This window comes from Pelmatolapia mariae, linkage group LG3_W, assembly GCF_036321145.2.
Source record: "Pelmatolapia mariae isolate MD_Pm_ZW linkage group LG3_W, Pm_UMD_F_2, whole genome shotgun sequence".
NCBI lineage: Eukaryota > Metazoa > Chordata > Actinopteri > Cichliformes > Cichlidae > Pelmatolapia > Pelmatolapia mariae.
The window spans coordinates 48,394,540-48,466,628 of record NC_086229.1 but is presented as its reverse complement, the minus strand read 5'-3'; the positions used below and the strand labels follow the sequence as shown (position 1 = coordinate 48,466,628).

Here is a 72,089-nt window from a genome sequence, read left to right as displayed (position 1 = left end):
GATTCATCCCAGTCCCTCCCAACAGCGACACAGCGACACAGTGATCCAGTTTACGAATTGGTGGTAATGACCTATTAAGCTGGCTAGCAGGTGCAGGAGGGCCAACCTGAGCCATATCTATGGAGGAAGAATTAAGATAGGAGGAATAAATTTGAGGACTTCTTACCCATGTTTTGCCATGGCAGTTTTATGTATACTTCTGAAAGGGGTGACATCTCTTCCAAAGCTCCAGTTTAGTGACATCTACAGGTATCTTGTAGAGAATCCTTCACATTACACTGCTGCAAGATGAAAGCTTTCAGAGTACAGACAGCTACATGTATTTTCGATCTGGATAGGTAAATAATGCCGCTGAGTAGGAGACGAGAACAAGAAAGCAAAGGTAAGCACTACACAGCAAGCTTAAATGTTTTACCACACATAAATCTTCCATTTTGTTGACCTGTACATTTAAGGTCTACGGCCAGAAAAGTTCTGATAGTAATAATTTGTCACATTATTGTTTTTATTATAACAGTAAAGTTAACCGACTATTTTTCTGTTGCCAGCTAAATAATTTCTACAGTTAAAATGAGACGCCACCGAAAGCTGGCATTGCTGGAGAAGCAACGATTGGTGTGATATTGACCTGTAAGCAACGTTCCCTCTAAGCTGCGCGCATGCGCAATTGCGCACTGCTGGCACGGTTCTGCGCACAGAAAATCTGTGTTGCGCACAGAAAAAAAATCTAACCTGAATTGAAATTAAAATTAATACTTTAACAATTCTGTTTTGCAGTGTTAGTCAGTAAGTGACTGGCTGCTCCCGTATGGGATTAGAACGATGCCACCTTATCCCATAGTCCAGCCAATGATGCGATTCACATTCGTATATACGCAGCTAATCAACGGTGCTGACAGGCTATGACAGCATCCTTATGTGCCGACACCGGTGTTTTAGCTAGCAAAGCGGCGTGGCTGATGTGGAGTGAAGCCACGTTAATGACAACGTGTACAACCATTGGACATGTGAGCAGGACAGATGGAACAATTGACGGAAAAAGTGTGGACTTTATACCAGTTTTTAAATTGTGTTGATAGGCCACGTAAAACCAGAGTTATGATAAAAATATATGCAATGTTTGGTTTTCTTCCTGAATACTATCGTTGTTTATATTTACTGCGGGAAGAAACGGTAAAAACTGCGTTTTATAAGGAAAACGCTCGAAAGCGCTCTCTGCCTGTGAGCAAAAACAAAACCAAAACAACCCCCAATCAAAACATGGCATTTAGTTGTTTAGGAAGGGGGAAGTTTTAGGAGTGACGGCGGTGTTTTGACATGTGAGAGATTTGCGACGTTTAGCGCAAATCTTGTGTAGTTAGTGTGTAGTGTAGTCAATAGTTTTGTTGTGTGTGTCAGAACAATGAGGCAACTGCTGAATGTTACAGGAGTGATACATCTCCTGCTGTCAGGCCTGCAGGTATCAGGCTGTTGTTCTCCTTTATCTCATAGTGGACAGAAATTATTTTTTGGAGTGGCACAAATAATTTGTGTGGCATCAAATTTGATGCAGAACAGCTGATTGTTCTGTAAATATTTTGAAATGTTTATTTTTAAAAATGCCTTGGCTGCATTTTTAGGTAAACAGCTGCAAAAAACTTTGTTGTTTGCAAAACTCAGAAGAAGTAACTATATAATGAATTGCCCAACATTGGTCATTATGTCCTGTATTTTGCAGACAGAGTTACAGGACTCTCTCCCAGACCACAGACTCATAATACAAGTCAGAGCTTTATAAAAAAAAAAAGGTTGTGTTTTCAAAATTGGAGTTCAAGTTATTTTTACTTCCAATAGTGTTAACATACTACACAGGTCATGAACAAGATTTATTTAAATTTTCATTGTAAGTGGACTAAAGCAGTTAATTAAAAGTAGTCTAACAGAAATGTAAATGCTGTAATTTGATTATTTTAATAAATCATGTAACTTGGATGGATTAGATGCTGGCGTGAACACAGTGCACACGTCTGCTGTTGCTCACAGTGGTCCAAGGGATCGCTCAGGGAGTTTGTGTGTTCGCTCAGACACATGAAAAATTAGAGGGAACATTGCCTGTAAGGTAGGGTTAGGAGAGGTCTGATCACATGTGCAGATGCTCAACGCTCGTCTGGCAGTTGTGAATAAAAACTGATTAGTGCATCCAATAGCATAGCAACTATCAGGCATTTTTGGCCTGATAGGACGTTCATGGGATGGCTGGAGGGCAAAGAACTGTGATACTGTGTTTGCTTGCTGGATGGGTGTTTCCAAATAGCTAAAATGTCTTGTGAAAGTACAGATATAATATATAGAGACAATTATAAAACAATGTTTTGTTTAAAATTTAATTATTTAGCCTAATGAAGTACATTGAATTCACTCAACCCTATATACCTCAGCAATATAGGTCACAAGTCCTTTCATAATATGCCACCACTCTGGTCAAATTAGCTTAATGTAAACATTTAGGATAAGTATGTATAAAAAAGCAAATGGGCTTCATATTTTATCAGTTTTGTGTGCATGTTGGATTTGTTCAGTTCACGCACAGGAGGCGCTGTAGGGCTGGGGTGCATTGTGTGCCGGGCTACCAATACTAGCAATTGGGACAAGTAATGTCACCTCTCTGGTGGAGAAGTTAGTGCATGGACTCTGTCTCAGTCTGGAGTTGCCCCCGGTGAGAGGCGGTGGGCTGGGGTGGGTATCCTAGTATCCCCTTGGCTTGCTGCCTGTACGTTGGGGTTTCTCCTAGTGGATGAGAGGGTTTGTTTCCTTGCCTTCAGGTTGGGGAATGGGTCTGTGGTTATGCGCCAAGTAGAGGTTCAAAGTACCCAGCCTTCTTGGAGTTCCTGGTGGGGTGCTGGAGGGTGCTCTGCCTGGGGACTGTGTTGTCCTACTGGGAGACTTCAATGCTCATGTGGGCAATAGCAGTGAGACCTGGAGGGGCGTGATTGGGAGGAACGGCCTCGCGGATCTGAACCAAGTTGTGTGTTGTTGTTGGACTTCTGTGCAAACCACAATTTGGCCATAATGAGCACCATGTTCGAACATAAGTTTGGCCATAACTGCACGTGGGAGTGTGTGGGAGGAGTTTGGAGAGGCCATGAAAAAGACTTTTGGACTGCCTCGAAGAGACTCTGGTTGGTGCCTTGGGAGGAGGAGGAGGAGGGTGTGTTCCAACTATAGGGGGATCACACTCCTCCGCCTCCCTGGGAAAGGCTATGCCAGGGTGCTGGAAAGGAGAGACCATCCGTAGTTGAACTGCGGATACAAGAGGAACAATGTGGTTTTCATCCTGGCTGTGGAACACTGGACCAGCTCTTTATCCTCTCAAGGATACTTGAGGCTGCATGGGAGTTTGCCCAACCAGTTTGCATGTGTTTTGTGGACTTGGAGAAGGCATTCAAGCATATCCCTTGGAGTGTCCTGTGGGAGGTGCTGCGGGAGTATGGGGTGTGTGGCCCATTCCTACGGGCCACTTGATCCTTATACAACTGTTGCATGAGCTTTGTCTGCATACCCAGCAATAAGTCTGATTCGTTTCTAGTGGGTTGAAGGGATCTGCCAGGAGGCTTTCACTTGGGTAGTCTCAGAATCTCATCTCTACTTTTTGCGGATTATGTGGTTCTGTTGGCTTCATCGGGTGATGGCCTCGACCTTGCACTTGAATGGTTCCCAGTCGAGTGTGAAGAGGTGAGAATGAGAATCAGCACCTGCAAATCTGAGGCCATGGTCCTCAGCAGAAAAGGATGGAGTGCCCATTCTGGGTCAGGGACGAGTTCCTGCCCCAAGTAGAGGAGTTTAAGTATCTCAGCGTCTTGTTCACTAGTGATGGGAGAAGGGAGCAGACAGATTGATTCTGTGGCTGCAGTGATGCTGACGCTGCACTGGTCCGTCGAGCTAAGTGTAAAAGAGAAGCTCTCAATTTACCGGTCAATCTATTCCCCTACCCTCACCTATGGTCACGAGCTGTGGATAGTGACCGAAAGAACGAGATCACGGCTGGAAGTGGCAGAAATGAGATTCCTCCGAAGGGTGGCTGGCCTCTCCCTTAGAGATAGGGTGAGAAGTTCGGCCATCTGGGAGAGGCTCAGAGTAGAACCGCTGTTCTTCCGCATAGAAAGGAGCCAGTTGAGATGGTTCGGGCATCTGACAAGGATGCACTCCCGGGCGGCTCCTTGGGTGAGGTGTTCTGGGTATGTCCCACCAGGAGGAGACCTGTTTGTGTTATTCATTCTGTCACTCATATTCTGTTGTGTGTCCCCACAAACCACTTTTCACAAACAGAACTCAGGCAGTTTTTGCATCCTTTTTATTTCCTTGAAATTTGCAGCTTGGTGGAAGCTAAGTACTCTAACTGCTCTTCACAGAGATTTTTATTGTCCTGAATGTACTCAGTTTTACACGCTTCTATGACTAGTCTGTTTAAAGTTGTCCATAAAAGTTAACAATAAGTACCATTTTAGTTGTCATCATTGTGCTTGTGACTTACCATGCGAGGGAGTCTGCTAAGTTTACCGCCATTCTGGCCGACAATTCCAAGACCATTTTGGTGATGGATCTTTTGTATTAAAAAAAGTATGACGATTTTTTTTGGTCTAAATGTAAAGTTAACAAAACTGACAACTAAAGACAAATCTTTTTTACCTTCTGTGTTGTAACCTTTAAAATTTTCATAAATTTGATCATTTCACTACTAGCAACATCAGGAGTTTGTTATGAGGTGTTGCAAAGTTCAGTTCAGTTCAGTTGTATTTATACAGTGCCAAATCACAACAGCAGTTGCTTCAATGTGCTGTATATTATGTATATCTGTTCCCACCATGCTGCAGTGCTTTTCGACAGAAAGTGTCACCACCATTGTTTGTGTTGTTGATCAAAAAGATCGATCGTTTTATTTTATGAAAGCAGAGACAGAAGCTGATAGCAGAAAAACTCAGCAGAATCAAATGTTAGATTTTCAGTGCTGAGAGAGAAAAAGTCATTTCAACGCCAATTAAATATTCTTTAACTAGAATAATGTTATGATTAAGAGTTGGCGTAAACAACTTTGAATTATAACGAGGCTTGCTTTATATGTACACATTCAGTGTTTTATATATTTTAAATAATTATCAAACTCCTGTCCTTCCTGTAATACACCTTGTAAAGTAATAGTACCAAACATTTTAGATTACACTTGGTATTATAGATCTCTTTAAGATCTTCTGACTCTTTGATAAAATGATTTGGACACACACGTACAGAGAAGAATCATAACTTCTTTCATATAAATAAGGACTTGTTTACAATATATACACATAAACATTAACTTTAGAAAAAGTACATTCTGCCTATGGTGATCCATAGTCAAATTATTAGGAGTTCACTGTAACACTTAGAAACTCTTTTAACAACTTGAGTTCAGGCACATTTTAACCAGTTATAATTTATAACAGCTGATGGGAGAACAACAAGTGATTTCAATCACTCTGCATGCTTAATGGCCAAATATTAAAGATTCCTCATACCATATCCATGTCTGACAAAAACAAATGATAGAACCAAAAGAGGAAGGAAATATTATTAATGATATATGTGACAAGAGCTTTGAATGTTTCCATCAGTGTTTTTGATGATGGCTGCAGACTGCAGACAGTGTTTCTCAGCTCACACTGAGGTTGATGCTCCCACAAATCTTCCACTGCAGACCCAGCTGTTAACATGACAATCTTTGGAGTTCAGGGAAGTCATGTCCACACTCAGATGAAGATGGTGGACGTGGCTTCTAATGAAGCAGCAAGGTGAGTGGCATCTGAATTATTCAAGTTGACCACTGCTTCACTGCAGTCGCTGCCTAGGTGGTGACTGTTTAGATTTAGGTTATGTTTTCGTTTTATGATTTTATAACAGAGTTTGATCAGTAAAGCTGCTGCTGGCAGTATCAGTAAAGGATACAGGTTGAGCCATCCTCGACTCTCTGGTTGTGTGTTGACTGTTGGACTTGGACGTTTGGGGTCATCCGAAGCTAACAAAAAGGACATAAAATGCATTTCTTTAATGTGAATAGTTAGTTTACATACCAACCAAAGTAAATTATCCCAGGTTCAGGCTAAAAATTGATACTCATTCCACTAAAAAACTTACCACTGATGCTGAGTCTACATCTGGCTGAGCCAAAGCCATAATCTGTGTTCAGTTCACACAGGTACAGACCCGAGTCATCAGTCCTGAGTCTAAACAGTTGAAGTCTAATCCGTCCTTCTCTGAGGGCGTCTTTGTCACTCTCAATTCGTCCTGAAAACTTTTCATCCTGAGACTCTGACACCTCAACACCTTCTTGAACACGATACAGGACTGAATCTGTATGCTCAGTTATCAGTTCACAGAGGATGTTGAGAGTTTTGGGGGATCTGTCAGGTTTGGTGGTGAACGTCCACTCCAGTGTGATGTTGTGGTTCTCCTCTGCCTGATAGGAGGTCTGTGTCACATTGACTACAAATGATCCTGTTGAGGAGACAGAGAGGGAAAGAGAGGAGCAGACACACTGAGAACTGGAACAAATCTGTTGTTGAGCTTTATTTGGAGTTCATAAAGTGAAGCTGTAAACTAACCAGAGACACATGAGGTGAGGATGATGAGTAGCAGGATCCTGCAGATCATCTTCTCCCTGTGAGAGGAGACAGAGCAAGAAAAAAAATCTACAGTCTGACTCATGACATCACTCATGACAATATCTGATCTGGTTCATGATTCTGATTATTGCACTGACTGGAAAAAAAAACATACGATAGTATCCTCTAAAAAAAGAAAATTCACTGAAGTTTTTCACATTTCTATTTATTAAATTTTTTTAGAATTAGGTCATGCTTTTAAACTACAATCAAGAAACATACCGAGCCTACTAAATACCACACCGGCAGGAGCTGCTATGCAATGGAAACTCATGCCATGGAGAACAGTTTGAGTGGAATTTGTAGGAGGCAAGAAATTTCCCCAACTGACTTGTTGCAACAATGGGATCTTATTACAGAAGCTCTTTAGAACAAACCATTGTTTCACAGATGTTTTTAAAGGCAGACTCTATGGCTAGATGCTTGATTTCATATATATGTGACTTAAGCGTTGAAAAACTGTTGAGTACCCTCTTTCAGTGTTAAAGAGATATGATGATTACTTCCAAAACCTGCCTTATATAGACTCATCCGGTACAAAGTCAGTGTCCTCCTTAGTCAGGGTTATATGACTGCTGCAGAAGCACTAAACTTTTGTTAACCAAATGACTGATTTGGATTTTAGTTGGAGTAACAGATCAGCAGTGTTGGTGTTCAACTTTTTTATTGCTAAACCAGACTTAATTTCATATATAGCTATAGAAGGCTAAGATAAGTGTTTAGCTGAGGAAGTACAGTGGCCTGGACCCCCGCTAATGTTGCTGACTAACACCCCCGCCTTCATTCATCCAGTCACATGTGAAATTTTCAGGGTGACAGATTGAAAAACATATGAGTCACAAAGTCACTCTGTTTTGGATAAGCTACCGTGAATGGAGTTTAATATTTTGTCAACACAACAGCATCAAATTTTATTTGAAAAAAAAAAAGAAAAACCATTAGGATGTGACCTTGATGTGTGTTTTATTTCTTTCCTGTTTTACTTCAATAAATCGCCATTAGTCACTCTTTATTTTCACTTTGAAACAATCATTCAAACTATTGACAGCTACACATTTAATAACAATGGAAAGTTTACTTAAAACAATGAGCATTCAATTTTTGGAATGAAAATGTTATAATATTCTCTTTTGCTGAACACCTGACTGCAGTGCAAAAAGTAAGTTCTTAAGGGCTTTAATACTGAGCATATTTTGGAAATATAATACACAGACAATAAATACATCGTCCTTCCCGGAAGTATATCTGTTCTTTTTTTTTTAACACCAATGGAAGATGAGTCAAATCCTTCATTCTTTCTGGATGAGTTTCTGCAGATAAGTCGTATTGTTGAACACAATAGATTTGCTGGAGATGTAATATTTAGACTGAAAAATGAAGAAAAAAAAACATTTTCTGTCGCTTAGAAATGAATAGTTTTCTAGCTGTATTTTAATTAAAGGTGAAGGCTTATTGGCAGTTAATATTACAAAATGTCACTCTTTCCTATGTAGGTGGTTTGGTGTGAAAATGAGTCAGAGGATAAAAACATTGCATCAGGTGGGGGAGTCACATCAAAAATGATCAGCAGATTTTGTCCATCACATTTCTCTCTCAGTGGCAATTTTGCTAAAAGAAAAACCCATTAACGAGCACACCTGTGATCTTACTAGGTTTTCAATGCATATTAACCAGAAGAGATCACCACAAGAACAAAGACACAAAGACCCCCCCCCCCCCCCACACACACACACACACACACACACACACACACAACCTACAAACCTACAACATCACCACCACACATACACACATATGAACAAATGTAAGAATAAAAAACTTCAGCTCACCATTTATTGAACATTTTCAAGAATAGCATTAAGTGTGGACGTGTCCAAAGTGATAGATCAGGTACTTTCAATGTTTACAGCAGCAGAGGACAAGTGGTGACAGGTCTTCGAACACAACTAAAACTTGTTGTTGGTTAGTGGATGAGGGCGTATATAGGGGCATACGCCTTTTATTATCACTGGAGCTTTCATGAAACACTCAACAAGGCTCAGTGACTATTTAAGGCTAAATGCACTGACAGCTGGGAACTGCTTTGTTTTGCCAAAATAAAACAGTTTGTTTTGGGAATTAAACACAAGTCAGCCTCCATTAATGAAAATACTTGCTCTCCCTGTGCTCAGTTTTAGCTAAAAACATGCTGGTGGTTGCTAATCAAGCTCTTAACACGACATGAGCCTCCACCCTCCATAGCAGGATATATTTACCCGCAGCAAAATGCACTTAAAAAGCAAACTAAAAAAGGCTCCTTCAAGGTTGATGCAAAGGCTACTGTAAAGTTTTAAAAGAGCTATGTCGCTCTGTGGTTGTGTGCAAGCATGTGTAATCTGATGATTACATCAGATTACACAAGATTATGATCTGATTAAAGCCCAAGTAAAGGGTCATCTTTAATATTACTCTGTACTTTTACAGGAACTAATATGATAAAGGTCTAAGGTGGAGGCAGAATAATTTCTTACCCAATGTACTGTGTAAAAGCCACACAGAAAAAAGTCTCATTGGAGAGCTGCTTATATAAACATATAAAGCAGATATGTTGAAAAAGAACTGAAGGAGAACTGAGGAAGGAGAAACAGTAAATCTACCCAGCTGTCATGTTGTTGAGTTAACAATTTTTTTTTCTCGTTCATTCCTGTCAGGCCAGTTTTCCAATCTGACCACGATCTCTCTCAACATAATTATGTTTATAGATCCTCAAATCATCATCTGGGTACATATGTATACATAAATAAGTAAATCTGTTCTTTTTGTAAGGGTACTGACAATCCAAGTGTTTTTCAGATATGTTCAGTTTGACCCTTGCATTTAAAATCAATGTCATAATGTTTTAATACAAAGCAAATTAGCTATACATCATGTTTATCATTAACATTATTTATTTTGATTTTTCCCTCACTGTTGTTTATTTTATTCATTACACACATCATGGCCTTAAAAGAATGAAATGTAATGAAATGAATGAAAATTCCAACACTTTTTTTTATCATTCCTGAAATAACATTCATTTTATACTTAAACTATTCCTGTTTTTTTTTTATCATCTCTTTCCAAAGATGAAATGTTAAGATTGCCTTGCTGAAACTTAGCTAATAGCTACAATTAAAACTTTAATTAAAATAATATTCTAACAAAATAAATTATGTCATTCTGTAGATATTTCATGAAACAATTTCTCTTCAATGAAATTGTTTGAAACTTACCAAATGTTCATCACCACCGTGCTTCAGTCTGCAGCTCACTTTCTTCTGTGCGATACTGCGCAACCTCTGTGGATTTTTATGTTTTGGCTGCAGGTGCCGACACGCCTTCATGGTTTATACTGCATTGGTTGAACAGAAAATGTGTTAGTTTAGAATCCAGCTCCTCATGACTTACTTTTAACACTTAGCACTGTGTTATTTAAAGTTTTAAACCTAAACATGGTTTGCTGAATTCTATCCCCATACACACTAAAAAATGCTGGGTTAATTTCACAACTCGACTTCTGGGTAAAAGGCTTAGGTTCATAAGTTGGGTTAGTTTGACCAAAAATTGGTTCAAAAATTGTGATTTAGGAGTTGGGTTGGCAATGTGCTGGGTTCTTTAATTAACTCCCCGGCTTGAATAATTAGGTTGGGTAGCTTTGATGAGATATTGGGTCAAAATATTACCCAATTGCTTGGGTTGAAGATAAGCCTCAGAAAAAGCCACCTCATTTTTCACAAACTGGCATTTTCAACTAGGCTGTGACCAGATCAGACATCGCTGGACCACTACTATGAAATAAAAAACAGTAAGTAAAAAATGAATTCTAACAGTCTGAAAATCATAGGGGTTTTTTTTGTTTGTTTTTTTAATAATTACAATTTACTGATTTATTCTAGAACTTTACCTACTCATTGGAGGCCTTTTTACAGATAACACCAGCTAGCTTGTGATGGAGAAAGCTATAGTTATTTCTACTTAAAAATGCTTGATATCATCTATTAAATTTATTATTTGAAATGAGGCTGAAGTTGCTCTGTTTGACAAACTATGTAGAGATCACTGTATCTAGAACAAAGAAAGCATGAGACTCAGTGTTGCATTTGTTGAAAAAAGGTCAAAAGAAAAAGGAACACAGTCTATCTAAACTATTTCATTTAATTATTTAATTTATCCTAAACTATCTATGGTAATAACAACATATTTTCATTTTAAAATTTAAAGGCAAAAATTATTCATCCAATTTAGATTTAAAAAAAGATAGATTGCACTAATACTTTGACCCCTTTTTTTCCCTCGTTCACTAGACCGCGCAAAGGGCACGCGCATCCCTTTGCTTAGCTAGATTGTGATGGTGACAGCAACATAGTCAACATACATCTTTAACAAATGAATGCACATTATATGTCTCGATGCATGCTCAATCATCCAGGTAAGTAAATCCCAAAAGGTTGTTTCTGTTCATCTGGACGTAGCGTTTTCAGTGGGAGAAACATTTCGTCACTCATCCAAGTGACTTCTTCAGTCATATGCACATTATAGATGCATAAATAATAACATTTGTTGTAAATCTATTGAGAAGTTGGCAAAAAGGTTTGTACAACCTCATGAGAGTATAAAGTGTGTGAGACATGATACTTGACCTTGACTTAGACCATCTCCTAACAATTAATTGCAAGCATTCACAACCACAGACTGGTCTGCTTCATTGTTGTTTTGTCCTCTCTGAACAAATGTCAAGCACAGTGTTCAGAGCTCACAGGATTACAGACAACTTGACAGTAATCAAACAACTGCAAAACATTTGTGAAATCTTACTTTACTGACCCTTTTCTTTTATTTTGTTTAAAAATTTCAAGTTGGTTCAGCCCTGGTAGAACACATAGGTCAGCAGCTGGATTTCTGAACGAGTGTCTACACAATGTCAGGAAAAGGCTTGATGATCAAATTAACATTTAGCTATGATGGAAGCGTAAAATGTTGCTCAGAAAGGTGCATGAATTGATGTGAGAGGGAGATTCCCTCTTGACACGTTTCCAAAGTTTTGATGTGTGTTGAGTATTATTATTTTTTTATGTTAAGAGTTTTTACATGTCATTTCTTCTAAAACAGAGCCGACTTTACATAACATGTTTTCATTTTTATTAACATGTACATGTGCTGTAATCAAAGGCTGATTTGAAGTAATGGATATAATATAATGAATTTTATACTTTTTTTTGCTTGCATTTTACTTTTATTGATATATTTTGTATGAATTTTGCTTTCTACATTCTATATATCATATGGCAATAAAAGCAGTTTTCTGTTATGAATGTAGTTTTTATATGCTGAATTTTATAGTATGTAGGAATCCCTTTTTTGGCCTTATTAGACAGATACAGTGAAGACTGACAGGAAAGTGAGAGGGGTAGACATGCGGCAAAGGGCCACAGGTCGGACTTGAACCCGGGCTGACCACTCAGCCATGCGGCATATTGGCCCCTGCTCATCCAACTGAGCTAAACTTAAATAGAATCTTAACGTAAATGTTAATGGTAATATAACCCTGTGATGGGTTATGAGTTTCAACCCAATTTTTGGTAACCTCAACTTTAAACATTGGTCAATTTAACCCAATTTTTGGATAATTGTCCTAACCCAGTGTGCTGGGTTGAAACAACCCAGGGTTGGTTCGGTCCAAATTTGACTCAGGACTGGGTTACAAATTGGGTTATTTTTAACCCAGCATTTTTTAGTGTGTAGTTATGCATTTAATCACTTTTATTATCAAATAAAATGCATGAACGGGAAATTTTAAAAGGCTTGGACACATTAAGGCATTTGCTGTGTTTAATGTGTCATGTTGTGATTTATTTTTATTTTATCAGATTTAAATGTTAAATCAGGTCATTTGAGTGGACAATAGCTGCTGTGCAGGACAAGCTAACTGTAGGTTACAGGTTATGTAACCTACAGTTAGCTGTTTCCTGTTTGTACTGTTTGAGTGTTCACTGATCTGTGAAAAGATGGATTCTCATGATACTGAGTAGAGTTATAAGTCATAATACTGGCTCATCAGTTTAAAATGGCTAACAGTATTGTCATCTAGCTCATGTGTAGCTGGAGTTTTCTGTTAATGAAGGTTTAATCCTAGTCATATATGGTCTGATCTGAACTAAAATTTCAGGTAAATACATTTTCCTCGTTAAATGCTTATTTAAGTTGGGTATCTCAGTGTTAACCCCCGTTAATATTTTCCTTAGTCTGTCACGTAAAATTTTGTAGATAACAATAATTTCAATTTTATTTGGGTGTTTGTATCCCTCAAGCTTAGCGCATTAGAGTCTGGGGAGTTTAGAGGATCTAATTACATTTCACTCCATATTCAAAAGTGTGTCTCTTGATTTTGGCATCCAGTGGTGCAGTACCATTGAGTCCCCTACCAGCCAGTGAAGGTAGGGCTGCTGGTCCCAAGCCAAGATAAATGGGTAGAGTTGAATTAAGATGGGCATCCAGTATAAAATGATGGTCAATTCAAACATGCAGATCATAAAGAATGGCTCTGTACCAAATTGGTCAGAACTCAGGATAACCACGACTGCCTCTAGTGCTGTTGGCCAACATGGTGCTGGAGACTATGCTTCTTGGGGAAGGCATGCTAGGAGGCAGAAGAAAGTTAGGAGTTTAGAGGTTAGAATAGGGTCTTTAAATGTAGGGAGGAAGACTGGTAAAGGGAGAGCGCTGGCTGATCACATGGAGAGATGAAGGTATATCCACTGTGTGCATAGAAGACTTGGATGAAGGGAAGAATGTCAGGAGCACTGGAGGTTGATTCAAAATGTTCTACCATGGTGTAGATGGGAAGAGAAACTGGATAAGGTTAATCTTGAAGGATGATTATATGTGTCAGCAGTGTTGGGGAGTAACGGAATACATGTACCGCCGTTACGTATTCAGAATACAAAATATGAGTAACTGTATTCCGTTACAGTTACCGTTTAAAAAGGTGGTATTCAGAATACAGTTACTTTGGTAAAATAAATGGAATACACGGCGGTACTTCCTTTTTTCATATTGTCGCGGGTCAGGATTGTTTGGGTTTGTTTGACAGCTACGTTTTGTTGTTCCAGGCGGCAGTGTTACGGTTGCCATGGTTACAGGGTGACGCGCTCTCTCTCTGCCTGTTTCCTGGGTGAGAGAGCGCTTTGTTGTTGTTGTTGTTGTTGTGCTAAGCTAAAAGGCAGAATGCTACAGGCATAGCTCTAAAGAATGTAGCCTGATGGGCAGTGTAGTCCGTGCTGCAGGGAGAATGGACTGTCATACACGTTATGTGTCTGTGAGCGAGGGAGGGAGAGAAAGGAAAAGTCCGAGCTGTCACGGAGCAAAAACGGGAGCTGGAAGCATGTAAATATAATAATAACCACTGCAGCCAAGAAGAGTGCCTGACGAGCCCATTTGTAAGTAAGATATTAAGACTCGACTGTACACTGTGTTCGTGTTTTCCTCCGGAAACAATAAGTTCCGTTGGAGCAGCCTTTCAACGCCTCTCTCTGTCTCTGGCAAGCAAAGTTGACCCAGACAACAAAGTAAAGCTAGTTTTCGGCTACGAGCCCGACACTAACCCGAGGTATTAGCCAGAGGTCCCTTTACTACGTTTCGGACCTTCAGTAACAGTAATAAATCACAGCAATAGTACATTCACGTAGTTGTAAACAGCATGATAATATATTAAGTATTCCATAGTATTCAGAATACGTTACTCTCATTGAGTAACGTAACGGAATACGTTACAGAATACATTTTGGGGCATGTATTCAGTATTCTGTAGTGGAATACATTTTAAAAGTAACCTTCCCAACACTGTGTGTCAGACAGTATCATGAGTTTGAAGTTGAAGGCAGTGCGTATATTGCACAAGTTCGATAAAGAAGAATTCTGAAAGTTGCATGAAGTGGTAGAGAGTGTACACAGTGGGCAGGGAGAAATTGGTGTTTCAAGCAGATTTCAGTGGACATATAGGTGGAGAGAACAGGGGTGATGAGGAAGTGTTGGGTGGGTATAATGCAAATTAAGAAGAGAATTGAAAAAGGATAGATGGTCGTGGAATTTCCAAAAAGGTTGAAAACCTGTATTTCATATATCATCTTTAGCTGTAAGAGGACAAGGATGGATGAGAAAGCATAGGAAAGTATTCAAAGGATGAGGTTAGTGAAACAAAAAGTAAAAAATAAAAAGCGAGATGAAAAAGTAGGTATAAGCACTGGGAGTATAGGGATATTGCAATAAGAGACGTGGCAAATGCAAAGGAAATCCTTTTAGTGAGTTGTATGTATGTATGTATGTAGTTGAAATGGAAACTAAGAAAGAAAAAAAGGACCTGTATTCTTTGGCTTGGTAGAGAGATCAAGCTGAAAAGTGACAGAGTGATTAAGGATAGAGACAGAAATGTACTAACAACTGTGAAAGATAGTGGAAAGAGAATCAACAGAATACTTTGAGAAGCTGATGAATAAAGAAAGTTGGGCTAAGGGAGGCGATGTTCAGTAAGCAGCTGTATGGCTTCATCCTGAGAAAGAACACTACAAATGGGATGTTTCCTTTGAGAGTGTTGATAGAGAATAAGGTTAGAAAGAGTTATATTGTCTTTGTGAAGCTAGAAAATGCATATAATAGGAATGAAGAACTATGGTAATCTACAAGGAAGTCAGGAGCAGCAGAGAAGTATGTGCAGGTGATGTAGGACATATATGTAGACAGCAAGATAGTGTTGAGGTTTACAGTAGGAGTGGCAGATTGATTCAAGATGGGGGTGGGATTATATTAGGGATCTGCTCTAAACCAATTCTTGTTTGCAATGAAGACTTAGAGGTTGATAGATAAGAAGTAACGCAGGAGTCTCTATGGTCTATGATGCTACATGCTACTACATAGTGTAGTGAGAGTAGGTAGGGTAAGTAGAAGCAAGACAGAGTGGGTGGACACATGGACGGGGGTGATTTGTGACAGGATTGCAGCAAGACTGAAAGTGAAGATTTAAGAGATGGTTGTGGGTACGACCATTATGTACCGTTTGGAGATGGTCGTACTGACAAAAAGACAGGAGGCTGAGCTGGGGGTGACAGACATAAATTCAATTCATTTTTTTTTATACAGTGCCAAATCACAACAACAGTCGCGTCAAGGCGCTTTATATTGTAAGGTAGAACCTACAATAATACATACAGAGAAAAACCCAACAATCACACATTGAGAAGATATGTTGAGAAGGTAATGTAGCCATTTAAATAAGCTGTGTTGGGTCAAGGACACATCTAACACCTGCAGGACACCCGCCCTTGAGACCTGGATTTGGACACCCCTGGCCTAAGGGAAGCATGTATACTGTTAACAGAAATTGTCCTTGCACTGAACCCTGTTGAACTCCATAATTAAACTTAGTTTAATTAGTTTACATCACCAAATTGGAGTCTATTAGATAGATATGATACAAACCACTGCAGCGCAGTACCTTTAATACCTACAGCATGTTCTAATCGCTCTAATAGAATATTATGGTCAACAGTATCAAACACTGCACTGGGGTCCAACAGGACAAGCACAGAGATGGGTCCACTGTCAGAGGCCACAAAGGCACTGAAAGTAGCTGTAGATAATATAACATCTGTGAGATGATTATGGGTAATTTTTTCTCTAATGGTTAAAATTTTATTTGTCAAGAAGTTCATGAAGTCACTACTAGTTAACGCTAAAGGAATGACACAGAGATACTGAGAACCTTCACAGACATACTATCACAGCTGCAGTGTGAGTGGTAAATGATATTACCGTTGAGCTTGATAAGAAACAACACTGTGCCTCCCTTTTTATTGATTTGTCAAAAGCATTTACCACTGTTGATCATTCTATTTTAAAATGTAGACACCTCCAGTTAGGACTCTCTGAGAGAGCAGTGGCATGGTTCTCAAACTACCTCAGTAATAGGTCTCTGTGCATAAAATCTGATGGTCTATGTTCTGAATTTGTTACAGTGCACAAAGGAGTGCCACGGGGCTCTGTATTAGGTCCCCTTCTATTTATCATTTACATAAACAATCTTGGTCTAAATGTGCCAGATGCAAACTTTCACTTCTATGCTGATGCTACAGTTATTTACAGCTGTGGTTCAACTCTTGTACAAGCCATTGACTCCTTGCAGAAAGCCTTTTTTGCTGTCCAGCACTCATTACTTCAGCTTAAACTTGTTCTCAATGCAGACAAAACAAAACTCATGTTGTTTTCTAAATCCAGGAAATGGGCCCAAACAATCCCATCAGTAACCACTCTTGAAGGTAATAAAATAGAGTTGGTTCACATGCATAAATATCTGGGTATCTTGATTGATGACTCGCTCACCTTCAAACCTCATGTAGAGAATCTTGTGAAAACTCTGAAGCTAAAACTGAGATTTTATTTTCTAAATAAGTTGTGTTTCTCTTTTAATACAAAGAAGCAGCTTGTTGCTGCAACATTTTTGCCTGTGCTGGATTATGGAGGTATTTTACATATGAATGCTTCTGCTCAGTCTCAGACTCATAACTGTGAGTTATACTCTCACGTAGGATGGTCTGCTTCGGCAAGTCGGAGGAACTCTTATTTGTACAGTTTTATATATAAGGCAATACTTGGGTTGCTACCTTCTTATATATGTTCCCTGCTTGCAATGAAGCATGCTGGTCAGTATTCTCTTCGTCCACATGGTTACTCGTTGCTTTCTGTTCCATTTGCCCAAAACTAATTTGGTAAAAGAGCTTTTGTCCATTTAGCACCCTTGGCTTGGAACAAACTGCAGAACGACTGGAAAATGACTGAATTCCTTTCATTAAGTGCTTTTAAATCTAAACTAAGGATCCTTGAGGCCAAGTCCATAACATGCAACTGTTTCAATTAGATTGATTGTCATTTTAATTGAAGTTTTTTAAAATGTATTTGAATTTTATTGAATTTTATTTTATTTTTTATTTTTCATTTATTTTTGCATGTGTGCTGTTGCTGCCTGTGTTTAATTGAGTAATTTCTGTAACACTTGCTGCTGCCTATTTTGGCCAAGTCTCCCTTGAAAAAGAGGTTTTTAATCCGTATGCGATCTTCCTGGTTAAATAAAGGTTAAATAAATGAAAAAGAAAAAAAGAAAGTCCCAAAAGTTGCTGCACTCCTTCTGTGTCCTGAGGAAGAATAACCTGGACCAGAAAGTGCCTTCTACCACTCCTCAGCTGGGTGTTTGGTACACATGGGGCCACAACTGAGAAGGCTGTGCAGAGGGTAATTAATACCCTCTGCAAAGAAAAAGATAAGTGGCTGCGCTTTGCCACCACTGGAGGCCATTGCCAGATCCTGTGTTAGGAAAACAAGAGCCATCACAGGTGATCCCTTGGACCCTGCTCACCACTTGTTTGATATCCTGACATGTGAGAAGTCGGCACCTCAGGTCAATTCTTAGGTCCCACACCTCTAGACTCACAAACGACTTCTTCCCCTGGGCCATTTGGACTGTCAATACCCCCCACCCCCCTCTGCACACACACAGACACATATCCCACCCACTTCACTACTCTAAACCAAGATCTTTTCTTTGCACTAATTCAAAGCACTTTGCAGCTATTTTGTTCTCTAATTTGTGCCCAGTTCTTGTTTTTCTATATATTCCTCTTGTTTTGTATATTCTTCTCTTGTTTGCTATTTATCCCTGTTGTCTACTATTTATATTTTATTCCTGTACACAGTTGCACAGTTGGAGCATGAACAATTTTGTTGTATATGTACAATGACAATACAGGCTATTCTATTCTGGTCTATTTTTCTAATGCTGTAGAAAGATAACCAGAATGTCAGCCAAATATTTACTTTGGTATTAACATATACAACCACAAGATAGCGTTGTTGGATTGTATTTGCCTTTGTGAGTGCTAAGAGTTTGCAGAAGAGATAGGAGCTAAAAGATTTTACACTGGGGTATCCACGAGGGGGGTGGGCCCCCCAACCCCCTGAGGACCATCAACACTGAGCACCTAATCTAGTCCTTTTATTCTGTCTTGTGGTTTTTTCTATCCAACTGTATTTTGGTTGAAAATATTTCACTATGTACTTCATACTATTTATTTTCTCGTTTTATTCAAATTGAAATCTTTAAATGTATCAAGCTGTGTTACTATTATGACTAAAACCAGCAGAGTAATGAAAATTGTAATTAATTTATTTGAAATGAAAAACCTCATAGAAAGAGAGGGATGCTCGATTTATAGAAAGGCAAGGAAATCCCAATGAATAAATACATTATACACAATGTAATATATACAACATGTGCCAAAAATAAAATATACGATATGTAAATTTAAATACAGGTGCTTTACAACATTTGCAAAAACAATTGTGCACAGAGGAAATCTAATGTTTTGATAGCAACTTAAAACACAAACCAGAGCTGATAACAGAATATGTGTTTGTATTTCCTTACTGCTGCTTTCATTTTAGTTCTCTGTCAAACCATCACACTGCAATGCAATGAACTTGTATCAGTGTTCGTTTATGCTCTTCTCATCTCATTCTTCACAGGTCCAGTAGGGTCTGATCCAAAGTGTGAATTTCTATAGCAGAGCCCGTAATCTTGAAGAATCTCATGTTTGTTCCTGAAGCTTCACTTTTAGTCATGTTCTTAATCCAGTCTGAACTTTGAACTACATGACATGACTACATGACTACACAAACCTGACCTGGAACCTGGAACATACGATGAGACATGACTTACCACAGGGGTGTCCAAATCTAGGCCTCGAGAGCTGGTGTTCTGCAGGTTTTAGATGTGTCCTTGATCCATCACAGCTGATTTAAATGGCTACATTACCTCCTCAACATGTCTTGAAGTTCTCCAGAAGCCTGTTAATAAACTAATCATTTGATTTAGGTGTGTTGACCTGTGATATCTAAAATCTGCAGGACATCGGCCCTTGAGAGTTGGACACCCCTGACTTACTAACACTTTGTCTCCCTCTCTTTTATTTTTTTTATTTTTTCAATAACAACTAAATACCTCCCTTTTGGCCAGATGGTGGTGCTACAGGATTGCTATCCAAAAGCCTCTGAACCATGCCAATGAATTACACACATATTACAACCATCAGTTTACTGGATCGAACAGTTTGCCTGTTTTTTTTTTATTCTTTCATCAGTTTTCCAGATAACACTTCTATACAAATACTATATATACTCTATTTCCACTACTACTGCATGTTCTAGAAGTTAAGAAGGTGAAACAAGAACTTTTGGTGTAATTTCAAACACATTTGAAACATTTATCACATTCAAATTTATAATGTTGTGCATTTTGAGATATGTATGGATGACAGTCATGTTACTGTAGCTCAGTAATTTTGCTATACTGCTACTTTATGAGCTCAGGTTCAGTTTTCTGAGTCAGCACAGATGTAGATATGAGAGTCACGTAACCTAACTCTAAACCCAGGGTATACAGGTTCAGTGAATGTGGTGTTGAAGGTGTGGAGGTGGACCAGTGTGCCAGAGATTATGTTATAGAAGGACACGGTGCCCATAGGACAGTCCACATACACTGCTACTTTGTGACAGGCAGAGGCAGAGGAGACAGGGATGGCTCTTGAATTGTAGTTGTGAGTTGCAAAGTATTCGCCCTCATCACAGTACAAAGACCAGGACTGATCAGTTTTGCCAAACCTGCTGTCATCACCGTTTCCTTTCCGTTTTATTCCTTTGTAAGCCACTGCAATATGAACCTCTCCACTCCACTCAACCTCCCAGTAACAGAGACCCGTCAGAGTGTTGGTACACAGCAGCTGAGGCCATTGATCAAATCTGTCATCATTATCAACATACTGCTGGTCCTCTTCTACATGCACCACCTTCCTGTTGTTGTCAGACAGTTTGAGTTTTCTATATATTGTGTTTAGATTCAGGTTTAGTTCACAGAAATCTAATGGAAAGAATGTGGGGAGAAGATATGCAATCAGTTTGTAGAACTCTGATCATTCAGTCATTCAAAACACAAGAGTTACTGTGCTATATAGTCTGAAGATATTTTGGAATTAAAGGAATGCAATCATGAATAGAGACCAAGAAAAGACATCTACAGTACCGAACTGCAGCATGCAGTGATTGTTTAACTACAAGCCTGAAATCTTCACTTCTCAGGGTCTACTACAAAAATTACTTAGACCCTCACAGGATGGTTCGTCATGAGATCATGTTGTTTGTCTTATACTTGATGATGATCTTTGAAGTCAAGATAGTCAGGAGGATCAGTTTGCAGTCAAGTGTGAAGATAAGTAAATGAGGATGTGTGAACCTTCAAATCTGAGGCCATGGTTCTAAGATGCAAATCATTTAGACACTTCCTGTGTCAAATGAAGAGTTTAAGTATCTTTGGACCTTGCTGGGGAAGATCGGAGGACAATCTTAGTCAGTTATCTGTGTATCTTCGCCAGTGATGCAGACACTCTACTGGCCTTGGTTTTCACATCACTTCATGAAGAACAACATCCAGCTGGTAAAGTGACTTTTTATGGTTGTAGAACAGTGGCTTTTTACATATGTCAATTTTCTTGGAATTGATTGCTTGTATACCTTTGGTGTGACTGTATTTTTTTTAAACTGATCATTTCAAATATACATATATAAAGAGGATAAATAAAGTGTACTAGTTATACTACACAATACAACTGGATTTAAATGCAAGCTGTCAGTGATTTAATGCCTGGATTTATAAACACACTTACATTTCCTTAAACCTGGTTTCAGCCATTGTACTCCACAAGGCTCCATCCTGAAATTGAAAAAAGGGATGGTGTCAGACTAGCTCATTCTTACTCAGCAATCAAAGCAAATATTTCATGTTTCCATCCTTCACTTGCAATAAGTATCACACTTTTTTTTTCATTCTGTACCTGTTTTGTTATAAGAATATAAAACAAAATGCAAACGTATTAATTACATTTACATTGTCTTGCCTACTAACAACACTATGGTGTAGGCTTACAGTATGATAGAGGTAATGTTTGTAGCTCTACCTCGACTTCTCCTTACCTGAGGGTTTCCAGTTTCCACTGTGGATCCTGCAGTCGAGTCGACAGCAGCTTCATTTCTGAGTCTCCTAGATGATTGTAGCTCAGGTCCAGCTGTCTCAGCTGGGAGGGGTTAGAACTCAGAGCTGAATTGAGGAAAGCGCAGCCTTTCTCTGTGATCAGACAGCCTGAAAGCCTGCAAACATAATACAATGCATGGCACACAGTCTGAGTGAACTACATTTAATTTGTTTGTTTGTCATTTAAAACAAAGATTATTTTAATTATTGAAATGCCAAATCTTAAACAAAGAGTAAGTTGATTTAACCTGAGGGTTTGAAGTGTGCAGTGTGGACTTTCAAGACCAACACACAACAACTCCACTCCTGAGTCCTGAATGTTGTTGTTACTCATGTCCAGCTCTCTCAGTCTAGAGGACTGGGATCTGAGAACTGATGATAGAGCTTCACAGCTTTTCTCTGTGAGGTTACATCCGCTAAGCCTGAAAATATATCAGTGAAAAAGTTAGAAAACATCTGCGATGCTACCAAATTCCTAGAGAGGAGCACAGATCTGAAGCATGCCCCAACCTGTTTCACACTGGTTACACACTTACAGAACTTTCTTGGAGGCTTTGACCACTGGCAACAGCCTCAAAAAAGCTTCCTCTGAAGCTGAGTATTCCTTCAGATCAAACACATCCAGCTCTTCTTCTGATGACAGCAGGACAAAGACCAGAGCTGACCACTGGGAAGGAGAAAGATCAACTATGGACAGGCTTCCTGAACTCAGATGGCGTTGGATCTCCTTCACTAGAGAGTCATCCTTCAGTTCATTCAGACAGTGGAACAGATTGATGATTTTTTCAGAAGAGAGCTTCTCATTCAGTTTATTTTTTATGTACTGGACTGTTTCATGATTGCTCTGTGAGCTGTTTCTTTTCAGTGTCAGGAGGCCTTGTAGGAGACTCTGATTGGTCTGCAGTGAAAGACCCAGGAGGAAGCGAAGAAACAAGTCCAAGTGTCCATTTGGACTTTTTAAGGCCTTGTCCACAACACTCTGGTAGAACTGTCTTACTGAAGACTCGTCAGTCTGCACTGAGGTTGTTTTTTTTTCTTCCAGCAGGTTGATACCAGAGTTGGTGAATGTCAGATGGACATGAAGAGCTGCCAGAAACTCTTGAATACTCAAATGGACAAAACAAAACATCTTATCTTGATAGAGCCCCTTTTCTTCTTTAAAGATCTGCGTGAACATTCCAGAGTACATTGAAGCCATTTGGATATTAATCCCACACTCTGTCAGTTCTGATTCATAGAAGATCAGGTTGCCCTTCTGCAGCTGCTCAAAAGCCAGTTTCCCCAGTTTTTCAATCATCTTTTTGTTCTCTTGGCTCCAGAGAGGGTCTGTGTCAGCTCCTCCATCATATTTAATGTTCTTCACTTTGGTCTGAACCACCAGGAAGTGAATGTACATTTCAGTCAGGGCCTTTGGCAGTTCTGGTTTTCTGGTTTTCAACACACTCTCCAGAACTGTGGAGGTGATCCAGCAGAAGATTGGGATGTGACACATGATGTGAAGGCTTCTTGATGTGATGATGTGGGAGATTATGCTGTTGGCTTGCTTCTCATCTGTGAATTTCTTCCTGAAGTACTCTTCTTTCTTTGGATTAGTGAACCCTCTGACTTCTGTCACCATGTCCACACATTCAGCAGGTATCTGATTGGCTGCTGCAGGTCGTGTGGTTATCCAGATGTGAGCAGAAGGAAGAAGATTCCCCCTGATAAGGTTTGTCAGCAGCACATCCACTGATGTGGACTCTGTAACATCAGTCAAGTTCTCAGTGACATGGAAGTTCAGAGGAAGTCGACACTCATCCAGACCATCGAAAATAAACATGACTTTGAACTTTTTAAAGTTACAGATTCCTGCTTCTTTGATTTCAGTAAAGAAGTGATGAATAAGTCCCACTAAGCTGAACTTTTTATCCTTCAGTAAATTCAGCTCTCTGAAAATGAATGGAAAAATGAACTGGATGTCCTGGTTGGTTTTGTCTTCAGCCCAGTCCAAAGTGAACTTTTGTGTCAGGAATGTTTTCCCGATGCCAGCCACTCCTTTTGTCAGAACTGTTCTGATTGGTTTCTCTCCCCCCTCGGCTGAGGTTTTAAAGATGTCTTCACATCTGATTGTTGTTTCTGGTTTCCTGCAAAATGTTTCAATCTGTCTGACTTCATGGTCATTATCGACGTCTCCAGCTCCTCCCTCTATGATGTAGAGCTCTGTGTAGATCTGATTCAGAATGGCCGGGTTTCCTGGTTTAGCAATCCCCTCAAACACACACTGGAACTTCTTTTTTAGGCTACATTTAAATTTTAATTCACAATCTGGACCAGAGTATTCTTCAGGAAAGCACAATAAACCAGAGCATTAGAATTTCAATAAAATAATAATAATAACTTAAAATAATAATTTTTGAAAAGAAATTCTCTTACTGCTCAGCAGACGAGCAGCCAGCTGTTCCTGTTTCATTTTCTGCAGAAAGTTAACTGTGATCTTCAGAAATGCCTCTCTACTGCTTCTCCTCTGCTCCTCATCCTCACTGTCCAACACCTCATCATCATCTGTCTGACTCTCTGATGATTGGGGGTAATCTGGATTGAGTTCATTCTGTGCCTTCTTTAGCTCATTCTTCACAAAAGTTATTATTTTGTCCTCCAACAGCTGTAATAAAATGAGTGCAAAAAGAAAAGTGCAAAAATAACAGAAAATCAGACTTTTGCAAGGCAGACACATAATCCAATGATCTAAAGACCACAGAGAGATACATTAAGGGAAAGTGAGTTTGTTTTTTGTTTTTTTTTAGTTGCTGTGCATTTACAGACCTTAAATATGGAGTTCACTTCAGTTTGATGTTGCTGGGCAGGCAGAGAATTGAAAACTTCTGAGCTGTCCTGTTTGTCTCTGTGTGGGCAGCATAAACGAGCATCACCAAGCATTTATTTTAAACACAAATACTGCACAAACATCAGTCAATTAAAGATATATATTTTTTTGCTCTGTTGTGATATTCCTGAAAAACAAGCACTACTTTTTTATTTTCCTATGCAGACAATGCAACAGTGATTCTGCTGAGTTTGCTTTGGAAAACGTCTTGATGCATGCTGAATCATCCAGGTTTCCCCAAACTTAAAAACATTTCCATAATGACTGAAACTAGCACCACTGAAGGAATAATGGGCTGGGACGTCAGTTCCTTGATAATTAACATGCAAATTTTCATGACCATTGATCAAAGACCACTGATCAACCGCCATTCACAGAAAGTGGGGGAATGGCTGCAATCACAGCATTGTAAGATGGTGAAAGATGTCCACTTAGCCCCCCTCCTCGATTCAGAGATGGTCTTTCCCTTTTCACGTAAGTGGCCTCCTTGACTCCACGCTCAAACCAGCGTTCCTCCCTAAAATAAGTCCAGTATTATAGAATGAAACCAAAGATCAAACCCTGTTTTCAGGTCCAGAAAATGGGAACAGAGCAGTTGCGAGAGAATTCAACATTAATGAATCAATGGTACAGAAGCAAGAAGAATGATTTGAGTAAAGTTTGACTTATCTGACTGTTTTGTTTCGCTTAATGCACCTTATAATCCGGTGTGCCTTATGGTCCGAAAAATACGGTAACTTCTACCTTCCTTTAGCATGTCCTGAAGTCCAACTTTTTGTGTGATGGTTAGCATCTTCCTCTGCCTTTAGGGTGCTACTGCAAGTGCCTTTGATGGCGCACAATGTTTCGTCGACATTTTGCAAGGCAGACACATAATCCATAATGGTCTAAAGTGGAATGTTTTTTTGGGGAAAAAACTACAAACGTACAGTACAGCACTTCAGAGTCACACTGCCAGCGATCAAAGATTTATGTAAATTTGACAAGCTGAACGCATTCTGTACTGTACAGGAGACACGGCACGAGATTGGACACGGAAAACAATGCACCCCAAAAAATCCACGAAAGGTGAACCGCATTATAGTGATGGACCACTGTATTTAGTTTTATTATGTGTTTTGTTCTTCATTTTTGTTAAGTCTTTGTTTCCTGTGCAGTATTGCTGTGTTTTTCTTCTAAAGCCACTAAACATCATGGTAATTTGGGGCTCTTTATCAGTTCCATATCGAGGGCAAGCTTATAGGCATTAGGAGACATATTAATGAATTCAGTTTATTGTGCCCAGCCTCTAGATATACTTTGCAGCTGCCTCAGTGCTCCTATACAGTGTTCGTGTCTGACATGTCTTAAATGCTGAGAATGTTTTTTACAAGCCAGAATTTAGTCTCTTAAACAAATCAAATGAAACTCAGAACACTTTGGACATGCCACATTTATTCATACCTGTATAACAAAAATCTATTTGAGGGTTACAATGTGGTTTTAGAGTTAATGTGAACATGCAAAATAATAGCAGTCTCACATTGCTAATGTTTTTAACTACTGATTTTGGCAGAAATGATGATACAACATGGGAACAAATTCATGACTAGGCGTAGCAGAGTAATGGCCAAACAACAGACTTAAAAGACATGACATCCACGCTCCTCATTGGGGGTAATTAACTCATTCAGTGATAGTGGTGTGTGGTGTTCAGTTAGGGAGGTCATTCAATCTGTGAAGAAATGGGTGTCAATTATGGCCCAATATTTAAGAAAGGAAGGCAGCAGATGCTGTGCCTGTTGGTTTTAGTCCCTGCTCAGTGAGTAAAATGGGTCGTTCCAGAAAGAACTTTGATTAAAAAGTTGATTGGAGAGGGGAAAACATACAAAGAAGTGCAGAAAATAATTGGCTCCTCAGCTAAAAAGATCTCAAATGCTTTGAAATGGGAAAGAAAACCCAAAACATGTGGTAGAAAAAGGAATACTACCATCCGCCTAGATCATATAATAACAAGAATGGCAAAGAAGCATCCAATGATCAGCTCCAGAGAGATCAGAGAATCCATTTACCTGTGAGTACTTCAACAATCAGAAGACACCTATGTGAAGCCAAACTATTTACCCTTGTAAAGTACTGCAGTTGGGGAAAAAAAAAAAAAAACATGTATTGAAAAGGTTACAGTTTGCCAAAGAACACATTGACTGGCCTAAAGAGAAGTGGCACAATTTTGTATGGACAGATGAGAGCAAGATTGTTCTCATTGGATCTAAAGGCTGTAGAGAGTTTGTGAGACGCACTTCAAACACTAAATACAAGCCACAGTACACTGTGAAGACCGTAAAACATGGAGGTGCAAGTATAATGGTTTGGGGATGTTTGTCATGCTTTGGAGTGGGGCTCACTTATCGTATAACAGGCACCATAGACCAGTTTCAGTACCTAACAATACTGAAAGAGGTCATGTTGCCTTATGCTGAGGAAGAAATGCCCAAAAAAAGAGAGAAAAGAAAAGACAAAATTGTTCATGTTTTCATTTGGGATTGATTGTGCACGGCTCTCAGTGCCTTTGTATGTATGGCAATAAATGCTATTAGGAACATGGAACTTTCCCTCTGTTGTTTTAAACACTGCTATTGTTTTGCACATAACTATACACTTAAAATTAATCTGTATCTTACTTTCTAACAGCAGAGGGCGTTGGTGTTTTAAAGTTAATGGGCTCATCCATAGACCAATCACTTCTCACGGACACACAGCTGGGTTCACCTTCTGGGTGAGGTCCAGATGTAGGTTCAGGGCCACCTGGTTTGTGATGGATTCTGTTGGAAACAGAGAGGAAGACCACCAGAAATGGAAACAAATCTCATAGCCTTCCCCTACAAAAATGGCAGGACAAACTAATTACATAAAGGAATATAGCAATCTTATAAATGAAACTCTTCCACTGAATGATTGTTTTCCTTTTCTGTTAATACTATACACTACTAATATGATGTTAATGTATAGGAAAAGCTTACGTTTCAAACCCATAATGGTATATTAACATTTCTTTAAATATAATTAAATAAAGTAGTCTTAATAATTTGTAGGCATTTTTGTGTTGCTATGCACACTCCTCTGCTTTCCTTACTGGCCTTGAAATGGCAATCCATATTTGGATGTTGTTCACCTTCACTGCTACTTTTCTACAGCTAACAATGTGTAGGCAGGAGCATAGTCCTCATGCCCTCCTACCTGGTACTCTTACATGTTGCCCCAAGATTTTGAATGAGAAAATATAGTAATAATAAACCTTTTTTGTGGGGGTCAGTCTTCAGTTCTTGTTCTGGCTTAAAATATTGGTAATTATAGACATAAAAGTCTATAATGTATAAATAAAACACTATATGCTGAATCGCATATTGTAGGAATAAGACTGACAAATAGTATTCAATAAGAACTGTAATGTCAGCTGAGTGTGATACCTTTTCATGTTGGTAAAAACAGTCGCTACCTGATCAAAGAGAGAGGGCAAAAATTATTTTTAATATGTATTATCAAAAAATAGATGTGAGAAATCACAGAGGGAATGATGGGTCTTTTCTTGACAAATCAACACACCAGGAGACGATGAATTTATTTATGATGAAGATGAAATATTAGAGGCTTTCATTAAAGTTCAAATCAAGTCAAAGGTCTATTTACTCAACATCTTTCCATAAATGCTGTTGAAAATGTTGGTACTCAGTGATCAGAAATTTGAGTGAAGTATAGATGTGTATGTGAAGAGACTCTCTTACCATCTACTAGTTATTAGTGATATGTTGTACAACTTAAAAACACTTTGGATTTATGCAAGAAAATTACCATGACTATTCTGCATCAGAGCGAGAAGACCAACAATATCTATAACCAATTTTATTTTTCTATTCAATTTACATTGCGCATAAAGAAAGGAATATATGGGTCCAGTAGTAATGTAAAATATATAAAATGCAGGACTTACAGTAAGGATTCTCCTAGCCTAAATCTGATTCTTCCCTATGACTTAGTGTCCATGTTCTTTCTTGTGCTCTTACATAGCGCAGCACTCTAATATAATTTGTTTGTGGCTCTATGTTAATGTTACACAATCCACAGGTTAAAGGTAGTTTTTCAAGTACATTTAAAATGACATATATTTAGATAAAGGCACCTACCCCCCTGAATATAGTTGCATCATTCAAAGATTCTTGAACACACATGTAAAGAATTTCTTTAGTGAAAATAATTTATAGTTACCCGACGTTCACCACTGTGTCCTTCACTCTGCACCTCACTTCCTTCTTTGCATAAACACCAAAGCAAAGAAAGAAGTGAGCTTCCTCATTTAACCAGTCTGACTGGTTTAACAGAGATAGGTGTGTCAGGTTACAGGTGAGTTCTGGTAGTGTTGTGAAACCTGAGCACAGTGAGATGAATTTCATCCTCTCCCCACCTGCTTTATATTTAGAATGTAACTCATTTGCACAAACAGAAACAAGAAGAGGCAAAGCAGAAAAAAATGCTGACAGACATCAATTTCATATTTTCTAGACCAGACACCAGACAATAATTAATAATTATTATTATTGGAGATTTCAGGAGTGGGACCACGCCTCCAAACACGCTCCTTCCGGTTGCCATCTATATAGGTTCCCCCCAGTTCTGCAACACTGTTCATTCTCGTTTACGTGCCCCACCCTCCCTCCCTCCTTGTTCTCAACTCTTTAACTTCTTCACTCCTATTTAGTACATGGGGATCTGCCAGGCCCAGGAGCCATCGCCAGTCCCCTTCAAGGCCTTCCGGGCCTGGCAGCTCAATTCATGTCCAGGCATCACTTTTACCTACTAAAACGCTGTCAAACCTAAAATGAGGACGTGGGCCCAGCTAGTGAAATAATAATTATTATTATTTTTGCTAGTTCCTTCAAATACCTCAACACAATTTGCAGCTTTTTAACTGACACCAGTGTGTGCAAAAGATTATATAATAATGAAACTATTTCACACAGTCACATGTGACATGAGAATAGTCCAAAAGAAACTAGTTTTAAGAAAATATACCAAAGTTGGTGTGTTTCTGAGAGACAATCAGAGCAGACAAGGGCTAGAGACCTATATTGTGACGCCAGATTTTAGCTTATCCAAATAACTTCAGGGTAAACCTTGGGTAAACTTAATGAGTTGATAACTAGCTTTGTGTGACCATTTAACCTGATCACCACTGTTAGGGTAAGTCAATCTAGATGAGGGGAAGATATCCTGAGTAGGCTGAACTAACTTCATAGTATAGGGCCCTGATCAAATCAATGAGTCAGTCAATGAAATGGAGACTCATCTACCTATCCTTTAACATCATTTCTCAACAAAGTCATGTGACTGATCCCAGCAGGCTTTGAACAGCACCAATATAAACACCCAGGTAAAGACCCCTCCCCTTTTTTGTACTTAGCTTGCGCCTTTTCTGCAGCCTACGAAAAAGCTGTTTTTTTAACCTTACATTTCTAAAGGAACGGTTGCATTATTTGTGTCTTCATTTCTTTCAAGTGCTTAGTTTGTTGTATCTGCTGTTGGCCTGTGAGTAAGTACTGCCAAAAATGTCCATAAATTAAAGTGAGCATGTGATTGATTACTATTTGCAAATATATTGTTTTCAGCAGTTTTTCTTTAATTACCCCCCTTGATACATTTATACCCACTCTATTCTGATTGTTTGTACTGATTAACTAATTGCTAGCAATTGAATGCAACAGGTGGGCATGATTTTCTTTTTTTCTGTGCACATCAAATGCAATGGAAAATTAATTTTTTTTCATCAACATTGATTGTTAAGACAGCAGTTCATGTTGTTCAGCTGGGGGGATTGTTTAGCCTAAATCAGGTGTGGCTAATTAAATTTCCCAGTGAGCCGCATTAGAAACTGGGACTGTTGTGGAGAGCTGTGTATTGTGTGTAATTGTTTTGTTTATTTTATTTTTGGTTGACATTCTGTGAAACACTTTGGATGGTGATAGTTAAACGCAGACTGCTTTGCTATTAGACGCCTGATTGCCCAATGTATATACTACAGTAGTAATACTGAATGTGCAAAAAGACAAACTGAAGGGGTTTATTTTCACCGCTTGCACTGAAGTGGCTATAGGTAGTTGTATAAGGATGATTTCATTCTGTTGCTGTACTAGCTGATCTTTGTGTTCATGACTCTTCACCTCTGTCATTTCACAGGCAGAAGATGAGCTGCTTTCCCGTGCTTCTCTTCTTTCTGGCTTTTTTAACCTGTGGTTGGTGTATGCCTTCATTTGAAATTAAAACACACTGAACATTACAGGATTATCATTAAAAATAAATTATAGATTGCAATATTGTGATTGATTTGGCATTGTTTTATCTTGCAGTATCTGTGAAATATCCATCTAACTCATAAATAACTCCAGTTATGCTATAATGGTATGCTTGAACAATTGCAATAATGTGGGAAATGCTCAGTGGGTTTGATCCAACTTCTGTCTCCTCAACAGATTACAGCTATGTAAGATGTCAATTAAACAACACTGGTAAGTTGAGTAGAAGCTTCCTTTTATTATTTATTTATTTTAGATAGATGGCCACCATAGTTGTATGGCCAGTTGTTGAGCTAGATTTGTAATTTTGTCCTAAAAGTGTCAACATGTTTGTTCTTACAGAAGCGATTGATCAACCTAAAAAGCCAGCTGAGAGTTCACAGATGGACAGTTGGGACGCTAAGAGCCCTTATGGTGCGATAATAGTTGGAACCATCTTACTGGCCATCTGTGCTTTGTTTTATGCACCTTTATTTAAGAGGGAATGGAGAAATAAGCTGTTCCAGAGCTGCACAGAGCAAGAACCTTTGCCTAATGACAGAGGACGTGATTTTTATCAGCTCGACACGTATGACCTTCCAGGCTTGGTGCAACAGCCACTAATCTTACAAATGCCCCACCTTTCACTTTAAAGTGTCAATGGAGACCGTGTTTTATTTGTTTTGTTTTTTTGTTAAATTGTTCATGTTGTGAGGCATAACAAAGTTTTATCCATCAATTGGATTCTTTGGACAATACTTATGGCCTTTAAAATGCACAGCCTTCCTGAATGTATGCCTTCAATGTGTGGATTTTAAATAAACTGTTTTAATAGTGCTTGTAAATACAGAAGTGTATTACAAAAATTCAGCACAAGTGGACAAGTGTCAAAATACTTCACAAACGCAACTTAAATGACTCTCGCGGAGTCTCACCACAAATATGTGTATTTTACCAGGTTTCTGTCAAAACCTGGTAAAGGTGGGATAGAGTGAAACCTGTCTATAATGTGTGTTTCTAAAGTTGCAGGGCTGGTGATACAGGGATGCATTTTCAGACCATGTGGAACAAAAATGGGAACTCAACCATGAACTGTGTGAAACAGGAACTCTGTAATGCATGGGTAGAGCAGGTCATCTAACAATGGGAAGGTTGGTGGTTCAATCCCTGGCTGCAGTGTGCAAGAGATGTAACCCCAAGTTGCTCTCTGATGCATTAGTGTGAATGTTAAACTGCGCTTAGGGGAAAAAAGTGCTTTTGTGAATGAGGCAAGTTGGATAAAACTCTTTGAGTAGTGAGAAAAGCACTATATAAGAACCAGTCCATTTATCAAACACCTTGCTTTTAGAACAATGACCTATCAAAACATTAGGCACATGGCTCAACTTGCCCCAATGTTGTAAAATGGGCCCTACAAGGGTAAATAAAATTGCACATTCAGGCTTGAGATAATTTCAAACTTTATTGAGCCTTCAGTTCAATAAAGGTAAACATACATTTGTTTCCTGTTCATACTATGGAAACATTTTCAGTAAATATTAAATTGTGATTTTAGTGTGTTAGCTACAAGATGAACAAGAGGACTCAGAACACAACTCCCCCCAAAAAGCAATGGGTAGTGTCGTAGGCTGTCATACTGAAAAAATAACGCGTGTTGTGCAGCTCACTCCATGTTCTTTCGTATGATATTTCATACTATATCTAATGACATTATGGTTTCTTTAAAGTTTTTTTTTTTTTTTCATGGTAGACTGCTAACAAGGGTCCAGGTCAAATGTTCAGGCATCCTAGGTACTCATGTCCCCAGAAGTATATTATATTGTGAAGTTTGAAGACAATTCATAAAACGTTGTGGGTAACATAAACTTTTAACTGATTTTCACATTTGGTGTGATCTTTATGTTGACCTCATTTTCACCAAAATTAAAACCACTCAAACTGTTATTGGTATCTACCATCACAAAATCATGTGATATAATATAATACTGACAACTGTGGAGCTAGACTGCTAACAATCAGACAAACAAACAGAACCAACTACATATTTCCTCCCTTGGGAAGACTAATATATGTATGGAGCTCAGGTTCATTACCATCAAAAATGTGATGAGCATTTGCTAGTCTGGCATAACTTGTTCTTGGGATTTCTCCTGTGCTACAGACCAACTGGACCTCTAATCTGACACTTGCTGCATTGCTGCTCTGCTTAGATCATCTAAGAATGCAAAGCCTTTATTTGTCTTTTGCACTGTCTGGCCATCTTTAGCTTTTCTGTGGAATACTGGAAATGAACACTTAAACGCAGACGTTTCTAGGCACATAGTCTACATAAACTCTTTGCGGTTCTATTTCAGCCACTGACTCAACTTGCCTCAATATCACTGTCACATTTTACCCCCAAGCTTCATTTTTAAAAACTGTTTTCAGACAATGACCCAGATCCACAATTATCTTAAGACTGTGATCTAGTTTTATAGCTTAACCTGACTTAAATTAACATGAAAAAATGAGGTAAACTTTCTTTCCTTAACAACAATAAAATAAAAATTTAAGTATTGTGACTTGAAATGACAAAAATGATTGCTGATCACTCTTTCCATGTGTTTGAGTCTAAGAAAGATTGATGAGTATTGTGAGGTATTCCTCATTTGTGTGGTCACATGATTACATTTGTTTGTGGTTACCGAGATACAGGAAGCGGTTTTAATTGCTGGCATGACTCTCCTACATGATTTCTCCATTTTATTGTTAATCATGGAAAATCAAACTTATTTTCCACTTTGTCAAATGCAGGACTAAGATCCAGTAATAAAAGTACAACAGAGTCACTATTAACAATACATAAAAGGTCATTAAAAACTCATATTCTCTTATTTTACTAAATATAGATGTTACTCTTTTTTAAATTCACATTTCAGCTGTAACACTAATAAGGTAGAAAACGGTGAGAATTCAGAGACTTCTGTGATTTATGTCCAACCTTTTTCAAAAGTTCAGAAGGACCTGCTCAGTGCTTGTCACTGAGCTCCTGGATTTCTCTTCAGAGCAGCAGGGGGCAGCAGAAGAACATGTATGTTCCTCATTCCACTTTCTTGAGCAGGCACTTTGCTTCCATTCTTTGTTTCCACTTAATCCTTGAGAGTGAAGTGTTACGGCAGTTTTTCTAAGTAATCATCTTCATCCTGATGAGATTGGTCTCTCCCAGGAGGACAATGACCCATATCCAGTGAGCTCACTGACTTAGAAAATACTTTGGCCTTCACAGTGATCAGACGATCTCTAGCCAAGTTCCAGAGCCCTGCAGAGTCACTACCAAGTACTACAGAAGCTATTGTATGACTGAGTGTACTATGTTTTATACTTTAAGTTGTCCCCTGTCTGTATAGAGTAAAGAGGTAAATGATTGGTAGGACAAAGGCAGCCAGACATCCTGCCAATCCTGCACCCAGTGCCAAGTTGGAAAAAAGGCTTCTTTCTTCTCTCTCAGGTTTTCGGTTTGGTTCTTGTGTTGCTGTCACTGGCTTGGGTTTCACTGTGGCTGCTGTGAAGAACAAGTATTGATTATACAACTGATTAGAATACTGATTAGAATTACTGAAAGAATATACCAAATAAATGTATTTTCAAATTTGAAGTTCATTTTTAACACTTAAAAACAAGTAGATTTGACCAAAGATTCCCATTGCTGGAGAGGCAAACTCAACTTGAAAGCAGTTACATAAAACATAAAAGCAGTATGACATCAAAATGTTGTGTAACATGAAGTAGAAACAGACTGAAGTTCCCCTGGCTGCCCCTTACCATGACAGCCAAAGGGATAAAAGGATTGGACACCCAGCCTCATGTGTTAAAAATGGGGTAAAAATGGTTAGTGTGCTAGAGTGTAAAATGTCTTGGTGCATGCTCAATCATCAGGGTAAGTAAATGGTAAATGGTAAATGGCCTGTATTTGTATAGCGCTTTACTTAGTCCCTAAGGACCCCAAAGTGCTTTACACTACATTCAGTCATTCACCCAGTCACACACACATTCACACACAAAAATGTTGATGATGTTCATCTGGACGTACTGTTTCCAGTGGGAGAAACGTTTCGGTTGTTGATCGATGATCATGACAATTTGCATATGATCAAGGAACTGACCTCCCAGCCCATTGTTCATTTAGTGGGCTGGTTTCAGGTATTGTGCAATGTACTGTTTATAAGGGTGGGGAAACCTGCAGTCAGCTAAGAATGAAGAAGTCACTTATAATGAGTGATGAAACATTTCTCCCATTGAAAACGTTACGTCCAGATGAACAGACTCAGCCTTTTGGGATAGAGTGTAAAATAGCTTTTCCCTATCTGCTAGTAAGTAGGATCATTGTTATTCTTAATCAAAGATTTGTCAAAAATAGAAGTCTGATCAATATCAAATCAAAATCAAATCAAAATTTATTTCTATAGCAGATAATAATACAACAAAGTTGACCAAAGTGCTTCACAGTCGGTCAGAGCAATAGCATAAGACAGAATAAAAAGAAACAGTTAAAAGGAGGGCAGGAAACAATATGACAATTGTTTGAAACAAACCAAAAAAAAATAGCCACGAAATAACATACTAGTTTGAATCAAAAGCCACAATAAAATAATAAATTTTAAGACGCAATTTAAAATGTATCTTTATGTTAGCAGACAGATCTAGTCTGAGTAGTGATAATGTCTATTCTAATGTCCCGATTTTGTGTGTGCAGACTTTTTATTCATGTCTTAGTTTGACAAGATCAAATCTGTGTTGCCAAACCATCATTGTACTTTTGAACAAGAAAAACAGTGTTAAATGGTGTAAGGATCAAACACAGAATAATTATTCATATGTGAATTTGATGAAAGTTAATTATGCTCAATACTGATCAGAACATAATTAGTAAATATAAAGATGTTTGAGTTTGGCTAAAAGGATGACTAAGAATAAAAGTATGAAAAGAAAATAATTGTTTTAGATACAGGTGTAACTCAGGTCTAGAAGACAGCCTGTGTAGAAACGGCCTTGAAAGATATGAGAGTGAGTGTGAGAGTGAATGACCACATAGAGTACACTCTGATCTCTGAATGCCTGACTTTCAAAGTGTATGCTTAGTGAAAAAGGGGACTGTATTGAGATTATTGTAATTAACACACAGTTTTAAAGAGAAAACTATCTGGATTAAAGGGGATTAGGGTTTGGATTTGTCTCTATTTCCCTCATCATCATCATCATGATCATCATTATCAATGCCATGTTAGATTATAACTCTGAGAAGGATTTGGACTTCCATCGTTTTCCAAGTGGACTGCAGATTCTGCGGACTTCCAAGGTGCTCCCTGTGTATTATAACTTTGAGAAGATGTGGGATCCAGGAATCCTGCTTTCCTGATTATTTCCATTAACACAAAAAATCCTCTCTCACCCTGAAGCCTGGTTATTATATTTACATTATTTTAACTGTAAATATGTATTTGTGTATTCTAAAGTTTTGTGTTTTCAATATGAATTTGTGTTTTCGGCTCTTTGTAGCTTTGTAAAGGTGATATGTAAATAAATTTCATTACTGCAGTAGCAGAAATAGGAATAGTAGTCGTACACACACAAACACACACATAAAAAAACTTACCAGTGATGTTGAGCCTGAACTCTTTAACCTTCTTTCCAAACTGAGTGGCCATCCTGCAGAGGTAGCGGCCCGAGTCGTTACTCCTGACTCTGGACAGCTGAAGTCTGACTCGTCCTGTCGTCAGAGCGTCTTTGTCACACTGAACACGTCCAGCAAACTGCTCATGCTGAGGCTCATCAGAACTACTGTCCATATTGAAGAAAACCTTCAGCTCAGGTAACTGCAGGCAGTGGATCTTAAGCGATGAAGTGGTGATGCTAACTTTGGTTGTAAACGTCCATTCTACTGTGATGTCACTATTTTCTTCAGCCTGATAGTACAGATCCTTGTTATGATTATCGGACATTTCTGAGAGGAAGAGAAGGAGTGAGGACAAATTCAGACTCAAAAAGGGAACAACCCCACTTGCATGAGCAATCCAGTTCCTCCACTCAGACTAGAGAGAAGCCTAGCAGCCAGCTAATAGCTATAGCTTGTTCTGTTTACATGCAGCTGTTGGTCAAGTGGCCACTATCCCAGTTTGCTAGTAAGACTAAGTTTGTTTTTTGTACTATGTAGCTTATTTTTGACGCAAAGCAGGAAATTCAAATCAGGGCTATTCTATGCTAGCTTAATTTTTTAGCCACTGCATGGCATTAGCAAGGTGACAGACAAAAAAGTTCAAGTTCATCTAAATTTATCACAATTTTTCCTCTGGGAATGATGATGGCTAAACTATTAAAAACAACTGTTCTAAGCATTACTAAATGTTTGTGTAAAATATAAATTCACAAAGGTACTAAATACAGCATCCTCATGGAGGTTCAACTAACCGCAGACACATGAAGTCAGAATTATGAAAAGAAAGCTCCTGCACATGGTCTTCTCCCTGTGAATGAACACACATGATGGTAGTACACAGAATAATAATGACAGGACTATAAAACACTGAATAATTACACTGAAAATACTGTTAACAATCCACAAAGAAACTTCAAATTCTGTTGTCTAATTATAAATACACAGTCACTGCTTTTTAATTTTGCTGTTATACAATACTACAACAAGCACCAGTGATTTGTTTCAACAGACATCCACACATAGTCGCAGCTTCACTTACATATTACACATGACATATCATATAGCCCTTACCAAATGTTCTCCTGTTCAATAGAATTTCTCAAGTCCCTCTGAAACCTTCAGCCAGCTAATAAGTTCCACGATAAACTCTTGCTTTGCTTACATGCTTGTTACAGCAGCAAGTGTGTCTTCCACGGCTCCTTTCTTTTTCTGCAAACTGTTTTCCTTATCTGACATCAGCCGGTCACATTTAGTTTGACACTCCCTCTCAAACACCAAAAAGAGAAACCAGTTTAACAGTGAAAATTTCCTAAGCAAAATTACATACAGTGGTTTTCCATTGTCAGTTCAAACAATATTTTTCAGAGTTCTAAGAAAGGCTAGCACATTACTCAAACGATGACTCATCTGAGACTGCTTATCTTTGAGGTTTCCGTTCAAAGTGTTTCAGTAAGATCTGATATAATACGAATCATCAAAATAGCATTATATTGGCCATATTACTACAGACTACAGAGCTCTCAAAACCGGAATAATTATTTTGCATATTCTGAACTATGAGGTTTGTTGGGTTGTTGTTGTCGTCATACTTTGAATATTTTGATACGCAAATAACATATGATCAGAATTAACATTAGTTGTTATCAGGGAAAATGTAAATGAAAATGTATTTTCTACTGTATACTACCACAGCTAATAACACATAGCTATAAAGCCACCTAATTCAAATGTAAGTGTAGCAGTTTTGTGTAAGTCCACTTCTTTCACACATCAGCATTTCCGCAAAGCAAAATGTGCAGGAAAACAGAAACAGGAAGTTGGTCAATGACAACAAGAGCCCAGACTAAGAGTGAAAGAAACATGGCCAAAAAAGGTCATTCTTTATAAGATGCAAAGTTTCCAATTTGTGCTCTATGTTTACTGAACTCTGTATTCGTCACATACCTGTTGTCTTTTCTTTTTCTTTTTTTAACTGAAGTATATTAAGCAAACATAACTAAAATGTCTCACCCCCGGGAATGTGGATTTTATCTCCTTTTTGATTTTTTACAATCCACCCCTTCAAGGCTAAAACATCTGTAGATCAAGCCTAATGACTGACAGTGTGACAGTGGGAGTGAAAAAGAGGGTACTCTCGGTGATTAGAAAGTGAGCAAAAATTAAGCCACTGTAAAACTGTCACAAACAACTACACAAATGTCCACATTTACAAAGCTTCAATAGCTGCTTTTATTGACAGGTGGAAGCCTTGCCCCACCCAATTCAAAATCACTGAACTCAGTCTCCCAACAGTGTTCTTGGTATTGCATAATATCTGTATGGCTTACCGGATGCTACAGAACATCCAAAAGGTGTGCGTTTCATCGTTTTTGAGTGAAACTGTAGTATGATCTACTATGGGCTAAGTCTGTTACTTGTGCCTGATGAACTCATGGAGTTTATGGGTGCAGCATGCTAACCCAGCATTGCTAATGTTAGCTGGTAGCTTGCTACTTCATCCTCTCATCCAAATAAGATTACTTCTGAGTCCAAAAATAAGCCACCATCATGGCAGCATGTATGCTAATCTTGAAGTTTCAGAATATGGAGCTGCAGTGGTTACAGCAAAATGTGCACCCGCTGGTTTTGTCTGTGTCTTGTCTTTGAATTATACAAATACATGGCATCTCACTGAGACTTGGACTTGATAAAGTGAGTCATTATTTTCTCCTGATTGTCAAAACACTGTTTTGGTTTTTGAACAATTTTGTGTTCTTTGGAAATGAATGAAAAATACACCAGGCCCTGGCCCTGCTAGTGATGTATAGTGTTTATTCCATTCTTACTACGATCACATAATTCAGCATTAACAGATTATATCCATCATCTGGACAGACAGGATCTGACAGAAGGCTTCACATTGCGATGATGAATACACTGGACAATACCTGTGTGTTAGTCACAAGGAAAACACAAACTTCCCGCCACGTTTATCACTCCCTCCGAGGAGCAGATCTAACTAATGCATGTCGTTAGGGAAACTTAACATAGACATACAAAATTAAAGTCACCAGAGATTTTTGGCTTAAAAAAATATCACAGCACAAAACAAGTCAAACAGTCTTTCTCAGTAGATTTAAATCAAAACTGAAACCTTACTTTTATTATGGTGCAGCAAAAACTACCCTGGAGAAAGAAGTAATGTTGTCACCTGTTTTGAATACAAGTAGGTGAAGAAGTTCCAGTGCTCTAGATAAGCAGCTGTTATATTCTTTTTTGCTTATGTAGGATCTGAGTAAGACTGCATTTCCTCATTACCCTGCCTTCTATTCAAAGTGTGGTGTTTTCCATTCAGCAAAAACGGGCTTTCCAAAAACTCTGACATGTCAACCTGTGGTTTTGAAAGGGGCAGTTTTGTGTCGAATCATCACCATCCTTTGACAGCTCATCCTGGCATATGTGCGAACATTAATATGACATTGTGTTGCTTAACATACATTTCTATTTTTAGATTTTTTATCTTCAAATGCCTGCAGGTGATTTGAACTCTAAAACCTGGCACCTTCAACAGACCAGGTTTTGCATTCCAAGAATATTTGCTTTTTCCAAGGGTTTCTACGCTGTCATTGAAAGTCATCTTAGAGAACAGGGTCATGTCCTTTATTTCTGCAAATTTAACTTTGCTTTTCTGGGAATTTGAAGGTTTTAATAACCAAGGAAAATTTTCCATTTTATATAAAATAACTATAAAATGTGGTAGTGTGGTGTGGTTTTGTAGTGTGGAGAGGAAACAAAAAAAAAGAACTGTTACTATAAACTACTGTACATTTTATATAATAACTTAGCTAAACTATCTGATATTCATGTTTTAATGACAACAGCTTTGTATGACTAACTGCAAGACCTGCCAATCAAGGCATTCACATCAATAACATACCTTTGTTAAAAAAAAAAAAATCCAGAGTAATCTGTTGTGTATTTAAAGCCTGATGGGTAGTGTGCATCTGATGCTACAAAAAGAAAAACATATCAAAGAGAAAAAAAGAGGAAAATGTGTCTAATTTAATGCCCTCCTTTAGTCAAAATGTCTTTAATATATTCTTTATGGCCCTGAAGAAGAAATGTACGCTATGCGTGGGCAAACATTTTACCTAAGACGCACTTTTACTCAGAAAGCTTTTTCCCCCCACTCTTAATCCTCTCAGATATAATCTGCTTCTTTTATTGTCCAAATGTATTAAAAACACTTTAGAAAGCCAGATTGTGGTAACATTTTGAAAGTTCAACATGATGTACATCATCCTGATGCCATAAATATGTATTAAAAATATATTTAACCCATAGTTTACTATTTATCCCCAATGAAAGGGCCACTTTAATTTAATTTAAATTACTTCTATCAGCAGTGACCCACAGTAGAAATGAGAACGGGTATCTGTCACCACAGATTTTATATTGATTATCTATGACAGAGCATGAAAAGGAGGAGCTGGGTTTACAAAGTGGCTTCTAGCTGTGCTGAAACTTAAATATGAGCCCTATAAGATATTTACCAGTGGGATGTATATCAGCTGATATACTGGGCTGTAGATGGTTCCTGCATGCCCCAAGCTCATTTTAACAGATCTGCCAAACAGTCTGAGGATGTAAATACTTTCTTAAGTAGATACTTAATATTAACGTAATGATTCTAAGATTATAACATAGTCCATCAGTCACTTTGTCCACCTATGGATTGCAGTTATATTTATTCTTTTCCTGGATAAGAAGCATGTTTTGAACTGTGACACTGTTTTAGTGTGTGTTTGCGCCTTTTTCATAATTTATTCTTCTCCGTAGACATCCTCCCGGCATGCCGTGCTTCTCGCGTGCTCCTCAGGGCCTTGGTCCTTTTGGGGTCCACCACTGCATAGTCCACACGTGTACGCTGGCCTCGTGCTTGATCCTCGCCGTCTCCAGCGTGCTCACTGCCCCCGGTTAAACCTTCTCCAGTGCAGCGTTTCTGGTTGCACAGACACACATTGAGAAAGATTTATATGATTTTTGGGAGTTTGGGTTTTTTGGGGATTTTTTTTAGATTATTTACTGGGAAAAAAGAAAGTAGTCCATTGGTGCCCTCTGGTGGTCAGACAAAATTATCACAGTCAAAATGTATTATTTATATCTCTGATGACAAATTATTAATTAAATAATGCATATGCTATATAGTATAACAGTAAAAGAAATAAAAGCACATTTAATTGAATGTTATGACTCGTGTGGAATGACAGAGTGAAACAGCAAGAGATGGTTTACCTGTCTGCTTGGTGTTGATTGTCCAGTGTGGAGGTCAAGGTCCAGGTACTCCACCTGCTTGTCATCTCTGGCTCGTCGTAACAAAGGGCTGCTGACTCCGCCCTCTGAAGCCCGGTGCATCATAAGTCTCAGAGACTGTAAACGGTAACGTAGAGAGTTTAGTAAAGGAGTTATGAAATCTAGAAAAAAGAAAAAAATGTTAAGAAATGATAGAGAGATGGAAGGTACTCACAATCAGGTATTAGAATATATTTCAAAGAAAGAAGGGAAACAAAGCCCCAAATAACAAAACATGAGCCAAATGTTTTCAATATAGGAAGAATAACAGATGAAGAAGAATAAATGGGGAAAAAGAAAGCAAGAATAGTTGAAACATTGTGAAAAAATGGAACAAAACAGGGGAGATGTGTGTGTTTTACCTGCTCGCCGGCGCTGAAACTGAGGCTAGAGGTCATCATTGCAACATAGCTGTCATCCGGGTCATCGGAATCAGAGGATGGTGAAGAGCTGTGAGCAGAGCTCAGCGTGACCGTCCGACGACTCGAGGGTCTGTCACACAAACACATAAATATAAAATGAATCTTACATGATGATTTAAGATTAGGTAGTTTTTGCTTTTAAAGCAAAACTTCATCTCAATTTTGCTGACTTATAGATTGTTGGTCAGACAAATCAATCAATATTTATTCTATTGATGGCTGAGTAAAGAAAACTTTTACTTTGTAGTTTTTACTACAGAGTAACTACTTACTGTTAATTAGTATTCATATCTACTGATTCTACTCCATTCTTCTTTTATTAACTTAAATTATGACATCTTGCTGTTGTAATATTATCTAAAAGTCCTTGTAGTAACCCTTATGCACCACAGGGTGGCAGTAGATTGCTGCCCAGCTATTAACACATCCTTCCTCTCTCTTACTCTGAAAGCGTTCCAGGCAGTAAATTTTTTGTGTTCTGTAGTTTTCTGTTGACCTTGCAGTAAAAGTGATCATGTCACGCAAACAAACATACCCACGGGTGAAGGTCCGTGTTACAGGCGAGCGCACTGGAGGGGGGACTTCCTGCCAGTCCTGCTGCACTGAAGAGATGTCTAGAGGAGCTGGTTTTACTGGGTGACAAAAGATGGGGAAAAAAGGGTGGCTTTACTTATTACAGTTTGAAATAATGTAAGGTTTAGTTCAAAGAGGGGCTGCTTGTTTTCAGGATATGAGAACAAGAAAACTGTATTTCCATTTGTCCTTGTTTTATATCTGTGATTAGAGCTGTTTAGTCAGCAGTAAAAAAGAAAAAGAGCATTGCATTGTTTGCTTTAAGCTTCGAGTTTGAAATATTTCACAGTTTAACATAAAAAAGTAAGACCTGAGGTCTGATTTTCTAAATAATTTCATAGTCTTCCTCAGTTGCTGAATCATTTCAAACCCCTTTTTTTCAGTTCAGCTGTTGAATTTGGGTGATTTGAGTGAAAACGTGTACTTCATTGTTTTATTGCTGTATTGATGGACTGAAAGCAGGCTGACGCAGTCCTGCAGGCTGAGAAAAAAAAAAACAAAGACAGATTGCCATCTAATGTGTGACCCAGCCAGCAGTCACATATATGAAGTTGACAGAAATGTTGCTTTTATCTGGACAAACCACTCTTTAAAAACAACTAAAAACTGTAAATGGTGCCAAAGCATCCTTGTAATACTTTTAATGTTGGCTTTTAATGTTTATTATTGTAATTAAAAACAGAATAAAGTTTTTATAGGAAGTAAAATCAGGTGGGGGATTTTTCCTTGCGTGTCCAGAAACAGTTTCCTGACTGTGAAGATTTTAAAATTTAATGTGAACGTTTCTATAAGCAGCAGCTGGTTCGTGTTGCTGTGTGTGTGTGTGTGGCTGTCGTGCTCTTGTAGTGCAGGCCTGCTGAGCAAAGTGGGAGCAGGTAAATAATTAAAACAAAATGAAATGACAGATATGGGGGGGGGGGGGGGGGGGGGGGAGTCACCACAGAGGAGAAACAGCCAAGTGTTTCAGGAACAGAAAGTTTAGGGTCGAAGTTTGAAAACTGTTTCATTTTATAAGTGGGTGTATTGTCTTCAAACCACAGTTTAAAAGAAAAAAATCTGTTGTCAGCACAAACAACAAAATGTGATTTTACAGAACAAGACAAGCTGAGTAAAAGCAAAAAGAGGAATCATGAAGTGGGAAGTAATTACAAGAAGCTCTGATGGAAAGCCCCTTTCACCAGTGTTTTTCATGGCTTCTAAGGTTCAGATGTTTTACTGCATTTACTTGCTTCAGTGGATGCATTATTCAGCCATATCATTTTAATATTGTCTTAAATATCAAGACAAAACTAAGTGTTGATGTAAATGTGTGTCATAGTTTGTACCTCTTGTTTTATTTGTCGGCTCCTCAGGAGTCTGGCTCTCATTTCTGTCCACCGGCTGATTGGCACAAACCCCTGCAGAGACACGCAACACCGCAAAACAGATGGCATTTACCAGTCAGTGCTGCAACAGCAACTCAGCTAATGCTACATTAATGCTTACTATGAACAGACAGAATCTGGTTTTTAAACTTTAGTTCATGTCCTTAGAAATATGCTTGTGGTTATTTAGGTGAATTTTACAAATCACTAAAATGCTTGAAAATACAAAATATTTTAAAGGGAACATTATTTAATTCAACGTAAGGAGTTTTTCTTTTTTTCTTTTTTTTCTTTTTTTTACATCAAGGCTCTGTTACAGCTTCCAGCTCTCGCAGTAGAATGATACTAAATATAACACAAAACTTAATTTCCCACTAAGTTTCCGCTAACCTCTCCGTTGTGGTTTCAGGTTGCGGTGGATCGGAGGGGGCACGGCTTCTTGTTCGCCTCCAGCAGAAGTGTTCATGGTATTTCTCCTGAGCGGCGGAGTGAGAGGAGCAAGGGGAGTCAGGGCGGAGTTACGGAAACCCATGTGCGCAGGGGGAGGCACCTGCCTCCCGAGAGATGCCATGTCAGTCATGACAGTGGTGGGGTGTGTAGGCAATGAAGATGTCAGAGGGGTCATAGGGACATAGTTGCCTTCTTGGAGCTGGGCAGAGGGGTCTGTGGGTGGAGGCACTCTGGAAGAAGAATAGAATTAATCAGAAATTAACGTTACTGAATTGTAAATTCCCTTCAGAGGGTTTCAAATGTCCCAGATGTTCTTTTCATCACAGCATTGGCTGTCATTAGGTTTATCAAATCAATCAAATTTATTGTCACGTCACATTACATTGGTACAGCACATGTGAGGGAAGTAGTTACTAATAGTTATAAGTAGTTCCTTACATGTGAGGTAATGTTAACTTGTGTTTTAGTCCAAAGATTAAAGGTGCCTTTTGTAACAACTCTCTGAAAATTTTGACTGATGTCAAGCCACCACCAGGGGTTAGTGTTTTATCAGCAGGTGTGTGTTTTTTCAGGTGTGTGTTTGCTTGGGAGGCTTTTATTTGTTTTTAGAAATATGAATGCAGTCATTATGACTTGCTTTGTTAAATAAAAGTTACATCAACTCCTTGCACCTTCAACTGTGTTCATCTTCATTTGATAGCTCTTCAGCACAATAACAAAGATGTTTTTGAAATATTGTCCTACCAGTATTTTTTTTTTCACATTAAGTTGTTTGTGTGTCTGTGCGTCTTTGATTGATAGTCTACTAAGGGCTCATGAACTATGTAAATGTGCCAGATTTGGCCAATTCATCCACTTGAGTACTACAAAGTAAGGGGCAGCCTATTAGAAGAAAGTGGGATTTCACGAAGTGGGATCTTAAAAAGACAGGAGCTAAAACAGCTTCATCGTGCAGATGACAATTTGAGAGGCTGATTTTAAGAAATAAATCTTTATTTTACATGTCGTAATTCTTACAGACCTGGGTGCAACCGGTGGCTCAGAGGTGGCAGCGCTCATGGGAACGTAATTTTCATCCACATCATCATCTTCAGAACAGACACTACCCAGAGGGACCATGCCTTTGTTAAACTGAGAAAGAACAGATCAAGAATGCAAGTGATTTTCATTGTAAAATTATAAATCCGTGATAAAACAGAATGAGATAAAAGACAGAATAGTCGTTCAAAGTTAACATTTATTTTATTTCGGAGGTTTCAACTTACAAAATAGCTGTTGAAGCTCTCACTGAACTCAAACATGCTTGCTCTGTCAGACAAAGACCGAGGGATGTAAAAAGAGTCGCTACCTGAAACAGAAAGTATAGAGACAAAATCCATGAGTAGCTCAATCCTCTGTTCAGTGATAACAGACAAACTTGTTTTGGCTTTCTATTTATTTGTTTCTTGCTTCTTTTTTTTGTTTGTTTGTTTGTTTTTTGTCTACAGATGTGAAAGTGAAAGTGATTTTCTTTCCAATGGCAAAGCTCTTCTAGTAAACTGCCAACTACTTGTATACCTTTGCAGATCGTAGACTTCTGCTGACACGCATTTACACAAACAGTATTTGTACAGTGGGTTTGACCAAATGTGAAACTGAATACGCATGGCAGGTAATCTAAGAAGGTAGGACAACCACATGCATGAAATAACAAGTCTGAGCTTGCATGAATCTATCTTAGATATACTTGAAAGCAGCTGTTTCTTTATGTTGGAAACTTCATAGAACTGGAAAGAGAAATGTGGCTAAAAAAAAACAAAAGAAAAGAAATCTCCTTGTGCTGTTGTTGGGCAAAGTTCACGTCTGATTAATGAATCAAATTATGGAGCAATCATGCACAAACAGTTTCAGCTGTGACGATGTAATCCCTCAGAACTGCTAGCTCTGCACAACAAAGCTTCTTAGCTCTGGATAATCTCCCTCAGGTACGAGGTTTAAAAATCTGATGGCAAACAGTGATTGCAGCCTCCTAAAAAGATTTAGCATTGAACTGAGTACAACATTAATGTGCATGAACTTGTCTCTGAATATTACTAAGTAGGCACAGCTGGTACCAGAAGGTGTTTTCATGTGAACCAGTTTGCATTAGTTTGCACCTTTTGTGGGATTATTACTCCGAATCTGACACTTTAAATTAATGACAAACGTAAAATTGTAAAAATGTTATTGGTTGGTTTTTTAGAAGTGTAGAAAAAAATGCTATCTGAATAAAATTCATGAAGAACAAGAACATTGTCTTCTGGTTTGAAAAATGAATCCAGTGACGTGCATTAAAGCTGCGTTATTTTTAATAACTAGCAGGGCAATTAGTCGTAAAACAGCCTGACTTGTTTGTTGAATTAAGGGAGGTCTATCTCTATCTCTCTGAATACAGCATTAAATTTATGTTCAACTGATGAAAAAAAAAGCATGAGATCACAAACGTGCAGTCTTCCGTAGGGTTTCAGTCATATCTACATCTCACTCCTCATATCAGGTTTCAAAACACCAAAAGTCTTCAAAGTGAGAGCCAGCAAATCCAGAAGTGACATCACAGTAACTTTGTTTAGAGCAACACATTTTAAAACTGTTTAGTTTTAAAAGTCAGCTACAATAAAACATAATGAAACCTGGATCATTACAAGTTTGCATAATGGCAATTTAAACAAAAAGATCTGAAGAACCAACTGAGAATTACCATCCAACGCTGTCAGTCTCCAGATTCATAAAGTCTCTTTTACGTCACAAGTTTCCTGCAGCAGCAATAAAACCTTAATGAACCTGCTGTGTAAAACCTACCCTGCTTTAAATTGCGGCCTAAGTTACATACAACTGATTAATATCCACTAAACATGGTACACATGGTAAAGCATTTTGGCAGCTAAATCAATGCCTTACACTGGCATTGATTTAGCTGAAGTTCTACAGCTAGAACTTATAGATTGGCTTAGCACAAGGACTATAAAATGTCAAAAACAGCTAGCCTGGTTGAATCCAAATGCAGCATGGAACACACCAGCCAGAATTCGACTTGTTTTGACAATAACCACATTTTTAGAGCTATTGTTATAGCCCGAACATGTGGATACCAGATAAGAGATAACTAGATCAAGACTTCTGCTGGTCACTGTATAAGACTGAAGAAAAAAAATGTTCGCATGAAAACTACCAGGTTCATTTTGTCTGTCTTTGGCTCTCTACAAAGACTAGGTACCCATGTGTAATCAATGCCAGCTCAAACTGACAGCTCAGTGGGACTCAGATTGCAGACAGACAGAAACATCTTCTTGTCTGTTATTTGCACATTATGCTTATTCATATTCAGGTGTTGTTTGTATTGATGTTAATCAAAATGCATCAACTGGCATCTCAAAGGTTCCTTAAAGAACTTCCTATATCTGATTTGTTGAATGTGTGAAAAATAAAAAATCAAATGAATGAAATGTTGGTTTTGGCATTGAAATCTGAAGGATTATTTGTTTGAATTATCAATGTCAGGACAGTATTGTCTCCTTACTTGTATGCATGCATCCTGGTGTAGTGACGGTGTTGCTCCTTGGCAGGTGTCCTCCTCCATCCACACTCTCATCCCTCCTCTCTGGCTCTGAGGCAGTTCGGGGGAGTGTGGCAAGCTTTGAGCTTTCTCCTTGGGCTGCAATGCCAGGAGGTTTTGGTGGGCGCGGAGGAGGAGTTGGGGTGGAGGCATGAAGCTCTGCTTGGGTTAGGGAGTCCACACTAGGAGTAGAAGATGGGCGGCGAGGGGGAGGCGGTTGTGAAGTGCATACTGGACGTGGGATCTGGTAAGCACTAGTGGTGGATGAGTGTGTGCTTGGATGCACATTGGAGTGCACGTTATCACTGAGAGGTATTGCTACTGGACGAAGGTGAAAATCCAGGGAGTGCTTTCTGGGATGCGGAGAGGGGTGACAGCGGGGTCTGCCAGCTCGATTCTGGGAGTCAGGGGTTGTGCTGGCATCTAAAGACTGGCTGAGAGGGCTCGACATTGCAGTGACTGTCCAAGGGACCACTCTAAAGCCAGAAGAAGAGGAGGAAGAGGAGTAGGATGGATTTGGAAGGCTGCTGGGGAGGAGGGAAGGAGAGGAAGAAGAAGAAGAAGAGGAGGAGGTTGCAGAGGGAGGCGGGTAGAGGTTGTCATTGTAGTCAGTTTCAAGAGATGTGGATGACCCTAAAGGAGCCCTACAAAAAGAAAGAGAGAGATATCCACAAAAAGACTTAAATAAAAACAGTTTATTTTTTTCTCCTTTTTTCCTTATGAAGTTGTATAGTTTATCTGTTTATTTTGGTCAAAAATAAAGACGAATAAAATAGAAAGGTCTTCTTTGCATTAATTTAGAAAAAAAAATTACTGTTGAATTTTCCCATCATAGTCAACTCAAGGCTTTGGGTTCAAACCTCAACAACTAAACGTGTCTGGAAAGATCAAAAATTTCCCAACTGAGGAGGAAAATAGGTTTTATTGTGCTGTTCTGAGGAACTCTCCCATGAAGTTTCATGAAGTCAACCTTTTTCCGTGGGTGTGATCCAAGATAAATCTCAAATCCCCTTTCTTAGAGTCAACACGTCTGAACCTGTAACTCTGGTAGTTTAGCTGATTTATCTTCAGCTGTTTCTCTTTAGTCTGAACTGGAGTGGAACTGGAGTCCGAGTGGAAAAGTTTTTTGCATTTTTAGGATTTTGTTTTGAGCAATAATATGACTAAAGCATAAACTAACTAGATATATTAAACAAAGCTTGCAGATCTGACAGGGTGTCTTTTATAATTCTGTTTTCTATCATTGTGTTTTTATTAGTTTTGTTAGAGTTTAAGTATAGATTCTGGACAAATTTTGGCATTTTAACTCAGTTTTTACAGAAACCGCAAATCTTTCTATGAGGTTAAAATTTTAGCAAAAAAAGGCTTCAGAAGACATCTAAAGTTAATTCGCTGCTCTGTTACCTTAAATGATATTGCTAACAACAGGATTTATTAACACATTAGGAAGTCTGAGTATACCTTCAAAGTTAAATAACTTAATTAATGCAAAAAGACTTCTGGGTGCATAGAAATCTTTGGGAAAATGGCCATAAGATCCCTTAATCTATGACCTTCAGTAGTTTCCTGATGAGTTTAGTGTCTCGATCGTGAGTTTCAAGTGATACTGAATGGAAGATCAACTTGTAGATTATGGTGCTAATGCACTGAAGTAGAAAAGGATGATAAAGCTGGGAATTTTTTACTCAGTTATTGACAAGTTATTTCGTGAGCAATGGCCCTCAATTGCACAATCATGTCCCCTCATACATTCATGATGTCTAGTTAGAAAACCCTAACAATATTGTAATTGTATACATACAATATACTATATATACAATATCCATCAGGTTTGTTTCAAGTGTTCTGTATCTCGGTTTTTCCATCCACTACATGTTGGAGATATTCCATCTATGACATGTTTGCTTATTTAATTAAAGTTAAATCTTCAGAAAAATATCTTCCTACGATATTTTAAAACTATCCTTAAAAGAGAATTAAATTGTTTACAGACAAATTCACCAGATAACCTTTACTAAGTAGTTGGCAATCATTTAGACTTAGGTGAAAAAAAAAATCTGGCCGTAACCTATAGTAACTTAATCTATCTTAATCGAGATGTAGAGTTTGCCAGGCATGGATTAACCCTGAGCCTCATAGAAAAAATGTTTGGTCTAAGACTAAGCTGGGAAAATGAGCTTTAAGACATTAATGACTAGGCTTTTTTTTGTCTTATTGTATCTTTGTGTTCATTTATTTACCTGATGTGACTCTGGCATTGTGATAACCACAGGTAATCCTCCTCTGAATTCCGGTCAGGCTCCATGTGCCGCACACTCACCGGGTCATATGGTGGTGGGACTAACCCTGTCATGGTAGAGATGGTGGTGGTGTGACTGACTGGGGTCATAGATGTTGCAGAGGTGGAGGAGGAGACAAGAGGTCTTTCTGGAACTGTACAATGAAAGAAAATAAATCAGCTAATTCAGGAATTAAAAACCTTATAGACAATCTGTTTAAAGATCCCAAAGCTCAGCCTGTATTTGTCATGTCAGTTTATTAGGCACGCCACTTCAATACTTTTAATGCATATTTTACCAGCAGTTTGTTATTCTTCCTGTTGTACTGAAGTGCATTTTATTGAAATGTTACCAATATATTTATTATTTATATGTTATATATTAACATACATTTTGTTGATTATCTGAACAAAACATTGGAAAACCTTAATAAACTGCAGTGTGGTGCAGTATTGATGATGCAAAAACTATATTGGCATTACTGTGTTTGATTGCATTACAATAGATGTTTAGTAAAGCGGTGACTTACTTTATGTGTGAATTTACAGAAGCTCTTTTACATGTTTTTTTCTATAACTTTAATCCTAAAGAGATCTATGTTAATTACAAAGAAACCATTGATTTTACAGTAAACATATGGAAAAAAATAACTGATTTGTTGCATTGTATCATATCAAATTTATATCAAAAAATCAAATCAATCAAATTTATATTTGTTATATCAAATTTATTCAGAATATGAAACCTCTGATGAAACATCCATGTATTATAAACACAAATAAGAGTGTTTAACTCAAAGGATCCATTTCACGTGTGAACACAAAGTTCAAATGTACAAGGGAAAGCTGCTATACATAACAATATCATAATATTTATATTGTTTAAATGTATCGCTGTACAGGTCTGAGTCAATGGCAGCCACAATCGTGAAGGCATACTTGTCTATTTTTCTTTATGCATGTTCTCTCCTCCTCCTACTTTTCACACTGACTCAACCACAGCCCACGCAGGCAAACATCCACTTCAAATGCAAAACAAGAAAGGTACATGGAGCATTTTTCACTTGTCTAATAATTGGATATCTAGCATACCATCATCAGTAGGGTTGAAGCCACAGAGCAGGCAGATGGATGTCACCCAGCGGTTCATGTCCTCTTCAGACTCGGCCACCAAGTACCAGATCCTCTCTTCTGTCCTGAGGTCAAAAACAAAGCTGCTCTCTAGCTCCTTTTTTGTGAAAGAAAGGCCAGCATCCACCTGACGGAGAGGCAGAAATGGAGCAGACTTGTTACTGTCAAACAGTCAAGCAACCCTTAGGATTTATTAAGTGTAAGTGTTTACATAGTTGAGTATCTATGTACATAATATACACAGATTCAATTGGCATCTAACAAACAAAAAGAGTCTGAAAGAAAAAAAAAACACTTATGAGATGTGATCATAAAGTTCCCCGTGTCTCTCAAAAAGTGAAAAATCATACCTAATTTAAATTTGGTCTACCTTCCCCTATGGGCCGTCGAGTCCCCACACACATGCTATGTTTGGATTGCATCTTAGAAGACACTCAGGCATGCGGATTTGTGATTTCAAACTTTCCCAGAAAGAAAATATCACAGTCGTGTAAAAGTAATTCAACCGTTATGCTAATGATCACTGGCCCAACAGCAGTTTTTAATCAAAGTGTCCCCAATGTCCAGACCTGAATTGATTGCACCAGGTCAGGAACACGACAATGATCTATTTTCTGACAATCTCAAGGTTGTGCGCCAAGAATTCGTCCCCTGTGGACAGACTATCAAAGTTCGACTTTACTGCAATGTTCCGATGTGTCAAAGGAAGGTCATTCAGCAGAAACCACCTTAGATAAATCACATTTTATGCTGCACACAAGACATGTGTGGCCATGCCAACACAATCTTCAGTCAGTTTGAACTCTACACATGCTATATCACTTTTTTTTTTTTTTATTATTACCAAACCAATGTTAGTGTTGCGACACTCACAGTGTGTAAGTGATTCGGTGTAATCTAATAATTAGTAGTTCTGTGCTACAAGTCTTGCACTGCTCAAAGAAAGAAACTTGAAAAGAAGATCAAAGTTGAAATAAGAGTTACTTTCTCTTTTCTCATGAAGAAAATTCAGGAACTGATTTTATTACCACAATCTGTGTTGCCACACTCTCTCTTTATTTTGCAAATAAGATCATATTTTAAAAAAAAAATGTTTAAAAACATAAATACAACATTAGGTGAGATAGTAATATATCTGTCATCTCACCTGTTCGCACAGATTCAGATTGATGCTCCTGATTGGCCGACGGGAATGCGGGTTCTTGTAGTATTGCAGAACGTCCGGCTCTCCGCTCAGTCGACCGCTTCGCAGCACAAACCAGCGCCTCTTCCAGGCCTAGAGAGAGTAAAAGATTTATTACTAAAAAAAAGTTTTTATGTGTAAAAATAATCTCAGGACAAGATGCAAGCACTCAACCCCTGTGTGCCAACTGCTGAGATCTTTTTGAGACTTTTACTTTGGACTTTGAACTTCAGTCTTCTTCCTGAGCGGGTTATTGATTATATGAAGTTTGTTTTTTTTCTGTCCTTCTTCCGTTACACAAACTCTTTAAACGCAATACTGTTGTCTTCCTCCATGTCCTAAGTTTTACACTTCAGTGAATTTGAATGTTAACTAAACATCGCACACACGCCTACGTCCACTGAACTGCTAAATGTTTGACACTTGTCTCCGGTCGTTTGGCATCAGGTGTTGGGCATTACAGGTAGGGTCTATCTCCAACAAATGATCCACAGGAAGACATCTCATACTTCAGACATGACTCACAACCAGTGCGTGTGTGTGTTTGTGCCATTAGTGTGTAGGCAGAGTGTGAAAGAGAAGTCATGATATTTTTTTAAAGGTGTGAAGCAGAGCATAAATAAGGATTTAAATTTCATAACAGTACGTGGACACGTGCATGCACAGTTTCACTTTCAGAGCTCAGGTTTTCAGTTTAAAGAAACCTGAGATTTTTCTTACAAAGGTTGAACAAATACCATTTAAAACACAGGAACAAGTTTTATGCTTCTGTTTACAAGGTTGAATACAGTATGTGTGTGTGTGTATGTTTTTGTGTTGGTCCGACAAGCTAAATCCATCCTTTCTGATCCTCATGAACTATTTCTCAACAAAATAAAATGGACTCCTCGGGCCTGAGCCTCAGCGGGCGAGTTTATGTGTTTGTGTGCTTGTCTGATCAAAGCGCACAGTAATGAATGGCAAAACACATTTCACCCTTTTTTTCTTCAAACCCAGACAGGAAAAGGAAATAGCTGAACAGGAAATGCCGGTGGGAGATGGCAGTATGAGCATGTGTTTATTCACTGTCTCCCTCGATCTGTTTGATGATCTGCTGGGTGCTGGGGAGATAAAAGCAGCAACATGGCAGAACTAGTATGAAAATACTTTTTGATTCTTTCTAATTAAAGTAACAGGAACAAGCTGCAGCGGACTGGATCACCAGCATGGCCTGCAAAATCCTTTTTAAGTGCCTGGTAACACAGGCTATTACTAGAATAAGTCATGATGGAGCAACCGGATTAAGCAACACACTAGTTTTAAAGGGATAAAAAGATAGTCAAATTTTAATGTTGTTATTATGCACTAAGTACTTCTTTTACAACCTGACATGCAAACCAGATTTAGTTCAACATTTTACGGAAATGTTTGTTTGTCAAACTAAATTGGTGTTCAGTTTGGACTTGATTTTATGTACTGATTCATTGGGTTTCTTTATGTTTTTAATTTAAAATAATTAATATATTAAATAATATAATTATAGTAAAATACTGTGATTTACGACCCTTAATAAACACTTGATCATTAGTTTCATGTGGTTCTGAAAAAATAAAAAAAAAGATGTTAGGCTTGTAAATTATGATCATCATTGGCCTTCAATTTTGTCAGGTGGTCCTGAGCACTTTTGAAGTCTTGTTAGAGAACCCATTTATTTTTTATGTACAGTCTATGGTTTTGTTATACAAGTTGATAACTTATTTTGCCTACCAAGTTATTGTATTTCTTTAGGCTTTTTATTTAAAACAATATCTTAATTAGAAGAAAAAACTCACTTCATTATTGTCTTCATATTCATGAATTTTTTTCAGTGGCCAAAAATGTGTGTTTGGTGTTTTGTTTTATTTTAAAGATGTGACTCTCAATAATCAGATACCAAAGTATAAAAAATACTATTCTTATTCCAGTTTGTGAAATACTGTTTTCTTTTTTAATTTTGCTTTGTTTTTTTTTTCACAGTCTCCTGACATCACAGAAATGAATAAAGGTTTTCCTTTGGTATTACTGCCTTGACTCACTGACAATTTGATGTCCCGTAGTAATGGTCCTTTTTTGAAGGTTGGAAAAGTCAGCAGGTTGTTTGTCAACATGCATTTCTACTTACTTATTGCTCTAGTATATCCTTGTATTTGTGTATGCCTACAAACACCCTCTTTTTTCTTGCATCCACTGGGTCAGCTGAACTTTGATTTACCCCACATCATGCCTGCCACGCAGTGACAGGTCTAGGGCATCATTCATTTTGCTTTCTTCTGTTCCACAGTACAAGAGATAAGACTGTCTCCATGTCTTTGTAAGGTTTTACAAATATGAGATTTTTTTCTTCTTAATAAAAGGAAATCTATCGTGCTCATTTCTAAATTATTATTTTTTATTCTTGTACTCTAGAGTAGGTTTGCATGGTTCCAAGCTCAAAACAATTCTTATTTATCCCTTCATCTTTAAGCCAACTTTCTTCAGATTGGCTGCTGACCAGAAGAAAAAAAAAGCTTGAATGGCGGTGGGCGGGACTTTTTGCTCACAGTCCCAGCTGTGTGGCTAAGATGACCATATTAGGGATGCATGCTACTATGCTAAGGCTACTATACTAAGGCCAAGAGTAGGAAAGTAACATGTCTAAGACCAACATTTAGAGCAGTCTGAAACATCTGTTCTTCACTCACATAGATTACTTTCCACATTTGCTGATTTCACAATTTGGACAGTCCATTCATCGTCCTCTTAGTTGCTGATCTGATGAAAAAGATCAAATTTTAAGCACAATGGCAACTGATTATACATTTCCTCACATATTTTATTTATTTGGAGCTGTACTTCTACTTTACTATCATCACCAAGACAGTGGTCAGAACAGCTTAGACACACTAGCAAACAATTACTGATATTCTTTGTGCCAGTTTATACTTTTGTTCCTATATTTAAGATCCCAAGTGTAACCTCTATGGACAACATTTATTCTGAAACATTTATAGCATTACCTTTGATCTGTGTTTGCTGCCTATGTCCACTGTGCACTGTGCATTTCCTCTCTATCACCCACAGCTCCCATGCAGCGGCCTTATATCCACCTAAAGTAATAAAGATAACCTCTTTTCCTTTAACAGCTTCTTTCCTCCTCTCCTTTCATTTGGTTTCTTTCATTGACCTTTGACCTCAGCAGGAAAAGGGCACAATGGATCTAAAATAACACTTCCTCCATCCTGTCTCCAAGCCAAAATTAACACCAGACCTGAATAACAATATTCATGCTGTTCAGTTCCTCATCTTCTCATCTGTAATCCCTAATCTTCTCATTCCTTTTAGTGCTGAGCTCTCATAACTGCAAACATGTGACTTTAAAACACTTTCAGTTTGTTTGCAGTCACTTGCAGACAGTTTCATTTATGAAAAACTGAAAAAAAAAACCTGACTAAATTATTCTAAAATGCTTTATTTCAACGTAAACAAAAATTAGATGAATAATATTTTAAACATGGCTGTAAATGAATATGGCTAAGAAGCTAGGCTCCTCAGTTTCCTTCATAGATTTTAGAGGCTTTAAATGGAATCAAATTTGCGTCCTTTTTTAAAATCTATCTAGCTTGGTGTCATTTGCCCAATTTTGGAGATGTCTGCTTTCTTTTAAATATAATAGAACTAAATTACATGTAAAACATCAGCAGCAACACTTCTTACCACAAATCAGACCCAGTTCCTCAAAAATATATTTTACAAAACTTCTAGAGAACAGTTTCATGAAGGAAATGTTTTCTTTCTCCTGAACTGCACATTTTAACTGTATGACTGTACAGAAGAAAGTGTACATCTACAACCCACTAATAGAGGTCCTGGCTTATGATTCGTGTAACAGGACTGGTGGCCCCGCTTTCATGCACTGTCCCTTTCTATGATGCAATGTTAGGAAGCTTCAAGTTTCTTTTGACTGGCAGATTTAGACAAATTGTCTCTGAAAGTATTTGAATTTGATGTTTGGGGGTAAACAGTTCATTTCAAGATATGATGAAATAAGATTATTTTGTGTTATGGAAGTGAAACAGTAGGTACCAGGATGGATCAATGACTTTGACCAATAGCAACTTCATTCTATTAGTTGTTCAGAATTTCATCAGATGGTCTTTGGAGCGTCACGCTGGGAAGAAGTTAAAGCTTAGATTGCAAAGAAAACATTACAAGAGATAATTTGGGGGTAATTTTCCTGTTTATGTTTGCTTTCTAATCCAGATAAATATGCCTTAACTGTATTTCAGTGTGGTCCTTTTCGTCACTCATTGGCTTCGTTTTTTAGTGGCACTTGTCACCCATGTCCAGTGTTGGGCAAGTTACTTTGAAAAAGTAATTAATTCTTCAAAAAAGTAACTGAGTTAGTAACTGAATTACAAGATTCTAAAAATAATTAATTACTTGAAAAGTAACTATTACGTTACTTTAAAAAAATGTTTAACCCTCTGGGGTCCAGGGTATAATTGGCCATTTTTAACTACTTTTGATTTTCCCTCCACATTTTACCTTTAAACACTATTTACTTTGCTTTGTTTGGTATCTTCCTTTTCAGCACAACCTCACGTGTCTGAATTTACAGTCATGTTTTCATTTTGATATACTGTATTAACACAATTGATCTAAAATCAGACAAAAAACATAAAATCAGAGTAGAAAATGTTATATTTTTTACTGTAACAACCACAAACATGTTTAATGAATCATATTTCATAACTTTAAATGCAAATATAAATTGTCAATTTTAAAATTATATGCACAAGTTTTGCAAACAGCAAAGTTATTTGCAGCCATTTACCTTTTACCCTTTTTTTAAATAACCATTTCACACTATTTACATAACAATCAGGTGTTCTGCATGCAATAAGATGCCACACAAATTATTTGTGCCACTCCAAAAAAATATAATTTCTGTCCACTATAAAGGAGAACATCACAGCCTGATACCTGCAGGTCTGACAGCAGCAGGTGTATCACTCCTGTTTTCTACCTGGAGACAGCAGTTGCCTCATTGTTCTGACACACGACACAAAACTATCCACAACACTACACACTAACTACACAAGACAACACATGAACTACACACTCCAAACACGCTAAACGTCACAAATCTCTCACATCTTAAGACTCGCTCTCTTTTTTTCTGCTGTCTTTCTTTCTCTCTCTCTCTCTCTCTCTCACCGTCACTCCTAAAACTTCTCCCTCTTCCTAAACAACCAAATGTCATGTTGCCATATCATTTTTGATTGGTCGACATGGTGCATTTTTCCACCAACACAAAAGGGCTGTTTTTTGTTTTGTTTTGGTCATAGGCAGAGAGTGCTTGCTAGCGCTGTCCTCAGACAGTAAACGTGATGAAACTATTCAGGAAAAAACGTATATATTGTTTATCATGACTCTGGTTTTACGTGGCCTATCAACACAATTTAAAAACTGGTATATATCACCTTGTTGCTTTGTCATCTTGAAGTGGTCATGTGATTGGCTTACCACGACTACTTTATTCTTCCTCAGCCAAACAGCAGCACTCATGCGATTGTTTTGCCCCCTAGCTACACTTCTTATGCCAAAAATAAATCGTCAGCCAGAAAGTGATTGCCGTCTGCGAGAGCACATGCAGCTGCTTAACCCTTTAGAGCCGAGCGTAGCGCCCCCGCTACAATTTGCGTATCTATTTTTAAATCCCTGTATCACTGCAACCACGTAAGCTAGCGCAATAATTTTTTTTGCATATGAAACCGGAGAAGTTGTACTTACATCTTATGCCATCAGCTTGTCCTAGGTCACAGTTTTCTTCCACATATAGCTTTGCAAAAACTGCATAAAAAGCGCTTGCAGCAACAAAAACATAATATTCCAGAAACACGCTTTGCCGATCCGATCAGCTGTTCATAACACTTCCTACTTGGAATAGACGTCAGCGCGAACTTTCGCATGTCCGCCATTACCTGCCCGAAACCGGAAGTGACGTCATTTTCGCGGAAATGTAGTTTTTTTTACTGTCAGGGCCTCAGAGCCTATACTGGTGTTTTTAAAAGTTATCTTTGACTTTATGACTTTCTGTGTCGTTTCTGGGATGCTTAGAACTCAAATTGCACTGCTGGAAATAGTTTATTTTGATGCATATGCTGCTTTTTTGCAAATTTGCACTATAATATTTATTTTCGTTTTTCCTGCAGTATATAAAAATTGGTGTATTTCAAAAGTAAAACTATGAAGACACTTCAAATAAATTTCCTGTGGTGGGAAACTAGTTTGTGCAACTTTTTTGTATTTACAGTTTTGAGGGATAAGCCTCTTAAATTTCTCTAACTAGAAATATATGTTAAAAAAACAAAAACAATTTTCAATTTTTTTGTAGTTTATTGCACTTTTTTGCAATTTATGTAATTACTATGCACTTAATGCATACATATTATTAAAATTTGGGCTGTAATGGTTGTATTGATGTATATCATCTTGAAATGCTCCCAAAATTGGCACTACAGCATGTAAAAATATAATATAAGCTCTGGCGGACTTGGTTCTATGGTAGGTCTTAAAGGGTTAAAGCTGTAGCGCCCAGATTACTTACAGCTACTTCCATGCAACTGATATAAGATGCGGTAAGCTGAACACTGCTTCAACCGTCTGTTTGTTGACAAATAGTAACGAGACCGTACCGCATTTTCTTGTTAGTAACGGCAACGGCGTTGTAACCAGAGATGGGCTGTAATCTGAGTGCGCTACGACGTAATGGGAAAATCACAGAGAAACTCGCAGATTCTTCCACTGACCGCTGCGGCACACCTGCACCAGGACAAACCTCCGCCTACCCCACTCCTGCTGTACAGGTGAAAACAGAGCAACAGGACCGCTAGTCTTTGATTTTATTTATTTTCTGCTGTGTTTCACTTGCATCTATTTGAAAGAGTGAGTGTAAACACACAAAAAAAATATATTTTATGTGCTGGAATGTGCAGATAGGTTTTAATGTTAAACAAATTTCTTACAGTCAGAGAATGTTGCATATAATTAAATTTTTGCTTGATGCACAAAGTTAAAAGATTAAAACTAATAAAACAAGTTTTAAAAAGAGACTTATCCATTTGATTACATTTTGTATGATGGATTATGCAGAAAAAGTAGAACTGGGCTGAAAAGTAATCAGTAATTAGTTACTGATTACTTTTTTCAAGTAACTTGACCAACACTGGTTGTAACGACAGAAATAGTAATTAGTTAGATTACTTGTTACTGAAAAAAGTGACGCCATTGGTAACGCCGTTACTTGTAACGCCGTTATTCCCATCACTGCCCATGTCATTCCCAGATCTCAATATTACTAGCAGAACCAACAAGGAGAAAAGAAAGAAATTAGAATTGCCCCGGAGAGCATGTCCTCAGCTAAGGTCAACGCCCCATCTCACAGCTGTAAACACAGTGATTCAGATCTGCTTCCAAATAAAACAGTTCCTCCTTTGCCCATTTAAAGCCTAAAGTTTCATACACTGAACAAATGTTAGGTATAGGACCCAAATTAGAGTGAAACAGAATTAGCTTTTTTATGTGGCTTTGCTGTATTTCATTTAAGTCATAGGTTAAGAGTTTTTCAACTTGGAAAACTGAAATCATGAATAACTCTAGGGCTCTCGAGGTGAAATGTAACATTTCAGGTGCACCATGGCTGACTGATCTTGTAGCATCCAGCTGTGCATTAATCGGATGCAACCGCATAATGGAGTGGAATAAATGTCAAATATAAGAGCCATTCACACCAGCAAATTAGATAGATCATTGTATCCCATTATCCTACCGAGTGCCATAAATGCTACACACTTTACAGGCTGTGGCTAAGTAACGTTCAACTCTGTGGGTGCTGCTGAGTGGTGTTCGAGCATCTGTGGTGCTGGGACGCATGAAATCAGAGCTCTTCATTCAAACCTTTTCAAGGCTAGGTTTTGAACTTGTCTGTAGAGCACCATTGCTCTGATGGAGAGCAGGACTTTTGGAGGTATCCACACTGTGATATATATCCAAGAGAGGGCCTCTGCAGAGCCAACTCTTTCTTCAACTGTGTTTGACCTTCTGTGTGTGTGTATGTGTAAAACATGTGTTATTGTACTCAAGGTTTCAAAATTTACCTCATCATTATCCCTGGTTTGCTTCCAGAGTGTGTGTTTGTTTGTGTGTGTGTGTGTGTGTGTTCGTGTGTTTTCAAATCTTCTAAATCTTCAGGGAGGCCCTCATCTTCCAACCAGGCATAGCTGAGTGTAATTGGTTTATTACATAACGCACACACAGCTTTCAACAGAGCAGGGAGTGTGTGACGAAGTACACTCCATGAACTTTACACACTATACATGAACACACACACACAAACTGTCTGCTTCTGCCATTATAGGGGACTGTGTGTGTTTGTGTGCTTAAGTGTGAGTGTGTTGATATTAGAGGCACAGCTGGCCATGCAGCGCGTCTATGCACACATTTCATTGTATATACCATCATGACTGAATATATACACAGATTCAACAATGGTCTGTCTGTTTGGAGCAACTTTCTTTTTCTTGCCGTCTCGCCTCTCTGCGTCTTCGTCTCTTGTCTTCTTTTCCCTTTTCCTCCAGCTCTTCTTCTTTGATTCCAGTGGATTTGCACGGTCTCCTTCATTTTAAACAAGCAGTAAGAAAGTGCAACTCCAGCACTCCACTTTCTTTGAAATCTGATTGTTCCCTCCTAAAAAACGTTCCCTGCTGCGATGGGTCTACTGATGTCAGCTAAGAAGAATTAAATTGAAGTCTGCCTAATTAGTGCTGGCACAGTTTCTCTGTGCTTTTCGCCGGCCTTTTGGTGATGCTCTGTTTCAGCTATTTCTTTAGAGGGCCCGTGTTCTCACGTAAAAAGTTGCTGGTTCAAATCTGGAAATTGTTCAGCTTTCCCTGAGCAGTTCTGGTATTGAAGGCAGCTTCACTTCCTATCACTTTTTCTTCTGACCTATTTTTTTAATCCTTCACTTTCCGTGCACACACACAAAGACAGAGAGAGAGAGAGTGGGGGCAGGAGGAAAGGAAAGCATGTGATAATAGGAGAGGAAGAGAGAGCACAAGAATGAAAGAGAAACACAGAGAGAGGCACACCAAACATTTTTTTAGAAATGGAAAGAATAAAACATCAAGGGGAAATATGGAAAGGAGAGATGAGATTAGCTCAGCTCACTGGTAAGGCATGCCAAATATGTGGTGCATGCATGTGATCCTAACTGCCTAAGCTGCTTCTTTACTGGAAGCCAGTGGTGCAACTGGACACACCAACTTGTATGAATTCATGAATCCATCCTTCCACTTATTCTACATAGTGAAGGAGAATACAGGAAAAAAACAAACTGGTCCAAGTCTCTGGTATTCATTACAGGCACAGTGCCAGGTTGTCAGGTTTGGGATTTGAAAAATGCTAAATAACATTTTTGTGGCTTACATGTAACTGGAAACAGTTGTTCCTTTTGACAGCAGCTAGAACTGTACACTTTGTTCATTTTACATGTTTATCAGATTACAAGTTACATTGCAGCAATTTTGTAGCTCATCTTTAAGTTAGTTATGTTTCTAATGACAAGTTGTATAACAGTTAGTTTGTAGGACTAATATATCAGCTAAAGATCAGCCTTGTTGACTGAGTTTTATCTGTTTTAAATAAACTTTATTAATACCAGTGGCTGGTATTTATCTGTGTCACATCTTTGTTTTTGTTTTTTCAAAGATAATGGGATTAATGATGAACATTTTTGGCTTTATTCATGTAAAAATGTATGCATTTTACATGAATTCATAGAGAAAGGACTCACAAATAAATTGACTTACAATATAATTCAAATACAAGACAGCTACAGATTTCACTTTAAGGATATTGACTGCTGTGCTAGCTCTAATTAAAAGTCTGCATGTTTACTGAAATAAACAAACAGCTAGCTTGCACGCTAATATGCTAACTGTAGTAAAAATATTGTAGCTGTGCTAAAAATATAGTATACAATCGAGCTGTTTTTCCTTTTCTCTAGATTTAGCTTGTGTATTAGCTGTATTCTGAATGGGGTCAAATAAATAATGTGTGAATTCTCATTTTTTAGAAATATAAATTCATCCATTCATTTATTTTCTTAACTGCAGATCCAGTTCACGGTCATGGTGGTGATGGAGCCTATCTCAGCTGTCTTAATGCGAAGGATGGTGTAAACCATAGACAGTTTTGTAGAATTACAAATTCTCTGTATTTTATAATGTGGTAGTACAAAGTCAAGTAGCATTACAGTGTTGCTTCCTGTCTAGTTGACAGCTGTGTTAGGATGGATGTTTTTTATTGTTTTATAATCAAGAGTGTGTAACTGTAGGAAATGACTCACTGTGTAAACACTGATGAAACTGAGACGAATCTTTAAACTTAATTAAATGCTACAGAGACAAACCTCCATGAACAGTTGGTAATACTTCTGCAGTTGTACTCCTGATTACAAATCTTTGTACAGCTTTAGGATACTTTATATATCCACACTGGACATCACAAAGATGAGTCATATATATAAACAGAACATATGCACAGTTTTTTTGTGTGTTTCATTTTTTAAAAATGTTTCAAATTCAAATAAAATACTCACATAGCGCCTCAGTTTTTTCTCTGGGGGTGACTTTCTCAGCCACCCTTCACACACTACGTCCCCTGCTCCGCTCATCCCGATGCCAACAAAAATGGCTCCAGCAGCGCTTCTTTAATTATCAGTTAATCAATCAGATGGACCTCATTTGATCAGGATGCTAATAATGTGTCAAAGCAGGCAACCATTTAGTTGATCACCATGAATTTCCAACAGTCAAGTACATTTGACCAATCAAATGTCACATAGGTTAATTAATCCTTTCAGTAAGTCTTCTTTTTTGTTAACAATGAATAGTTCCAACCAGATTCGAGATCAGCTGATTTGGCTTTAAATCGGTAAACAAGGCATCCAAGCTTCACACCAGTCTGAGATCCAGTCAGTTGATCTGTACATGTGCAGGTCAGGCTTCCACTTGTCAATCAGACTTTTAATAAGTTAAGGTTTCCAGTCTGTTTTTAAGTAAAATCCTGCTGTAATAAATCAGTTGAGCAGTTTCTATCCACACATGGAAGAGCTTCTGTTCACCCATCGACGCCTGAGTCACACCTCCTTTTGAGAAACCTTCAACTTCCCAGCAGTCACTCTTCCCTCCCTCCTCCCTCCTTTCTCTCACTCTCTCGCTTTTTGTGGTTGTGCGATCACTGAACACAATGCCTCAGCTCGGACATTCCTGCTCTCCTCTCCACCCACTTTTCCCTCCTCCTCCTCCTCACTCCTCCCATTCTCCTCCTGCTCCGTGTAACAGGAAACTCCCCCTGTGGATGCAGCTTTTTTTGGAAAATGTGCGAGGGAAAAGAATGATGTCTACTTTAAAATAAAGTGAACATGGTATGGACATAAGTTGAATAAACTGATGGATAAATTAGATTTCTAAATATAATAAGCATGAGTATGGGTCTACTATGACAGACTAGACCTTTGATATCAACAAAAGAAAACGTGTTCAACAAAACAAGAAAAAAAATGTCTTTCCTCCAACAGCATCTATTTGTTTCTTTTAAATTTCTACTTAAAAAAAGATGCACACATTCAGTAACAGCTCAACAGCCATTATGAACAACCTTGGGGTCTATTGATGATTATCTCTTAATCCATGTACCTTGGTATCTCCAGGTATCTTGTGAAAGATACCTGGAGTGTGAAAAGAGCACTGAAAGTTGTTTAAGGTTTAGGCTCAACCCTAAGTTGATCAGTTTCCAGAGTTCCAAGTACACTTCTTTAAAATATATTATTTTGGTAAAAGGGAGGCTACAGCACCCTCCAGTGCTGAAAGACTCAAACCATCTAAATAGTAGATGAAGTCCACTTTCTTCAGTTTCTTCTCTTGTGAAATTGTCAAAAGTAAGATTGTGTCATCAATAATAAATTAATACTAAATAAAATGTATTGGTCGGTAAAATGACTAATTTTAATTTTAATTAATTCCGATTCTCCACTCCAAGCCTTAAACATAACAATCAGATTGAACCCCTTAATAACTTAAACTTAATAAACTTCTTCTATAGTTATTATTTTTTTTATAATTGAACTGTTTTCAAATCAAAACCTACACATAAATTGATTTATTGTCAATATTATCTGTATATGTTGCTCATTTATTTATTCCTTTCTTATATTGCAGTTGAAGTACATGTATTTCTGTTAATAGTAATTTGCTTGACATAAAAAACAAACAGAAGCTTTATATTTAAAAACAAAATGGCACAGACAATTTTCCAAAAGTTGATTCTGTTCATCTGGACGTAGCATTTTCAGTGGGAGAAACATTTCGTCACTCATCCAAGTGACTTCTTCAGTCTCAGCTAACTGCAGGTCTTTTAAACAGTACATTTATGGCATTATTTTTGTGCCACTATTCTGAGCGCACGTAAAAAACAAAAAATTGAGCGCACGTAAAAAAAGTTTGCAGCTGCAAGTGCAAGTGTTGCATTTTGAGGAGAAATTTATTTTGAGCAAAGAAAATCTGAATTTGAGTGAACAAAATTCATTGCTGCGTGCAAAAAATGTATTTCAGTGTTTGCTATTATCCATACACACACACACACACACAACAACAGCCCCTCTCGCTCAGTTTTTGCATTTGCGCTCGCTCGCAATGTGTTGCTCGCACTCTCAACATTTCTGCCTGTGCGTATGGGCTCAAAATGTGGTCATAAATATTTTGTACTTGTAAATCAGGATTTGTGTGTGTAAAAAAGATTTGTGTGTGCGTAAAAAAGATTTGTATGTGTAAAAAAGATTTGTGTGTGCGTAAAAAAGATTTGTATGTGTAAAAAAGATTTGTGTGTGCGTAAAAAAGATTTGTGTGTGCGTAAAAAAGATTTGTATGTGTAAAAAAGATTTGTGTGTGCGTAAAAAAGATTTGTGTGTGCGTAAAAAAGATTTGTATGTGTAAAAAAGATTTGTGTGTGCGTAAAAAAGATTTGTATGTGCGTAAAAAAGATTTGTGTGTGCGTAAAAAAGATTTGTGTGTGCGTAAAAAAGATTTGTATGTGTAAAAAAGATTTGTGTGTGCGTAAAAAAGATTTGTGTGTGGACTTAGCCCAAAAAAAAAAACCCCTGCAAGTTACACGTACGAATTTTGACCCTATTTTTCTTCCTTTCATCTGATTGGTCAATGTCATGTCAATCACAAATGTAATAATCCAATCAGAGAACAGATGGGTTTGGCTGTCGGAGGGGCGCTTTTTTGAACTGCAGGTCCTTGAAGGGTAATACAGTTTGAAGCTGGAGGATCTCTATATAAATATCCGATAGCAGCTAGGTCCGCTAATTTTCAGCAGCTGTTGAAAGGATAAAGTTGTGGTATGTCAGTGGTTAGAAATACCATCATTACTTTAGGATTAGTTTAACACAAAGTCAGGGCTGACCCGGGACCATTGCTGTGAGTCACAGTGCGCAGCATAAAAGTCCTTTCACATCAGACGCAGGATGTGCTGCTAATGCTAACTGCTAACTAAAAGCAAAGGATCCAGAATTTGTTGCGCTGGCTGCTGGGCTCTGTGGGTTTTTGCAGCAGCTCTACCTGTACTAGATGCACCTGCTCCTTGTCGTTTCTATCTCTGACTTTATGTCCTCTACAAGTGTTTCGTTTTTTTTTTTTTTGCTAGTTCTTCAAATGTTCAATAAAAACATGTATGCTAATTCATAAGGAAGAAAGCTTTGTAATGAAGACTGTCATTTCCAAAACACTGCCCGTCCCCCGCGGTCCGCAGCGCTGTTGAAAAGGCTGTGGAAGTCCCTGTATTAAGCACATAGACCTGTGACACAAAAATCACCAAACTCAGACGACCACAGACTGTTTTCCTTCGTGGTGATGAAGGAAAACGCTGGGTTGGCATGTAAAAGGGCATTTATTCCCTTCAAAGACCTGCAGTTCAAAAAAAGCGTCCCTCCGACAGCCAAACCCATCTGTTCTCTGATTGGATTGTTACATTTGTGATTGACATGACATTGACCAATCAGATGAAAGGAAGAAAAATAGGGTCAAAATTCGTACGTGTAACTTGCAGGGGGTTTTTTTTTTTGGGCTAAGTCCACACACAAATCTTTTTTACGCACACACAAATCTTTTTTACACATACAAATCTTTTTTACGCACACACAAATCTTTTTTACACATACAAATCTTTTTTACGCACACACAAATCTTTTTTACGCACACACAAATCTTTTTTACACATACAAATCTTTTTTACGCACACACAAATCTTTTTTACGCACACACAAATCTTTTTTACACATACAAATCTTTTTTACGCACACACAAATCTTTTTTACACACACAAATCCTGATTTACAAGTACAAAATATTTATGACCACATTTTGAGCCCATACGCACAGGCAGAAATGTTGAGAGTGCGAGCAACACATTGCGAGCGAGCGCAAATGCAAAAACTGAGCGAGAGGGGCTGTTGTTGTGTGTGTGTGTGTATGGATAATAGCAAACACTGAAATACATTTTTTGCACGCAGCAATGAATTTTGTTCACTCAAATTCAGATTTTCTTTGCTCAAAATAAATTTCTCCTCAAAATGCAACACTTGCACTTGCAGCTGCAAACTTTTTTAACGTGCGCTCAATTTTTTGTTTTTTACGTGCGCTCAGAATAGTGGCACAAAAATAATGCCATAAATGTACTGTTTAAAAGACCTGCAGTTAGCTGAGACTGAAGGTGTGAAAGCGGGTGTGGGACCTGCTTTCACACCTTGGCTCATGTGATTACAGGATCACCAGGGGGTCCTTTGTCCCTCTTTGGGGGGATACTCCCACTGGGTTTAAATCTGGGACTCTCGGCCATTTGACCTTAGAACTGAAGAAGCTTCTCGGATGAGAGGTGAAACGTCTTCAAGCAACTTTAAGAAGTCCAGACGCTTTTCTTTCCAAGCTCCTTAGACTACGATGACCTGGATGACTGAGAACCTTCACAGACATACTGTGGAGTACTGAGTTTTCCAAGAGCTGGGAGATTGTAGAAATGCCCTTCTCCCCATCTTTCCAGAAAAATAAGTGATCTGGAAGCTGTTAAGCTTACTTACAGCAGCAGCACTTATGCACCTGCATAAAGTCCAGGACACATTTACTAACAGTATGTGTTGCTGTATGTGCTGCAGCTTTGAATCTTTTATTAATATATATTTTGTTAATATTTTGGCCATGGTGTCTTGTTATGAAAAATAGAAGAGTAAAAGTGTTAGCATGTGGTCAAAGCTAAGTTTGACTGGGAAACACAAAGCTCAATAGTCTGTATCAACAAAAATTCACTGCCTGTGTAATATTTGATGCGTCATAATTTATTCCAGTCTATCTTGCAAATACATATTTGCTTTGCAATGTCATGCACAAACACACACAACTATTAGATCCTTAAGATCAAACCTGCATCATTCTTTCGACCCACTGCAGTGTAGTAGTCAAATAAAAAAAAAAAACCCCTCCCCCCCCCAAAAAAAGAAGTGAAGTGGCCACAAATGGCCAGGATAGAGCCCAGAGGGTTAATGCGTAAAATGTCTAAAAATATTATTGATTACAGGATAATACATTAATGTTAATAGCAACTGTAAGTTTTTTACTTTGAAGTTACAAGTATAAACAATGCCCTTATATTTACACTAAATATTTTTACTATAAGTATGGACATAAAACAAGTGAACAACATTTAATAATAAGCTTAATTGGAATTCTGTACACTGAAAAAAAAAAACCCCAACAACACATAAAAAACACAAACAAACAGCCAGTGCCTTCATCTGTCCATTAAGTGTCAAACATCGCATTGACATGTAGTCTCTTTTTTTGTAAGAAGACTAAGACCACAGTGAGGGAATTTCATTTTCGTGGACTTTCCACAAGCCGCAGTTTCATTTAGCACAGACGGTAGAGCACATGAATGTTCTACCGAAGATTCAGAAAATAGTTTAGATACTGGAGACAAGACATCGAGAGGGAGATGGGGCTCCACGAAGAGTTCAGTGCAGTGGGGAGCAGTCCTAAACGCTGACATGACATTGCCATATCCCCACGCTGTATGGCTGTCATGTTGCAGACAGGGCAGTGAAAGTGCATATCATTTTGTCTGTAAGAGAGAAAAAAAAAGAAAAACAAAACAACAACATGTAATTTAAATGTAGTTGTATAGAATGCAATTAGTTTATCTAACAATCAGATTGTACACATTAACAAAAATATCCAAGCCATTCTCAATAATGAAAGAAAAATGATGTGGATCACAAGAGCTGTCAAGAAATGTGGTGAACAGGAACAAATATTTAATGAAAACACACTTTTTTCTCTTGCTGATTGAACTGAACTGTACCATGTGAAAAGCAACTTTTAAGTCAACAGAGAGACTGCAGAAGTGCTGAAAAGAAGTGCATATTTATAACTTTAACTATGAAGTATATTTAATACCAACATACCTTTGAAAGGCAAAGCATTTTTAATCCTCAATCTTTGCCCTGACAGTAGGGCTGAAAGTGGGGCGCAGAGGGCAGTGAAAGAGTCTTCTGCAACATGTTGTGCATTCCTGCGATTCTGGCTTTGAGGCAGAATTCCAATTTGATATGTGCATCTAAAACAGAGAGAAAAACAGATAAACACCATATAAACATTTAACTTCAGGTTTTAGCAGAAATAACACGTTACAGTTAGCATGTAAGCGATTTGGGGAGACAATTCTTTACAAAAACATAATTTACAAGACACTTTTATTTGTGACATACGTATCTATTGACATACAACAGACAATTTAACAAAGGCTAACTAAAATCTGGGCAATAAAAAAGCAGAACAGAATGGAATAGAGATTATTAGTATTTATAAATGTATAAATCTCTTTGTGACAAACTTTACAATATTTTTGCAGGTGGAATGAGAGACATGAATAAAGCGCAATATGCAGTAAATGGAACAATGTGCACTGATGTCAGATAGTGAAAAGCAGTGAAGTGAATTTGTTCATAACAAGCAAAAATCTAATACGTCAGAAACTGACCACTAAATGCTAACCAGAGGTGTCAAAAGTACACACATTCCTCACTTAAGTTTAGATACCTCGGGGGTATGACAGTTGTTGTAACGCTAACAAAGTGCCGACGTAATCAGTGTAAGCAAAGTAGATGATTCCTAGAATGATATAATTATTAACGGCAAATTTATACATAGAAGACTCTGTACCAACCTTTACGATCGATTTGCAAGGTTAATGATCCATGCAGGAACGAGACAAAAAAAAGAAAAGAAAAAAAAAAAGAGATCCATGCAGGAACGTATTTCCGCCTACTGTGGAGGTCACGTGTTTCCGGTTAGTGTGGAGGTCACGTGTTTCCGGTTACTGTGGGGGTCCCAATATGGCGCTTCCCAGTGGCTGCAGCCATGTCACTACCCGATCCGTACCGGAAACCCGATCAGTACCCCGCATGCGCGAAAAGTGTCTACTTCCAGTCGAAGCGTTTTACGATAGTTACGGGTCAAAGTATCTGTTAAGATGTTAAGAATAATAAGTATCTCTTAAAATGTTTCCAATAATGAAACATTTCAATATAATGTAGACAAAAACGAAAAATAAAAAAATAGTTACGGATCAGGAGTCCCCGATCCTTACTGCGCATGTGCAAAGTCGGACTGTACAAATCGAGTCTACCCGATCCGAACCGCGCATGTGCAGGGGTTTTCTTCTTCTTCTATTCGTTTAATGGTAGTTTACTCCCCAATGTACGAGGATGCTGCCACCTGCTGACCGAGTGAATGAACCCTATTGTAAACTGAATTAGCGTCATTACAAACGTGTGTTAAATTTGATTTAGTGATACTCGAGTGTGTTTATGCTTGTCTGTGTGGAGAGGATTGATTGGAATGGTGATGATGATGTCCGCTATCACTGTCAATTGTCAGTAAACACTTCATCTGGCTGATGAATCTTCACGTGACATATTACAAAGTCTGTATTATTAACTCTGTAATTAGGCACCATTCTTCTTATTTTACGGCGCTGTTGTTCAATCGGGGAACGCTCTCTGTTGAGGAGACAAGCATGAATTTGTTTGTATACGGATTATCCATTGTTTAAATGTCCCGGTAGTCGAAAAGGAGGCAGAGCTGTTGAGAAACGCTAGGAGCTAACTGGGCGCTAACCGTATCATTCAAATATATTGAATGTCGCAATGTTGGCAAAGAGAGGAAGTGACGTAAGATTTGCGCATGCGGGGTACCGATCGGGTTTCTGGTACGGATCGGGTAGCGACAAGCCAGACCCTTCTCGCTCTGTCTTCCTCCGCCACTGCCTCCTTTGAGTTTTGGACGAAATGGATTCTGGGATATTGCATTTCGTCATTTCGAGCTGATTGGACACCAGAACAGCCAATCAGATTTTTTTTGCATCCAACTCTGTGATTGGCTGGTTATTACTCCTTTACTAAATATAGTATTATTTTCTTATAGTATCATTTTTCTTTAAAACTGGCAATTGTCCCCCCAAACACCTAGGCAAAACTCAGGTTGTATGAGTTGTACTTCTGTTTTGTGTGACTAGGTGGCAGAATTAGAACTTCCTGTACTTTTGACAAAGAAAATCGTGCATTATTAGAAGTATAAGGTACAACAAAAGGCATTAACACAACCCAGAACAGTTTCAGGCTTTTGAACTAATCACTTGTAACCTGCTCAATGGTCCCTCTTCTCTTTAGTTCAGAGGTCATCCAAGTTTTCCAAAAGTAATTTCAAATTTCAATTTCTCTGACCTCAGAACAATTTTACACGAGTGATTATATCCATTATTATATCACTTTATTTTAAATATTTAAGTCTTTATAATTTTATGTTAAGGAACACTATTCTTCCACCGTTTGTAGATTTTCTTTTTTGTTGTGTTTTTTTGTGACCTCCTGGGTGAGTCACCAGTGCAGTCTTGGAGAAATTTTTGTAGGCTAGCTGCTTCTGGGAAAGTTCACCACTCTTCAAA

At 38.2% G+C, this 72,089-nt stretch overlaps 2 protein-coding genes across 2 annotated transcripts; both read right to left on the bottom strand.

Annotated features, from left to right (window-relative positions):
- Window positions 1-20,101: 20,101 nt before the first annotated feature.
- Window positions 20,102-27,688, bottom strand: LOC134623224 (protein NLRC3-like). Its single transcript, XM_065470178.1, is given in 8 exon segments — window positions 20,102-20,646; window positions 21,449-21,495; window positions 21,756-22,235; window positions 22,350-24,132; window positions 24,226-24,454; window positions 24,616-24,694; window positions 27,405-27,477; window positions 27,676-27,688. Coding segments are annotated over 8 exon segments (3,249 nt in total).
- Window positions 27,689-39,465: 11,777 nt separating this feature from the next.
- Window positions 39,466-64,256, bottom strand: LOC134624535 (GRB2-associated-binding protein 1-like). The gene is made up of 13 exons (XM_063469533.1): window positions 63,631-64,256; window positions 52,938-53,066; window positions 51,752-51,917; window positions 50,622-50,814; window positions 48,346-49,025; window positions 46,076-46,158; window positions 45,832-45,941; window positions 44,751-45,040; window positions 44,322-44,393; window positions 42,959-43,055; window positions 42,364-42,493; window positions 41,945-42,079; window positions 39,466-41,651 (listed from the first exon to the last, which is right to left on the bottom strand). Exons 1-13 carry the CDS (start codon window positions 63,703-63,705, stop codon window positions 41,466-41,468), a joined length of 2,346 nt encoding a protein of 781 aa, XP_063325603.1. The 5' UTR covers window positions 63,706-64,256; the 3' UTR covers window positions 39,466-41,465.
- Window positions 64,257-72,089: the final 7,833 nt, after the last annotated feature.

Bases quoted from the DNA above. Each gene is read 5' to 3' on its own strand.
- LOC134624535 (XM_063469533.1), bottom strand. From the start codon at position 63,705: ATGAGCGGAGCAGGGGACGTAGTGTGTGAAGGGTGGCTGAGAAAGTCA. The intron at 44,394-44,750 runs GTTAGCGGAAAC...GTGTCTCTGCAG, and splicing joins CCTGAAACCACAACGGAGAG to GGGTTTGTGCCAATCAGCCG. The intron at 41,652-41,944 runs GTAAACCATCTC...CTGTGCAACCAG, and splicing joins AATCAACACCAAGCAGACAG to AAACGCTGCACTGGAGAAGG.